Consider the following 62,184-nt stretch of genomic DNA (forward strand, 5'->3'; position numbering starts at 1 on the left):
GGGACCAAACCTGCGTCCTCATGGATACTGGTCAGGTTCATTAACTAACCACTGAGCCATGACAGGAACTCCCAGGCTAATCTCCCTTTAGGCATAACTGCCCTGTATTAAAGTCCTTAATTCCATTCAGAAAGTCTTTTTTTTTTTTTTTTTTTTTTTAATAATATAGCATAGTCATAGGTTCTAGGGGTTAGAGCATGAATATCTTTGGGGGGCCATTACTCTACCTACCATATCAGGGTTCACTGTAATCTTTTCAACCCCAATGGTAATATGTTGGGTGAAAAGTAGGAGGTGCAATAGCTACCTTATGTAACCATAGTGGTGAGATTCAAGTGAGATAAGTAAATAATAAAGTGAGGTTTATATAAAATTCATCATCATCATCAAAAAAAAAAAAAAGGGGCATTAGTCTGAGAAAGTGGTCCATAGGTTTTACCAGATTTCTAACAAAGGTTATGGCACAGAAAAGTTATGTGTTTTTCTGTGGTCTAAAACAATGTTTGCCAATATAGTGAGAGTTTGATACAAAATATTTTTGAGTGAATGAGTCAGATAAAGGGAGGCAGAGGAGGAAACAGTGTCCTAAGCAGAGGAAATAGCATTCAAAGGCTGGGGGCTCTGTCCTCTGTTCTAGAAACAGAAAAACTGTCTGGTGTGGTTTGAGCTTCGAGAGCCGGGGGGAGGGGGGTGGTTTAGGCTGGCACTAACAAGGGAGGCTGGTTGAACTTCCTCTTGGGGCAGTGGGAAGCTGATAGGAGGTCCTAGGCAGATCAGGAAATCATGATATTTGGGTTTTGAAAACTCCCTATGGCTGCCAAGAGGAAAGGAAAGGAAAGCAAGAGTAGATGCCCATGAAGAGGTGGTTTGAAATAGGCTGGGGGTGGAGGTCGAGGCAAGTGGATGGACGTGAGAGCAGTTTCAGAGATGACACAGACACCCCTTGAGCGCTGATTAGAAGCAGGGGGTGAAGGAAAACAGGAAGTACAGAGTGACTGTGGCTTTCCTGCCTGAGTGCCTGAGTGACAGCGGGTGGCTTTCTGAGAGGGCAACGCGGTGGGAAGGAGGAGCCAGGTGGGGGCAGGTCCCAGGCACCTGAAACTGCAGGTAAGAGTGTTCTTAGTTCAGCCTGGCTTTGCTAAAAGTGCCTTGGGACCCGAATGATGATTTGAGATCCCAGCTTTCATCTCAGTTCTGTCACTTACTTGTTACCTCAGGCGCATTTCTCAACCTCTTTGTTTTCCCAGCCGAGCAATGGAGCTGCTGGTACTCGGGACACCTCACATGCGGGAGTGATGCTCCTGCCACTGAACTCAGGTCGTTGTGGAAACAACTGAGCCTGCAACTTTCCACGTTACTGATTTTTCTCTAAGCCCTGAATAAAAGCTAGGGTGTCATATTACCATCACAAAGAAATAATATTATTATCAATAAAAGCTAATCCTTATTGATCACTCATCATATCTCATGTGCCCTGCTGACTATTTTATGTACATTATTCCTTTCAATTCTCCATGATAACACTTGGAGGTGGATATTATTGCTATGTCCAATTTACAAAGACGGAAACTGAGGCTAAGGTTTTAAGTTACTTCCCTGAAGTCACATGGTTATAGGTGGTAGAGCAGAAAGTAGAACTCATCCACTCTGACTCTAGAATCTTTACTCCTTCTTTTTAGGGCCACACCCATGGCATATGGAAGCTCCCAGGCTAGGAGTTGAACTGGAGTCGCAGCTGCCTGCTTATGCCACAGCCATAGCAATGCTGGATCCAAGCTGAGTCTGCAACCTATACCTCATGGCAATGTTGGATCCTTAACCCACTCATTGATGCCAGGGATTGAACTCACATCTTCATGGATACTAGTGGGGTTCATCACTGCTGAGTCACAATGGGAACTCCCAAGAATCTGTATTCTTAATCCTTGCATATTCCTGCCCTCTTGGATTAATCACTGTTTTGGTCCAGGTGTTGGTAGGAGTTACCCTGACCCCTAGAGTCTAGATGGAACTGGATCATCTCTCTACTCCATATCCTGTCTTGGGACCCTCCCTGAGATGTCATGAGTCCAGCCGAGCATGCATTGTCATGGCAGTATGGCTCAGAGCTCCTGTCCTGCGGAATTCTTTGCATCTCTGGACCTTCCCGCATGTGTGCTCTTCCAAGTCTTGCTCTCTCAGCCCAGCTGTGGGAGCCGGACACACTCCTTGATTTCTACCAAGCCCCTTCCTCCCACAGGCCATTATGTTTGTAGCACATTTTGCAAAGGTCAAAAGATGGAGAGTGCCAATGGTCCCTTGTGGTGCAGCAGGTTAAGGATCTGGTGGTGTCACTGCAGTGGCTCGGGTTGTTGCTGTGGTGCTGATTTGATCCCTGGCCCAGGAATTTCCACATGCCACTGATGTGGCCAAAAACACACACACAAAAAAATGGAGGATATGTAGCACAGAAAATGGCAAATTAAAAAATGGAATAATAAGTTATCTCAATTTTTGAGTAATTTTTGAGTAATTTTGCCATAGTGTTAGCTAAGATTTACGCTAAATGCTGACACAGTGAGATCCTCTTCCTGCCACATCCCCCCTCTCCTGACTCCCCACCACAAAAATGATTTGGTTTTATCTCTCTCTTCCAGTCCAGGCTAAGTGGTTGCTCTGCTTCCTACTGTGGTTGCAAGTTCTTCCAATCACCGTTACTTCTGTCTTGTTGCTTTGCCATCTCCTGGGAGTGACTGTGCCCTCATCCATATCGTCGAAGCCAGGGCAAACCACATGGACAATCAGCCCCTTGGAAGGGGAAAGAGGAGGGCCGACTATTAAGCAAGTAGGTGCACACATCACTTCCATTCTCATCTCATTGGCAGGATTGTAGTCATGTGATCATACTGGCGCTTGGTGGAGCCTGGGAAGTGAAGTCTCCAACAGTGCAGTCATGTGCCCAGCTGGAACTCTGATACTGTGCAAGAAAGGGAGAACAGGTTTTGGGAGGTAACTGGAGGTCTCTGCTTCAACCAACCAGCCTCTTGCCCTTTACTTAATCTCATGCTGTCCTTTCTTTCCACTCTTCTTTAATTTCAGCTCTCTCCCTCTGTTCTTATTTTTTTCTAAAGCAGAACAGTTTAGGCATCTCTCATTCCCCTCCACCACCATCCCATGTTCTCCCATGTCTCAGGGTCTCATCTTCCATCCCATGTGGCATATAAAGCTGTCCTATCTGGCACTATCTCAGCTGTGCAGGTCACAGGTGTGGCTCAGATCCAATCCCTGGCCTGGGAACTTCCATACGCTGTGGATTCGGCCTTAAAGGAAAAAAAAAAAAAAAAAAAAAAAAGCTATTTTCATAAACAAAGACATTTTATATTCAAATTGGGAGTTGGTGCCAGCTGTTAAGATATTTTTTCCTACCTTGGTACATGGTAAAAATACAACGAGACATCATTTTAAGACATTTTCCCCCAAACTCTGAGTTAAAATCCAAAGAAATCCATTGGTCTGTAATATAAACATCCCAAATCATGAGTGACTGAACAAGCCCTCAAGAAAGAGAGGCCACTCATTGCTTAAAATGAAACAATTTCACACCACAACAGAGCATAAAACCTGGACTTCCAAGAAAAAGGTTCCTGGCTGGGGGTGGGGGGGAGCTGTTATTACTTGAAAAGTAAAATGATCTTCCTGAGAGAGTTTTATACTCTCTTTCCCCACCTTCTTCGAGACCACTTGCTCTCAGTTCAACCAAACTACACAAGATTTAAAGTTTCTGCTAGGATGGGTATACGTCATGTCTGATTACATTTCACTGGGAAAAGCAAGTTATATGGACAAGCCCCAAATCAATGGAGCAGGAATCTATTACGCTTCCCACAGGGAACTACAAGTCACAAAGCCAAGGATGTGGACGGACAATTTTATTAAGGGGGAGAGGGTGGATACTTGTGCGCAATAATCAGTTTATCAGGTCAAAAGAGGTAGAGATGCAAATGGAGATTGAACTCTGGGCACAGAAATCCCTGAATGTTAGACCATGTAATTGGGGCTTTATTGGAAGATTACAGAGAATCATTGAGGATTTTGAGCAGGCCGGTGACGTTATCAGAGCCATGCCTTAGGAATGCCAGTTAAGAGCATGACCTGCTCCACCTTCTAAACCTACCATCGTGGAAGGAAGTGAAGTGAAACTGAATTAATACATTACAAATCGGCATTTTATTCCTGTCTCCATGTGGACAACGGGGTAACTGGATGAGGAGATAAGCAAGCCACTGTACTTCTGAGGGTTCTTCTAAGAAACCAGTAGTATATATGGTAATAATTGTAACAATAGTACACATATATATTGAGAATGGAGAGGTTGATCTTAAGGAATTGGCTCACATGATTATGGAGGCTCCCAAGTCCAATATCTGGAGCAGAGGCTGGCAGGTTGGAGATCAAGGGAAGAGGGGCAGACTGCCAGGAGAATTTCCTCTTCCTCAGGGGAGTCATGCTCTTTCTTCTTCCTCTAATGCCTTCAACTGATTATACCAGGCCCGCCACATTATGGAGGGTGATCTACTTTACTCAAGTCCACTGCTTTAAATGTTAATCTAGGGAGTTCCCGTCATGGCACAACAGAAACAAATCTGACTCAGAACCATGAGGTTGCTGGTTCGATCCCTGGCCTCGCTCAGTGGGTTAAGGATCTGGTGTTGCCGAGAGCTGTGGTGTAGGTCTCGGATATGGCTTGGATCCCGTGTTGCTGTGGCTGTGGTGTAGGCAGGCAGCTGCAGCTCTGATTCAACCCCTAGCCTGGGAAGCTCTATGTGCTGCAGGTTCGGCCCTAAAAAGACCAAAAAAAAAGTACTCTGTGTGTGTGTGAGAAGGTGGCGGGTGGGAGAGATTGAAGAGTACTCATTTGACAACACCAAATTGCTCACAGTTTACTGTGTATGCCACGTCACTTCACACTTCTGCTTCTTTGTGCTGTTCCTGCCCCTGGGAATACCCACTTTTCTAGGTCTGGGACTGACGTTTCCCTTGCTCTGGGCAAAATGTTTGCATTTCCCCTAAATTCATATATTGAAGCCATAATACCCAATGTGATGGTATTTGGAGCTGGGGCCATTGGGAAGTAACTAGGTTTAGATGAGGTCATGGACCCCCCATGATGGGGTTAGTGCCCTTATAAGGAGAGGAAAGACTAGAATCCCCACCGCCTTCACCATCTGGAAATACACTGAGAAGGCAGCCCAAGGGAGCAGAAAGAGGGGCTCTCCCTGGACCCTGAATCTGCTGGCACCTTCATCTTGGACTTCCCAGTTTCAAGAACTGTGAGACATACAAGTCTGAAGTTTAAGCCACCCAGTCTATGGTGTTTTATTTTTAATTTTTTCTTTTTGTCTTTTCGCCATTTTCTTGAGATTCCCAGGCTAGGGGTCGAATTGGAGCTGTAGCCGCCAGCCTACACCACAGCCACGGCAACACCTGATCCTTAACCCACTGAGCAAGGCCAGGGATCGAACCTGCAACCTCATGGTTCCTAGTTGGATTCTTTAACCACTGAGCCACGATGGGAGCTCCTATGGTGTTTTATTATAGCAGCCTGAGTGAAGCCATTCCTCAAGCTTTAGCTCAAGAAACTTGACTTCCAAGAAGCTTATCTAAAACCCAGAGCGGGCTAATATGTTTTGCCTGTGTTTCCACTGAAGCCTGTGCATGTAGCTCCGGACTCACTGTATTACACCGAAGGATTACTTATGTGTATATTTCCCCCATTAGGCTGTAGACTCTTGAAAACAGGGATTGTTTATTCCCTTAGCACTGGTATGGTTGGAGCTCAAAAGAGTGTGTGTGTTTGACATGAATGGAACCAGTCTTCTGGAAAAGGTCCCCATTCTTCCATGTCTACCTTGAGTCCTATCACTTCCAAAATGCCCACCATGATTGCTACTGTCCTTGGTGATCTCTATGTAACCATCTAATGAGTCTTTATGACATGAAGCTGTCGCACATGGCTGAGCATGAATTCATCCTCCATCTTTATTTTCCAGGACCTAACAATTCCACTTATAAGATCAATTTAAGAAAATCAAAACACGGACAAAATAAATTTAAAACAGTAAAGTTATCCATATTGCTCTTTTCTTTGCAGTAAACACCTCCATTTACAGTTTTTAAAAAATGTATATTAAAATAATTCATTCATTTCATCAAAATAATTCATTCATTTCATTTCATTAAAAAGTCAGTGAAAGAAATGAGGGTTCTTTATAGGATGTTTTGAAGATAAAGAAGAAAATAAAAGGCATCCATAATCCAATCACCCAGATACAACCACAGGAACTCTTTAATTTCTTCCAGTCTCTTTTCTAAGTGATGTGTATATGTATGGATTATTATAATAGCTAATATACACTGAGCATCATCTCCAAGTTTCTAAGTCGCATAAGCTCATTTACTTTTCAAAAATCCAGTGAGGAAAATATTAACTTCATTTTAGACACAAAATCCTGAGACCCAGAGAGATTAAGAAATTTGTTCAATCCACACAATAGCTAAGATAGTGGGTCCCTGTGTGTTTGTGTGTGTGTGTGTGTGTGTGTGTGTGTGTGGGTGTGTACCCATACTAATGTTTATACAGATATGCATTTTTTGGTAGCTTTTCAGGGTTGAGAGTTTTACATGTCCAAGAGCTGACAACAAAGCCAGCTCCTAGAGAACCCTTGGCAGTTGGTGACGGTTCACAGAAGACCTCTGCCTTATTATTTCACAGCCTGATGTGCTGAGGCTGCCTGGGGATCACAGTTCTGCTTTCCTGTTGGCTGGAGTCCTGCTTCAAAGAGGACTTCAAGGGTGTCAATTCACTCTAAAGTTTTCCCATTTTTGATAGCTCAGGGAGCTAAAGGATACTTCTCAGGTTTATTTCAAGGAAAGCCTACCTAGCTGCTTTTCCCTCAGGAGAAATACAAAGTGAGTCATGTATCCAGTCCTTATTACAGCTCTATTCTAAAAAATGAATGAAGAGGATTACTGTGAATCATAAAAATGTTCAATAAATATCTAATAAAAATTAATCATCGTGTCTCATGAGAATAAGTGCTAAACTCACGGTTTCTAAGAAATAAAAAGTAAAGCTCGTGGTAGCTAAGAGTGACCCACAGGCAGAACTTTGGGAAATATATTGTCATGTTCCAATTATTTATTGTGGTATAATAGCAATCATTTACTGTTGACTGGGCTCAGGAGGTAGTGTGTACTTGGAGTGTCTCATGAGGCTGTGTCAGAGCTGGAGCTGGAGGCATCTCAAAGGCTGTCTGTTCTCGAGGGCTTCAGCGAGAGCTGAGACTGAATCGTCTATACTTGACTTCTCCGTTGCCGTTTGGGCTTCCTCATACCATGGCGGCTGGGTTTGAAGAGGGAAGCATCCAGAGAGAGAGCCAGGCTAAAATGTCTCGTATAACCTAGCCTCACAAATCACACAGTGTCCTTAAGTCCAGCCTGTTTTCAAGGGTAAGGGAATGAGATTCTGCCTCTTGGCATGAGGAGTGTCAAAGAATTCACAGCCATGTTTTAAAACCATCATAGATAGAAACTCTGCAATCTTTCTGGCTCTCATCAGAGAAGGGTTATTCCTCTGGGCACTTGTGCAGTGGGATCATTCTCTGAAACGTCCTGGGGCACACATGGAGCTTTGCACCCTTCACCGTGTTCTCAGAGGCCCCGTGTTAGGTGCATTGCCTTTCAGGACAAACAGCTCTATGATGCCATCTATCTCCTGGATTTTGTCACTGCTTTTGATAACCCTTGAGGGTTCTGAAAGTGCCCACCAAGCTTCTCTGTAGGCAGCTCTGAAGGGGAAAGCTGGCCTCAGAGGCTGGATGAGTTTTCCTGTCTTAGGGGCTCTCTCTCCCCGGAGCAGCGGCATGGGGTGACTGAGAAAAAACAAAAGGCTCTACTTAAGTCAACAGCTGGTAGTAACTGTAAGTAGGACTGCTGGGAAGTGAAGAGGAAGTGGATTCATCCTTTGGGCCATAGTTATGTTGCTAATAACACTCGGCATTTATTGAGCTCTTCTGGTATGCTGGGCACCATGCAGAGCACGTTACCTGCCTTATCTCATTTAACTACTCTTCTTACCAGCCTGAAGTGATAGGCACTATTTTTATCCTCTCTTTACACAAAAGAAAACAGTGGTCAGAGTGGTTGCATGATTGCCCAAAGCTTCACAGCTACTGGAAGATGGAGCCTGGATTTGAACTCAGGTATGTCTGACTCAAAAGGTAGCGTAGTGGTTATGAGTGTGATCCCTGGGTCAGAACTGTAACGCTTGGGCAAAGATGGTGAAACCTGACTTTGGGTGATCTTTGATAAATAGCCCTTTTTTTTTTTTTTTTTTTTTTTTTTGGTTTTTTTAGGGCCTCGCCCAAGGCATATGGAGGTTCCCAGGCTAGGGGTCCAATTGGAGCTACAGCTGCCGGCCTACACCACAGCTACAGCAATGCAGGATCCGAGCCCTGTCTGCGACCTATACCACCGCTCATGGCAACACCGGATCCTTAACCCACTGACCACGGCCAGGGATTGAACCCTCAACCTCATGGATCCGACTTGGGTTCGTTAACCACTGAGCCCCGAAGGGAACTCCCAATAATTAACTTTTTGTGTTTCAATTTTCTTACTAGCAGAGGGGATGACAAATAAATCAGACTCCCGCAGAGGTTTTAGCATTAAATGGGAGGAGGCATTTAAAGGGTTTGGCTCTTAGCAAATGTTCACGATTCTTCCTCCTCCTCTACTACTTACATTTTAGGATGGTGACTTATTCAATAGGATGATATGCCAAAGATCCAGAGGTCGACAGAAGTACAGAATGAAGAATCAGCCATAGGCTCACTATCAGATCTCATTTCAGTTGTGATTCTACGTTCCCATCAGTAAAGTGGGCTCAAGACTGGGACTTTGTGATAATAAATGGAAGCCTCCCAGCCTTTTCCACTGTGGTGCCACAGGCCTTTCTTGATTTCCAGGCCCCGCCAAATTTGCCAACCACTTGCCTAACCAAATACAAACACACACACAATGGAAATTGATTCAGAACTCAGAGTTAGAAAGGAGGGTCGGTGACACGCCCTCTCCACCTCCTTGCTGAGTTTAAGGCACTTTCCAATCTCCAGAGGACAGATTCTGGTCTCTTCTTTTTGGGTGAAACCCTGGAGAGTGGGGGTATGATTTCCTGACATGAATTTACACTGCAGGAAAGCTGTGTGATCTATTGCAGCAGGATTTTCTCACTGTCTCGACGAGTAACTTGGAGGCAGTAACTGGAAAGGGCCCTATGCAGAGGGGATGGCCCACCCTCTCCCACCAATGTGGCTCAGGTCCCTGCCTTCCCAAAACAAAGAGACTGGGAGGTTTTCAGGCAGGCCCCACACTGTCGGTGTGTGTGGTTCAGCCCCCTCCAGGGTGGCTGATTTGTGAATGCGCTGAACTCCAGTGCACCAGGCCACCTAACCACAGAGAGCAGTGTTTTGTTTCTCTACCGGATACACCTGCCCAAAAAGCAGCGTTCACTCCTGCTGCAGGCTCGGGTTTGTTTGACTTTTGAAAGATTGCACCCTCCAGATAAACCAGAGGGTACAACTGTGTGCACTGAGAACCCGCGGAGGCTGAAAAGGAGTGAAATTGATTTTTTTCTTTTCTTTGGGGGGCAAGGGACAATTGTATAAAATTGTTTTTCCATCCAAAGGAGCATTCTCCACTTTCCTGGTAGTCATTATTTCCCAAAGCATACCACCAGAAGGGTTTTAGGAATGGGCAGACACAGCGTTAAAGAGCACTGAGTCACAGACCGAGAAACTTAGTCCCTTTTTAATTTTTTTTCAATCTTTCTGGTTTTGTCAGGAAAAAATATATATCTTCGTGGAGTTGCAGTCGTGGCACAGCAGAAATGAATCAACTAGAAACCATGAGGTTTCGGGATGGATCCCTGGCCTCGCTCAGTGGGTTAAGGATCCAGTGTTGCTGTGAGTTGTGGTGTAGGTCACAGACGTGGCTTGGATCTGGCATTGCTGTGGCTGTGGCATAGGCCTGCAGCTGTAGCTCCGATTGGACCCCTAGCCTGGGAACCTCCATATGCCAAGGGTGCGACCCTAAAAAAGAAAAAAAAAAGTCTTCATTTGAAGCTAGTATTTCTTTAATATCTAACACTTGCTCATCTCCCTTTACACACACACACACACACACACACACAAAGAGTACAGACCTCAGATTTGAAGTCTTTTGTTAGCTGCAATAGCTACTTAATTGTTATAATGTGGTCTGGATAAAATTTGATAATACTGTTTTGTTTTTGCTGTGATAATTTTTAGGATGATCTTTAATTTATAGAAGGGGATAGCAGTTTCCCATTGATTTTAGGGCTATTATGTTTCCTTTTCAAAGAAATATATTCAGGTTTTAAGAATCAGTTAAAGAAAAATATTAAGTAAACAATTGTACATGTGCCATTCATCAATAAGTCATGGGGATGCTCTGTGTGTGTCTGGGTGTGGTAGAAACTGGGAAGGGAGTGCACAAACATCTGACACATGGGCAATGGGGCCTTGGAGTCGGACAAACCAGGGTTTGAATCACTCTCTACCACCTACTACACGCATAACCTTGAGCAACTACTTAATTTAGCTCCACATCTGTAAAATCAGGAGCATGGCAGGTCATTACTCACCTTGGATTTTATGAGGATACGCCACGTAAAGCTGTAATGCATGGTCCTCCAACACACTCAAGAAAGTCAGCTGTCATCACCGCCAGGAAACTGCTTGTGTAAGCACAGTGCCTGGCACATAACACACACACAGTGAAGTGTAACTGCTCCTGTAATTGCTGTCCGTATCATCAGCGTCACCTATTAGTTTGGGTCAGCTTTGAGGAGGATAAGAAGAAGCAATTAAATGTGCAAGGGGTGTTTGAGGCGGAAATCCTGGGCAGGGTACAGGAGGAGGAAGCAGGAGAAAGTGGGGAGAGAATTTCCGACACCTGTGAAAGGAAAGGGGCTGGGGCTGGAGGAGTCTCAGACAGCAGTGCAGATACAGGAAAGATTTGGCTCCACCGATGAGGAATTGTGGAGCCGAAGTGGACCCCTGGAGAAGGGAGCAACTCACAGAAGTCTGGTCCTCAGGTGAACATGGTGGTGAATCCAGAGGACAGCATCTGGGTCCCTTGTGCCCCCCACAGCTGGAGACCTTAGCAGCACATTTCGTGGCTGCTGCACACATCATCTCCCACTTACTCGTGGAAAAGGAGCCTGAGTGTTTTCTCCTATTCATTTATCTGGTTAACCAACACCTGGTCAGTACAACACAGAGAGGGATTAAAATGATCCACACCTGCCCGTGAAATATACTTGGTCAACTCATGATTTTCTTGCCTCAGTGCCAAGCCAAACACATTCCTTACTTTAAAGAGTTTATCTTGATCACAATTCTTTACTAACTTTTAGCTCTAATTTTGGGTTTCAAAAGGTTTGCATTTCAGGCAGAGAGTGAAGTGCAATTGACACTTTCATGCAAATTGAATCTAACAAAGAGCCTCAAATGTCAATCCGCAGATGTGTTTGGCTCACACCATTTAAAAAAAAAAAAATTGAGCCAATCTTTTAAAATTGGGAAATGTCATATTTAAAAAAACAAAAATTGTTGATTTTAGGCTTCTCTTGAAAAACCACAGATCTGGATCACTGAGCCTGAATATCTGCGTGACAGTATTATCTAGGCTGAAAGTGTCTGCCCCTTGAAGTGGGGCTCTCCTCTCTTTTTTTTCTTTTTTAGGTGGCCGCCGCACCTGCTGCGTATGGAAGTTACTGAGCTAGGGGTTGAGCCACAGCCACTGTGGAAGCAACGCCAAGTAGTTATGTTGTGAGCCACATGGGAAGTCCTGGGGCTCTCCTCTTTGATTTGGGAGTTACCATGCACATAAAATATGCATAAGCCCTTATACTCAGCCGGCTTCACTGATTTATAGTCCTGTCTGAGCCTTTGTGCAGAGAATGCTAACCGTGCCTCAATATTACATTCTCCCCTTCTTCTTTGGTAATGTTCCAGCTGGACTCAGGGCAGCCCATCTAGGACTACATTTCCCAGCCTCCCTCGCAGCTAGGTGTGATCATGTGACTAAGTTCAAACCAATGGTAGGAAAATGGAATTGAGGTTTAGAACTTCCAGACTGCCTTCAAAGGAAAGCAGTTTCTTTTCTTCTTTTCAGCTGGAAAGTGGATGTGATGGCGGGAGCTGAAGCAGCCATCTGACATCACAGGATGGAAGCTATGTTTCCAGAAAAGCAGAGCAAATAAGAGGAAACTGGGTCTCCAGCATCAAGGAGTTACATACCAACTCTGGAAAACTGATGCTCAAACTTCTATCAGGAAAATTAACTTCCCATTCTCATGTCTCTTTTTTTCAGCAGCCTCAATTGTATCTTTTTTCTTTCTTTCTTTCTTTTCAGGGCTGTACCTGCAGCATATGGAAGTTCCAAGGCTAGGAGTCGAATGGGAGCTTCAACTGCCAGCCTCAGCCATAGCCACAGCAATGCCAGATCCTAGACAAGTCTGAGATGTACACTGCAGCACACGGCAATGCTGAATCCTTAACCCACTGCCTGGGGCCAGGGTTCAAACCAGCATCCTCATGGATACTAGTCAGATTCATTACTGCTGAGCCATAACAGGAATTCCTCAACTGTATCTTAACTAATAAATCCCTATTTGCAATTGAGTCTGTGGCCCTTGGCTTAATTGGAATTGAAGTATAAAGGAAAAACAATTTATAATTTGCAAGTTATTTTTCCTCATAAACGGGACCTATGTGGCCAGCATCAAATGGCAAAGCAAATTGCACTGACAACTGAGAGGAGGCATAATTGTCATTATAGTTAAAGCAGTATTGGAAGACCCTGGCCATATCTCTCAGGCTCTGTTTGTAGGTGGTGCAATTTTCTGGCTGTGGATGGTTTGTCTACGTGACTCCTGAGGGGCTGCTATTGCCACAGCAACATGTCTGGGGTCCACAGGCCACACTCTCTTCTCTTCTTCATCTTTGAAGGCCACACTTAAGCAGGCAGCCCTCCCACGTTTTCTCGGCACTGACCACTGAGTTGAAGAGAAGTAGAAACTTCTCGGTTGGTATTGTTCTGACTCCTAGGGGTCCAAGAGAGGCTCTCTGGTACTGAGCATGAAACAATTGGGGATCCTCACAGTTTCAATCTGATCAGAACCCGCTGTACTAGAGGAGGGTAAAGGTCAGTTATGAAAATGATCTATGATAAAAAAAGAACCTACTAATTCCCCAGAGGCAGGTGCCAAAAATGACATGTTATTGTGTTCTTTAGAATGATGAAGGAGAGTATTGAATGAGATTTGGGTAATAATAATGCCAAACTGTTTAGCTTGCCTGTGACAGAGCTCCCCAAACCAGTACTATTTGGGGAAATAGCAGGAGAACAGAAAAAACAATTAATGAGCACTTGATGTGCCATAAATGTTATGTATGTTTTCTCATGTAATTATCTCAAAAATCCTATGAGATAGTATAACTGCTTTTTTTTTTTTTTTTCCTAAAGCAGACATGCTAAGAAAAGTTAATGTGACAAAGATCACACAGGAAGTAAAAAGCCTGGATTTGGACACTCGAGTGACTGATCTACATTCCATATCATGCAGTCTCATGGATGTGCTAAGGCTGGCCTGATCAGAAGAAGGAGGCATGGACAAAACTGCAGAGAATAGAGGTATCTGGGTGAGGATGGCAGCCAGTAATAGATTCAGGAAAACAAGAAAAGAAAGTGGGAGAGAGACATGTTGAAAAGACTGTACACCTGCATGAGATCATCTTAAGGCCCCTACACGGTACAGATCAAGATGCATGCAACTCTCTGGTCCCTGAGGAAGAAGGGATTCTGGAAGAGCAAGGTGGTAGATACACATGGGGAGGGACTACCCGGCAGCAAGATGAGATAAATCTGAAAAGATAAATTTTACTACGCTCTTTACATTGAAGGATATTGCTGATTAATTGATGGGTATGATTTGGAGTAGAGAAGGAATTACAAATTAATACTTTGCCAGACAGAGGCGTTACCTTTTCTGCTTATTTAAATAAATACGCTTTTGTCATTTCTGGAAAGTTTTTCTTTGACATGTGTAACCAGGTTATTCTTTTAGATAGATGACTCTATGTCCATCCATACTGTTCTGCAAGATCAAAGGGAAAACAATTCCCAAAGCCATGTTCTGAGACAAGTAATGCCATCAAGCATCAAGCAGGATTGTATCAACTTTCCTTTTTTAAATTATCTCTTAGCATCTGCCTCTTCAGAGAAAAGTTCATCTTTATTTTCATTTCGTGGTAAAATATTTTCTAACAGCATCAGTGAAACCCCATTCAAAGTCAATGACCAGCTTTTGAGACATAAGACACGTGCCAAGTCTGTTTGGCACAAAGTAACTACTAACAGATTTAATATATTTCTTTCTTGCTCAGCCATTGACAGGTGTCTTACAGCTCCCCACTCCCTCAGCCTCAAGTCAATTAGTAAGATGGATAAAATACTCAGAAAGGGGGAAGTTATCTAAGATGTAGCTGTTTACGCTTCATTGGTGGTGGGCAGACAGGCTGGGGTCCGAGATATCTCCACTGAGGCTGTCACGAAACGTCCTCTTCCTGGGGTCAATCGAGTTCTTTCTACAGAATGAGTCTCAGATGACTGAATGCCATTCTCCAGACAGGAGCGGGGAAGGATACAAAGCAGAAATATTGAAGTGAAAAAATGCATCAAATACACCTAATCTTTTTCTTTATTTAATTATTTTTATTTTTTCCATTATAGCTGGTTTACAGTGTTCTGTCAGTTTCCACTGTACACCAAAGTGACCCAGTCACACACATATATACACTCTTTGTCTCACATTATCCTCCATCCTGTTCCATCATAAGTGACTGGGTATAGTTGCCTGTGCTATACAGCAGGATCTCATTGCTTATCCCCTCCAGTTGCTATAGTTTGCAGCTATTAACCCCAGACTCTCAGTCCATCCCACTCCCTCCCCCTCGGCAACCACAAGTCTGTTCTCCAAGTCCATGAGTTTCTTTTCTGTGGAAAGGTTCATTTGTGCTGAAATACACCTAATCGTAGTTTAGCCTAGCCTATCTTAAAAGTGCTCGGAACTCTTATATTAGCCTGGAGTAGGGCAAAATCATCTAACACAAAGCCTACTTTATAATAAAAGTGCTGAATATCTCATGTAATTGAATACTGCACTGAAAGTGAAAAGCAGAATGGCTGTACTAGGTACAGAGCAATTACCAGCATCATGAGAGACGAGTGGACCACATATCATGAGCCTGGAAAAGATCAAAATTCAAAATTTGAAATTACAGTTTCTACTGGATGAGTATCACTTTTGCAACACTGCAAAGTCGAAAAATCATAACTTGAACCATCATAAGTCCAAGACGGTCTGCAGTTGGGAGCTGGAAAATACGTTGCCTCCCCAAAGCTCTCTGTCTTACGTCTCCCGCCTGCCTTGCACTGGATGAAAAACAGAAATGCAGCCCTCGGTGCCATGGACAATGGTTCCCCATCGCTGTGACCCTGGCCTTGTGGGAAGGAAGTGAAAATAATTTGGGCAAAAACATGTCCTGTCTGTCCTGTCCGTTCTTCCTGTGGGGCCCCCCCGGGTAGAAGCAAAGGGTTTTGCATGTCAGGCTAGAATATTAGGGAAAGAGGAAACAGTGTCTAAAGTGAGATTGGGGGGTCAGAGATAGTTCAAAATGTAACGATTTCCTTTTGCTTTAGGAACTGCTCTTTTCCTCTCCCCTTTCTTTTCTTTTCTTTTTTAAAGTGAAGTTTCCAAGGAGAAAAGGCAGTATTTGCCAAATGCTACAATGTACTTTGCACTGATTGGGCTCAGGACATGAAGGCCCAGCTTTACTCTGGCAGTAATTTAAAATAATAATAGTGGTAGGGTACTTTACCACTAGGCTTTAGGTTGCTCGTTTAACGCTGCAATAACCCTGTGAGATGGGAATTGTCATCCTCTCTGCTGGGTGAGGAAGTGGAAGCTCAGAAAGGATGAACGGCTTATCCTCGGTGACTCGGCTGGTAAGTGGCAGAGTCTGGGTTTTCTCTTTCTACCACGCCTGTCCCTGTAATTCTCAGGTGTGAGCAGTCACTTTAGATACATTTAAGGTTTTTATTAGCAGTGATCCTCCTGACTCCGTGTTATTGGCGTGAAATACACGTTACTCTGCTTCCCCAGAAGCTTTGGTTCTTCCTCTCTCCTGGTGCATCCAGAACTACCAACAGCTGGATTTCTTTGTCATCACTTTATTTTTTTTTCCTTTTTAGGGGTGCCCCCGGTGCATATGGAGGTTCCCAGGCTAGGGGTCGAATCAGAGCAACAGCTGCTGGCCTATACTACAGCCACAGCAACATGGGATCCGAGCCGCATCTGTGACCTACACCACAAATCATGAGAACGTCGGATCCTTAACCGACTGAGCAGGGCCAGGGATAGAACCTGCATCCTCAAGGATCCTAGTCGGGTTTGTTAACTGCTGAGCTACGGAGGAACGCCTGTCATCACTTTAGAAGTGATAAAATTCCTCAAAGGGAATTTTATTCCCGGTCTGGAGTTGGCAGCCTTTATTCATAGGAATGCATTGCGGGGTGTTCGGTTTTGGTGAGAGAGAGACATTGTAAAAATTGAAGACAAAGAAGAAATGGAGGAAGTGAGGCTGGAGGGGAAAGGTTCATGTAGGTTGGGAGTCTTGGCTCTTCTTTAGCCACAGGCTCTTTAGCTTTAGGGGTCTCTGCCTTCCTTCTTCTGGGAGGAAGGAAGGACCACTGCCTTTTAAGTCAAACAGAATTTAGTTCTGTTAAAAAAAAAAAAAAAAAAAAGCCAACAGGCTCCAAATGGAATCACTTGTGCTAAGCCCATGAAACCAAATGGGAACTTAAGACGTTGCCTATTTGCCGTTTCAATATCCCCCTGCCCAGGAATGCCCTCTTATCACTGTTTGGAATTTCATGGTCAGCACCAATGTGGTAACTGGGCACACAGACCCTTTTTCATCCCTCAAAGGAAAGATGAGGTAATTTTTCTTTCCTTAGTCCTTCCCTATTCTGCCTATAAAAGCCTTCCATTTTGTATAGCTCCTTGGAGCTCCTTTTTATCTACTAGATGCGATGCTGCCCAATTCATGAATTGTTGAATAAAGCCAATTCCAAATGTACTCAGCTGAATTTTGTTTCATAACAGTTCAAATCAAATCTCAGCTCTGGTGAAAACTCTTTTTTTTTTTTTTTTGTATTTTTGTACTTTTTAGGGCCGCACCCACTACATATAGAGGTTCACAGGCTAGGGGTCGAATTGGAGCTGTAGCTGCTGGCCTACGCCACAGCCACAGCAATGCCAGATCCGAGCCATGTCTGCCCCCTACACCACAGCTCACGGCAGTGCCAGATCCTTAATCCACTGAGCAAGGCCAGGGATCAAACCTGCAACCTCATGGTTCCTAGTTGGATTCGTTTCTGCTGCGCCACAAGAGGAATTCCCCTGGTGAGAACTCTTAAGGAAACTATTTAATTTTAGTTTTCTCATCTATAAAATGGACTAATATTAGTACCTTCTTGTTTGGGTCATTGTGGGGGACTGACTGAAATAATACAGTGCTTCTCCAAGTATGAAATGCATATGGTTTTCTGGTGACACAAACATTTCTTTTTTAATGTAATAGTTATGCCACATGCCCATATAGATAACTAGCCTACCAAACCAGTATTTCGCAGGTCATGTCACTTAGGGCAAGGCTAAATAAAAAAAAAAAAAAAAACCACTTCAATTTAAAGTCTATTTTGAGAAAATGTTCAATATGTGATATGGAGACGGCCAAAACATGGTGGGGGGGAACCCCAGGCCAATATGAAGCTGCTAGGAAGTCACTCCTTCTCAACTCCTCCTGGTTAAAGAGGGGGACTTTGGACAAAGAAACCTTGAAGCCTCAGACTGGACAAGAAGGCTGGGTTACACTTGGGACCTGGAGTCCCTGGACTTTCACCTCCTGCTACTGCCCTCTCGTGGTTATGAGCTGTCCCCATATGCTGAATACAAGTCAACGTTGACACAGGGTGATTTAGCACCCAGCACCCACACACAGCCCTTTCTGGCACCTTTCTCACCTCTTCATTTCCCTGACTCGGGAACTCCCCCACCTCCATCAGTACCTCCTCCCTTGGCTTACCCTCCCCAAAGTGTCACTTCCTCCTCCACCCTAGTCACAACAACTGCCCTTCTCCAGGCTCCTTACAAATCAGCAAAGGATGTTCTGATTCTCAGGTGTGAACCTTCAATGAGCTTAGCTTTCCCAGGGGACCCTTGTTTTAAAAGAGGAACTGGTTCAATCAAAATGAAGTCAAATGAGCAGGAAGGGCAGCGGCTAGATTTGTTTGTGATGGGGATCTTTGGCTCCTGCCTTCTTTGTAAAACAGACCCTTCTCTTTAAGTGGGCATCTAGATCCAAGAAATGAAATCCCTTTTTTTTTTTTTCTAGGAAATTCTACAACAAACTCTCATTTTAATGTGTTAGAGTTGCATTATTTTGCTGGAGACTAAAAACCCAAAACGGCAGTGGTTTAAAATACGTATTTAAAAATATCTCTGGAGTTCCCATCGTGGTGCAGTGGTTAATGAATCTGACTAGGAACCATGAGGTTGCGGGTTCGATCCTGTCCTTGCTCAGTGGGTCGAAGATCCGGCGTTGCCATGGGCTGTGGTATAGGTCGAAGACGTGGCTCAGATCCTGCGTTGCTGTGACTGTGGCAGAGGCCGGTGGCTACAGCTCCGATTCAACCCCTAGCCTGGGAACCTCCATATGGTCAGCGTTTCAGTCACTGGTCAGGAAGTAAGGGCCAGAGAAGGCTATGGTCTAGTCCTTTAAAGCACTCACCACCTTCCTTTACCTCTTGCTGGGCAGATCTTGGCCATGAGTGCATTGTAAGGGGTAGTGGGAAATGTGACATTGTTTTTCTGAGCAGCCTGTGCCCTGCTAACATTTGGTGTTTTATTCCTGAAGAGTGGGAGAATGGGCTTTAGAGACCAGTAGCATCTCTCCCGTAAGCCTATTGCTGGGGTTGTGAGAAACGGTCAGGCCCAAGTAGGACTGGATCCCAGGACTAAAATCAGGTGCTCGCATTTCTCTTCTGCCATCGGGAAAATGCCCTGGTGCCTCGGATGGTGAGTTAGACCACAGCCAAGACGCCGAAGTCCTAGTTCTGGTTCTGCTGCTAGCCAATGTCACGGCCTTCACAGAGATATCGAATATTCCAGGGCCTTAGTTCCTCTAAAATAAGGCTACTGCATTGGAACTCTAGAATCCCTTCCTGCGCTAACACTATGACTTCATAGAACCCTGTCTTGGCATCTATAATCAAGCAGTTAAATAGAAAATGAACATGCTTTTCCCTTTTCTCTGTGACCATCAAATGCCGTGGGTCATTAAGGGTAGATAACCAATCGATGGCATCCAGGTATCCTTTTAATCTTGTCATCCTCCCTCGGGACTCCTTCCTGCAGGAACTGGTTCGAGATGGCGTTGCTGGCTAGGAGATCCACTTTATTTTCAGTCGAGCTTTGGAAGCAGAAGGGCTAAAGCAACCAACAAGGAACCTCATGGCTGTAAAGTCTGTTTATATCCGGTAGTAGCTGCTGCTATCGCCCATGTCAAACCGCTGGGACAGGAAACATATGCAGCCAATTGATAAAGAGGGCATCTGCTGTGAGCACGCTAATCTCGAGGAGATGGGGATCCCAAGCCACCCGAATTAGCCGCAGACCAGAAAGGGGCCCTTTCAGGGTTCCTCTCAGTTGCTAAGACACGCTGCTTGAAAAAAAAAAAAACACCTCCTCCCTCACCCAGAGTGGGGAAAACAGAAGCTGCCATTGCTTAACTTCCTTATAAATAACCAAGCAACACCAGCATCCGCACCTTAGTAAAGGCTGATCTGCCAAAAAAAAAAAAAAAAAAAAAAAAAATGCTGCCTTGTCTCCTTCTTGGGGCCATAGAGTGGTGGACCAGTTCACTGATCCATCACCTTGGCCAAGAGACCTTCCTTTTCTAGCTGTGTGACATAGTGGATGAGTTCTATGGTGGCAGGAAGAGGACAAAAGAGGAGATCCAGCCAGGAAATGAGGCACCTGTCGACACGCCAGTCAAGTCAGCCTTAGAAAGCCTTGGTCCTGACTTGAGAGAGCGACTCTGCGGAGACTGGCCTGTCCCCTGAGGAAGACAGGCACTCCCAGGCGTAGCAACTGGAACAACAACTTCCTTTTGACTAGGATGACTCCTCACGGTCAGGAAGACAACTTTGCATTTGCGGTGGTCAGGTCTCTAAGGGGGGCTGGAACACACTTCTTCCATTTGGATCTTTGGTTTTTGTTTTGTTTTTTTTTTATTTATTTTTCTGGTCTTTTGTCTTTTTAGGGCTGCACCTGCAGCATATAGAAGCTTCCCAGGCTAGGGGTCTAATCGGAGCTGTTGTGGCTGGCCTACACCACAGCCACAGCAACACCAGATCCGAGCCGTCTGTGACCTACACCACAGCTCATGGCAACATGGGATCCTTAACCCACTGAGTGAAGCCAGGGATTGAACCCGCAACCTCATGTTTCCTAGTCGGATTCGTTTCCACTGAGCCTTGATGGGAACTCCTGTTTTATAATTTTTTAAAGTTTTATTGACATATAGTTGATTTAAAATGTGATAATTTCTGCTGTACAACAAACCAATTCAGTTATACATGTACACATATCCATTTTTCTTTCAGATTATTTTCCCATATAGATTATCACAGAATATTGGGTAGAGTTCCCTGTGCTTTACAGCAGGTCCCCATTGGCCAATCATTCCACATACCTCAGTGTGCGCATGCCAGCCCCAAACCCCCAGCCCATCCCTCCCCCTCATCCCTGTCTCCTTAGGTAACCATAAGTTTTTCAGTCTGCGAGTCCATTTGGATCTTTCTCTGTGGTCTCTTCCTGCAATGGTAACCTTTAGAATCAATCATCGATACAAACTGAATCCCAGCATCACTGTAATAGAAGATGTTAAACTAATATTTTTAAATATAGCGAAGCTTATTGTCACATTGTTCTTATCCAAAGAGTAAAATGCTTTTGTTATTATTTGTTATATATCATTTTATTATTACAGAAATAAATTAACTTAATCCATTAAAATGCCCATTTTAGTGTATGTTCTATCATGTAAATAATATATTAATAAAGTATACATGCATAGAACTAAATAAACAAATATACATAAATGGCAGGGGGGGTATTTGCTCAAAATTTCTTTTTTTTTTTTTTTTTTCATCTTTTCAGGGCCGCACCTGTGACATATGGAGGTTCCCAAGCTAGGGGTTGAATTGGTGCTATAGCAACTGCGGCTTACACCACAGCTCACAGCAATGCTGGATCCTTAACCCACTGAGCGAGTCCAGGGATCAAACCCACGTCCTCAAGGATACTAGTCAGATTCATTAACCACTGAGCCACGACAGGTACTCCAATGCTCAATCAACAAAATTTCAATCAACAAATGTGGAGTTCAGAAAAGTTTGGAGATACAAAGCAAAAATAAACAAGTGGGACTACATCAAACTAAGAAGCTTCTGCACAGCAAAGGAAACCATGAACAAAATTAAAAGCCAACTTGGAGTTCCCTGTCATAGTGCGGTGGAAATGAATCTGACTAGATACATAAGTTTGCGGGTTTGATCCTGGCCTTGCTCAGTGGGTTAAGGATCCGGCGTTGCCGTGAGCTGCAGTGCAGGTCACAGATGCAGCTCAGATCTGGTGTTGCTGCGGCTGTGGTGTAGGCTGGCAGCTGTAGCTCCGATTCGACTCCCAGCCTGGGAACCTCCATATGCCACAAGCTCAGCCCTAAAAAGCAAAAAAAAAAAAAAAAAAATTAAAGGTAACTTATGGAATGGGAAAAAATATTTGCAAACCACATACCTAAGGGGTTGATATCCAAAATATACCAAAACCTCATACAACACAGCAGCAGAAAAACAAATAGTCCAATTTCAAAATGGACAAAGGACCTGAATAGACATTTTTCCGAAGAAGACATACAAATGGCCAACAGCTACCCGAAAAATTGCTCAGCATCACAAATCATCAGAGAAATGCAAATCAAAACCACAAGGAGATACCACCTCACACCTGTTAGGATGTTACTATCAAAAAGACAATAGATAACAAATGAATGTGGAGAAAAGGGAACCCTCATACACTGTTGGTAGGAATATAAAACAGTACAGCCATTGCGGAAAACAGCATGGAGATTCCTCAAGAAATTAAAAATAGGATCACTCTATGATTCAGCAATCCCACTCCTGGGTATATATCCAAAGGAAATGCAATCACTATCTTGAAGAGATATCTTTACCTCCATGTTTGCTGCAGTATTTTTCACAATAGCCAAGATATGGAAACAACCTAAGTGTCTGCTGATGGATGAATGCATAAAGAAAATATGATACATACATATATACATATAAATGGATTGTTACTATATAATGGAATATTATTCAACCTCTAAAAACAAGGCAATCACAGAGTTCCCCTTGTGGTGCAGTGGGAACAAATCCGATTAGTATCATGAGGATGCGAGTTCCATACCTGGCCTTGCTCAGCGGGTCAGGGACCAGGCGTTGCTGTGAGCTGTGGTGTGGTTCAAAGATGCTGCTCAGATCCCACATTTCTGTAGCTGTGTGTAGGCCAGCAGCTGTAGCTCTGATTCGACTCCTGGCCTGGGAACCTCCACATACCACGAGTGAGACCCTAAGAAGCCTAAAAAAAAAAGGAAATCCTGTTATTTCCAGATTCATACGGATGAATCTGGAGGGTACTACACCAAGTGAAATAAGCCAGACCAAGAAAGACCTATAGCTCATGGTGTCACTTATATATATAATCAAATAAATAAGTTGAGCTCAGAAACAGCAGGTGGACTGGTGGTTGCCCAGAGGCTAGGGAGTAGGGAAAATAGGGGAGAGATTACTAAAAGGGTACCAACTTTAGGTTAAAAAAAGGAAAGGAACAAAAAAGGCAAAGTTTGGAGCCCTCTGTAAGCCCTAATACTGACGAATTCCAGGGGTAAAGCTGTGACTTTGCCACCACCTGTTCCCTGGCCAGGTGAAGATATGGTGGGAGCAGAATGGTGTAGATTCAGACCCACTGCTGGGAGCTCAGCTCACTGACTGTGCAATGAGTGCATTAAGAAGTTCCGGTCAGGGAGTCTCTGTGGCACAGCGGAAACAAATCCAACTAGGAACCATGAGGTCGTGGGTTCGATCCCTGGCCTCGATCAGTGGGTTAAGGATCTGGCGTTGCCGTGAACTGTGGTGTAGTTCGCAGATGCGGCTCAGATCTGGTGTTGCTGTGCCTGTGATGTAGGCTGGCAGCTGTAGCTCCGATTAGACCCTTAGCCTGGGAACCTCCATGTGCCACGGGTGTGGCCCTAAAAGGCAAAAAAAAAAAAAGATCTGTCCAAGGCAAATGAGTGATAGTACGTCATCTAATGGAATGTTGTGCAACTTTTTAAAAGAACAGATCAGTTTAGACCGATGTAGAAAAATGTCCAAGATACAATAAGGGAAAAAAGCAAGTGGTGGAACAATGCATACATAGCGTCAAATAAGCAGACAATATATATGTTCTTCTATATTCATAGAAAATGTTTGGTAGCAGTGGTTACCTCTAGGAAGTGGTCCTAGGCAGAAAAGAGAGGGAAATTTACTTTCTAATATACTGCTTAAAATTTTTTTAAAAATCATAAACGGTTCAATATTTTCAAAAAAAGGTTTTTAAAATATTCAGACTTTTTGAAATTCCTGTTTTGATTTTCCTCCTGAGGGAATATATCTAGTAAATGTTTTGTACCAAGATGATCACGACAACATTTATTAAGATGGTATTGGATTGGAAATAACCTAAATGTCTAGCATGAAGAGAACGGTTAAGTAAATAAAGGAAAATGGACTCTAATACAATGCAGTCATTTAAAAAATCAATTTTCTGAAAATTTTAGCCAGATAGGGAAATGCTGATGCTCTGGTAAGTGGAAAAAGCACGATCTATGTAAATTTAGTATTAATATCAATGATGTTGCATAGGAGAAAAAATATCCTGGAAGAAAATATACCCAAATGACAACAGTGGTTGCTTCTGATAGCAAGATTTGGGGGAATTTTTCCCTATCCAAGACATTTATATTTTCAAATTCTTTTCAATTTGGAGGCAATGAGCAGGCATTATTTTGTAATGTGAAAGAAAAAGAAAGTAAAATACTGAGAAAACCATTGCATGCATTCCTGGCATGAGTCAGGGGCTGAATTTTCATGTTTAAATTAGTTTCAGAAACACTGGAGTGGTTTCTAGGCAACCTGCTTGGGAAATCATGTTCCTTCCCATTGTTGCTGGAGTGTGCGTGAGTGTCTCAGAAAATGTAAGAAGAGATGAACCCTTGCGAAACCAGACTCCTCCTGCAAGGAAAAACAAGCTTTGTCACAGGGACTTGAGTTATTGTGACCTCAGAGGGTTTTTGTCTTTGCTTTTTTCTGGTAAATGAGTGCTTGATTTTAATGAGGATTGCCATAGGCAGGAAGAGAATGAGAGATATTCAAGTCTCTGCAAATGGTGTAGGAAATTGGGGTGGGGCGGGGGTGGGGAACCAGAGCCCAAACCAATAATCTCAGGTGGATGGCTTTTCTGAGAACCATGGGCTGCGGATTCAGACAGTGGTGTAAAGACAGATTGCAGTTCAAGATGTGAAAAGATTGCCTCATCATCATGTGAGCCATTTACTACCATTACAGACAATCCTGCTGAGCCAAAGGGCTTTTAAACAGAAGGAAACGCTGAAAAATGGAATCAGAGCTGGGAAACCCTTGGCCCAACGTGATGGGCTATGGAGGATGGGCTGAGTTAAGAATGCTTTTTAGGCTCAAGGGAGCTGTGTTCTTTACAAAGAGTTTGTAGAAGGTGCAAAAGGTATTGTTCTCAGCCCACAATGTATGCTTTGTGGACCCCGACCACATTCTTCCGCGAGAAAACAAAAGGCATTTTTCGTGATGAATGGGGTCACTGCTCAGCTTCTCGATCTTATGCCCCCTAGTGGTTGGCTTTTGTAATTACAAAAAATTAAGTAAACAGCAGGCATTTTGGGTAATAAGAATTGACTAGGTTACTGCCTTTGACCTTGACTCCCGGCAGACTTCACCAAAACTCAAGGGAGAAGCTGCAAATCGGGAGTTCTGGCCTCAGGAGGTACAGATGCACTTCCTAGTAGAAGGTGGGACCAGAGAGCAGGAATTCTTCATAGTGGATGTAAAGAGCTTATTCTGTCTCCAAATTTGTGAGCTCACGTCCTTAATGCCACCTAGTTGTGGTCCACTGGGTCTGGCCACCTCTCCTTTAAAGTGACAGGTGGAGAGTAGAGGAAGAGGAGGACTAATATTTACCGACCCCTTTTCATGTGGTAGCCCTTGAGGGAAAGACCCTTCCCTTTCCATCTTTGTACTCCAGGGCTTAGCACAAGTGTTTGTGCTAAATGTTGGTGCTCTTGGGAGTTCCCATCATGGCTCAGTGGAAGCGAATCTGATTCGCATCCATGAGGACGCAAGTTCTATCCCTGGCCTTGCTCAGTGGATCAAGGATCCAGCGTTGCCGTGAGCTGTGGTGTAGGTCACAGACATGGCTTGGACCCGGCATTGCTTTGTCTGTGGTGTAGGCTGGTGGCTACAGCTCCAATTCAACCCCTAGCCTGGGAACCTCCATATGCCGCGGGTGCAGCCCTAAAATCCCAAAAGAAAAAAAAATGTTGGTGCTCTTGGATGCTCCATGGAGCCCATGAGGTGGATAACATTATCCTTGATTTTCCAATGAGGAAACTGAGGTACAGAGAGGTTCAAATATGCCCGAGATATGTAGCTAATAAATGGCAGAACAGAAGATCAAACCCCAAGTTCCAAAGGATCTGCTCTTTTCCTTCTGCTGAGATGTCCTCTCCTGCCACCCCATGTCCTTTCAGTCAGTCCACCCTGGGGGCCAACGTCTTTTCATTTCGCTAAACTTCTCATTTGACAGTGAATCACCCCTTAAAGGCATAGTCTTAAAGGCATATTACTTGTTTAACTCTCTTACTATTATTCACATTTTCTTAGAAGAAATTTTTTTTTTCTCCACAAAGCCCATAGACATCTTGAAGGAAGGGATAATGTATTCATTCTTCTGTAAACTCTCTGCCCAGCATTCAGTAAATATTTGCAGGAAGGGTGGATTTAGCAGCAGAGTTCTGATCAGGACGTACCTCCCAGGGCCTGATTGGACTGGAAAACTAGCCAACAATTTAAATTTTTATCTGAAAACATTTGCTCCCATCAAAAACAATAAGTGACTTCTTAACCCCCCACTGAGAGGCTTGCAACCTAAAGAATTGAAATCCAGATCTCTCTCTCTAGGAGCTTAGCATCTTGAGCATATACGTAGCCGGTTGTTACAACATTGGATTTGGCTCAAAGGTGGAAGCTATTCACTTAGCATCTTCTGTTCCAACTGGAATCTGGTGGTTCCCAGGTCAAACGCAGGGTTCTACTCTGACCTGCTGGGACACTGATGGACCTGGGAACAAGAAGCCGGCTTCCCTGCCAGAGGGAACGCCTCTGGCAGTTTACATCCAGGTTTGTTTTGTCTTCCTCTTAGGGCCGCCCTCCAGGGAGCCATGTGTGGCACAGGTATGTCCAGAGTAAGGTTAGGACCCAAAGCCCTCAGCTCCCACTGTCCTCCCACAGGGGACATCAGACAGTGCCAGCCCTCAAAGGAGGCAGGCCACGACCAAGGGCGCTGGGTGTGGGGAGGACGTTGACCTGCAGTCAGGAGACCCCCTGACAGGCTCTGGCCACTCTAATTGTGTATTGCATGAACATGTTTGGGGTGCCTCTTGTATGTCAGACACTGAGGAATAAGGTGATACAGAGGGTATTTAAGAGGTCCTCAGTCAGACTGGGGAGACAAGTACACAAACAAACAATTGGATACACGTTAGCAGAGAAACAGGTATGAAAAGCCTCAAGGGCGCAGAGGAAGAAGTACAGAATTCTACCTGGGGAGGTTGGGAAAAGCTTCATGATTAGATGACTCTCAAAATATCTTGAAAGAGGGGAAGCTGGGGGAGTTGCCATCGGGCTCAGCCAAAATGAATCCGACTAATATCCATAAGGACACAGGTTCAATTCCTGGCCTCGCTCTGTGGGTTAGGGATCCGTGTTGCCGTGCGCTGTGGTGTAGGTGGCAGATGTGGCTTGGATCCTGTGTTACTGTGGCTGTGGTGTAGGCTGGTGCTGTAGCTCCGATTCCACTCCTGGCCTGGGAACCTCCATGTGCCATGGGTGTGGCCCTAAAAAGAGACAGAAAAAGAAAAAGAGGAAGAAAGAGGAGAAGCTGTTCATGGGTCAGGCAAGGCAGGATGCCTGTTCCAGGCTGAGGAACAACCTGCACAACAAAGGCGTGGAGGCAGGAAGGGGGGCAGGCAATCCACCTTGTCTTTTTGTTTTTGTTTTTTTGGTCTTTTTAGGGCCGCACCTGCGGCATATGGAGGTTCCCAGGCTAGGGGTTGAATCGGAGCTGCAGCCTCTGGCCTACACCAGAGCCACAGCAATGCATGATCCGAGCCACGTCTGTGACCTACACCACAGCTCACGGCAACGCCGGATCCCCAACCCACTGAACAAGGCCAGGGATCGAACCCGCAACCTCATGGTTCCCAGTCGGATTCGTTAACCACTGCGCCATGACAGGAACTCCTTCCACCTTGTCATTAACCGTGTAGGGATGGCCTGACATGAGTCTGGGGGGAAGGCAGTGCTGAAAATATGAATGCCCTTGTCTCCTTAGGACGGTGCTTCATCGTGTGGATAAAGGGGGAGGGTGGGAGGGTTTCACATGGGAAGGGGGTTAATACACTCAGATTTGAAAATATCTGTGTAATGATGACATGAAGGCCAGACTCGAGGAGAAAGAGCCTGAAGCAGAGGGACCAGCCCTGAGGCAGGTGATCCCAGTAATCCAGGTCATAGTACCTGGTCATGGGTCAGGAGAGATAAGAAGGGTGGCATGGCTTTAACAGATGGGCATGATGAAGCCTGGTGACAGATGGGATGTGGTGGTGTAGGGGGGAGTCTAGGACACTCCCAGTTTGGGCATGGGATGATGAGCAGGCTGGCCCACTCACCAAAATCAGGAACACGTGAGGGGGCTATAGAAGAAGGTCGGGGGAAGGTGAATGAAATGTTGGCCATGTCTAAATTGCAGGTGGGCAGTTTCTGCTGTGGTGCAATGGGATCAGTGGCGTTTTTTTGCAGCCCCAGAGCACAGGTTTGATCCCCGGCCCGGCACCGTGGGTTAAAGGATCCAGCATTGCAGTAGTGGCAGCATAGGTTGGAACTGAAGCATATGTGGAAACTCCATATGCCTTGAGGCAGCCAAAAAAGAAAGAAAGAAAGAAAAAAAGAAAAGAAAGAAAGAAAAAATTGCATGTGGGACATCCAAGTAGAGCTGCCCAGTAAGTGACTGGTGTGTGGAAAGCTGAGCTCCAGGAGGATGCTGGTTTCTGATGGAGGAAGGCTGGCTCAGGCTTCTCTCTCTGCAGACATTCAATAAACATTGTTTGGAGTAGCTAATTAATGATTACAGGGCACTGGGAAAACAGAATGATGTTGCAATGTAAATGTGGATGCTCTTACAGTAATGGACTGATGGTTGCAGAAAAGCTCAGGCTAAATAACACTAATTTTTTTCCAGCTATAAATAGACCTTGTGCATTCGGGTTTTCAATTACACAGTGAAAAGAAATGCAGCAGCAGAAGCGAGGAAGAGGGGCAGAGAGCAGGCATCTTGTGCCTGCAGGGAACAAATGTTAGCGAGGTCCAGCCACAGTGGATAAGGCAGGGGTCTAATCTGGTGCAAAAGAGCTGAGCGTCTAATATCCTGGATTCAAGTACCATTTTCTCAGCTAACTGGTTAGGTGTCTATAATAGATTATCAGACATGTAATAAATGTTTGCTACCTACTTTTAGAGATACAGCCACAGTTTTAAGTTCATTCTAACCTCAAAACAACCTCATGATAGGTCCTTTATTATGCCTCCTTTGGAGATGAGTAAACTGAACACAAAGTTTAAGTGACTTACCCAAGGCCCCTCGGCTAAGAAATGGCGCTTCCAAGATTTGAATACAGTCTGAGCACAGAATCCTTTCAGAGGCAAACAAATAACTACTGTGTTATGCTGTCTAAAAAGAGGAAATATCACTTTGCAGTGGTTTTGGTTTCTTATCAGCTCACAAATTTTGTAAAGGGCAAGTGGCATGATTTACATTAAGGCCTAAGTCACAGGCATATTTTTTCATTGCATTCTCCCACAATCGGTCCTTCAAAGAAGCAGTGTTCAGAGTTCCTGTTGTGGCTCAGTGTGTTCACCCAACTGATATGCTTGAGGTTGTGGGTTCGATTCCTGGCCTCGCTCAGTGGGTAAAGGATCCCTCGTTGCTATAAGCTGTGGCATACGTCACAGACAAGGCTCAGATCCCCCATTGCTGTGGCTGTGGCTGCACTGATTCAATGCCTAGTGTGGGAATGTCCATGTGCCCCACTTGTGGCCCTAAAAAGCAAAAAAACAAAAAAACAAAACCAGTGTTTAATGGTTTGTTCCATATCTTTTCAGGGAAAGCTCTGGGAGTTCTTGTCCTTGTGTGACTTTGCCCTTACAGACCACAGCTGGCTCCCTGAGCAGCGTTGCCATTCCGCACTAGAGATCACTGTCTATTATATTCAGTATAATCATAATGACCATGTGCTTAGGAGTCTCTGGTTCCATCCCAGCTCTGCCACTTGGATGTGTCACTCGGCTATCTCCAAGCCTGCTTCCTCCTCTGTCCAACGAGATAATACTAACAACATCTTAGGGCTGGGCGGATTACAGTGGTATGGAGGTCATGACCAAGGCTAAGAGTCATCAAGGGCGCTGAGACAGAAATAGACATGGGAAATGGGGAAAGCACCTTCGGGAAGAAGGAACTGCAGAAGTCTCTTTGGGAGGGAACTCGGAGTGTCTGATACACTAAGAGACTCAGTCATACTGTCTTGTAAATTTATTAAGTAATTAGCATCCTTTAAAATTTTTAACAGTCAGTTTTTCCCTCTATCTGGAACATATATAACTAATAAAGCAACACTTATGATTAAAAAAATTAATTTCCCCCAAACATTGAAGCATTGATTGCAAGCCTAAATTACTTCTCTGATCCATCTAATTAAAATCATAACATGAACACATTGGATTTTCATAAATGCATCAAACACCTTAAAAAGCTGACAAAACACATGTTAATTATTGCAATAATTACATAAATTATCATGTAAAATGTATTTTTAAGTTACTACTACCATGGATTTAAGGTTATTTATTCGTTGCTATTGTTGGCCAATTTTAATTCTTATTTTTATTTTGTATCTTCCTGGAATTTCTAGTTCTGTATCAATTTGTGGTTGCGATAATCTATGCATCACCTCCCCCCCATACCAAGAGATTTCAGAAGAGCCAAAGTTGCAGATTCTAAGTTACCAAATGATTGATTCTTAGTGAGAAAACTAGACCTAGCAATTCAAGTCTGCGCCACGAGCCTTCAGGTTGAGCCTTTTAAAAACAATCAAAAAAAACAATCAAGTCTCATTTTTGATGTCTTGGAAATTTTAAGTCTTTTTTAAGTTCACATTGATTTTGAGGTTTGGAATCCAAAGGCAGATATTCTTTAGAATTTTCACAATCTATATTCCCCATCCCATAATTCAGTCATTTTAATATGTTGATCTGATCTGTTGATGTAATTGGCAATGTAGATATGCTTTATGAATACCTTATTAAAGTGATGGCATCATCTAGAGCCTGGCTACTCCAAGTGTGGCCCATAGATCACAGCATCGAGCATCATGTAGATGAAGAATCTCACTTCAGATCAGCAGGCTCAGAATATGCTTTTTTTTTTTTTTTTTTCCTTTTTAGGGCCACACCAGCGGCATATGGAAGTTCCCGGGCTAGGGCTTGAATTGGAGCTGCAGCTGTCGGCCTACGCCACAGCCACGGCAGCTCGGGATTTGAGCCACATCCACGGCCTATGCCCCAGCTTGAGGCAACATCAGATCCTTAACCCACTGAGCGAGGTGAGGGTTGAACTCACATTCTCACAAGACACTATGTCAGGTTCTTAACCCACTGAGCCACAATGGGAACCCCCTCAGAACATGCATTTTAACAAGACTTCCTGCTGTGATTTGACTGCATTTTAAAGTTGAGAAGCACTAATACAAAGAATTCATCTACCTGGAGATGAGGGAGCAAGCTTGCAGTTGGCATTCCTCTTTGGTTATGCAATTCATTTATCCTCTTGGAACCCCCTATCTCTCCCCTTCTTTTCTTATAGTTTGAGACTTTAACTGCTAAGACTTTCTGATACTTTGACCAAAAGACTGAAATCTTTTGGGCCTAGGACTGAATCTGAGGAATCCAATATTGAAGGAGGGGGTGGATGAGGGTGAATTTCCCAGAAATCTAGAAAACAAAAACCAAAAGCCAAGAAAGTTTGACCGTCACGGAACTCCGAAGCCAAGACCTTTCAAGGTCATATTTATCAGCTTCTCTTATTAAAATGACAAGCATGTGGTAAGCCCTCCGTAAACATCAGCCATGGTTCCTGTTGTTGATTAGTAGTAGTAATTTTTTTTTTTTTTTTTGGTGTTTTTGCCTTTTCTAGGGCTACTCCCGCAGCATATGGAGGTTCCCAGGCTAGGGGTTGAATCGGAGTTGTAGCCACCGGCCTACACCAGAGTCACAGCAACTCAGGATCTGTGACCTATACCACAGCTTATGGCAACGACGGATCCCAACCCACTGAGCAAGGCCAGGGATTGAACCCTCAACCTCATGGTTCCCAGTCAGATTCGTTAACCACTGAACCACGATGGGAACTCCTATTAGTAGTAATTTAAAAATGAAGAACAGGAGCTCCATCGTGGCTCAGCGGTTAATGAACCTGACTAGCATCCATGAGGACTGGGGTTTGATCCATGGCCTCATGCAGTGGGTTAAGAATCCAGCCTTGCAGTGAGCTGTGGTGTAGGTCGCAGACGCGGCTCCAATCCCGTGTTGCTGTGGCTCTGGTGTAGGCCAGGGGCTATAGCTCCGATTGGACCCCTAGCCTGGGAACCTCCATATGCCAAGGGTGCAGCCCTAAAAAGACAAAAAGACCAAAAAAAAAAAAAAATGAAGAACAGATGCTGTGTTGGACAAGCAAGCTGGGAAACCCAAGAAGCATCATCAAAGAGGATTCCCATAAGGGTCATTTCCCAGAACCTTCAAGGAAGGATCTTTGGTCCCCGTAGGGTGTTGAATGAAGATAGGCTGATTTGTGATGGCCAACAGGCACATGAGAAATGCAAATCCAAACTACAATGAGGTATCACCGCACACCAGTCAGAATGGCCATCATCAAAAAGTCTATAAATAAGAGGTCTCCTGGTAGCACAGCAGGTTAAGGATCTGGCATTTTCACTGCTGTGGCTTGGGTCACTGCTGTGGTGAGGATTCGATCCCTGGCCCTAGGAACTTCTGCATGCTGCTGGTATGCCCCCCCCCCCAAAAAGTCCACAAATAGCAAATGCCTAAGAGCATGTGGAGAAAAGCGAATCCTCCTACACTGTTAGAGGGAATGTAAATTGGTGCAGCCAGTATGGAAAACACTATGGAGACTCCTTAAAAAACTAAAAATAGAGTTACCATATGACCTAGCAACTCCACTCCTGGGCATAATCTGGACAAAACTCTAATTCAAAAAGATATATGTACTCTTATGTTCATAACAGCACTATTCACAATAGCCAAGACATGAAAACAACCTAAATGTCTATCAACAGATGAATGGATTAAGAAGATGTGGTACTTATACACAGTGGAATATCACTCAGCCACTTAAAAGAATGAAGTAATGCCATTTGCAGCAACATGGATGGCTCTAGAGATTCTCATACTAAGTGAAGTCAAAAAGAGAAAGATAAATACCATACAATATCACTCATATGTGGAATCTAAAATATGACACAAATGAACTTATCTATGAAACAGAAACAGATTCATAACATGGAGAACTGGAGAACAGACTTGTGGTTGCCGAAGAGAAACGGGGGTGTCGGAAGGATGATTGGGTGTTTGGAATTTGCAGATGCAAACGGTTATATATAGAATGGGCAAACAACAAGGTCCTACCATATAATATCTAGTGATAAACCATACTGGAAAAGAATATGATAAAGAAAAAAATATATATATATGTATGCATATACACACACACACATAACTAAATCACTTTTCTCTATAGCAGAAATTAACAGAACATCATAAATCAACGATACTTCAAAAATAAATTTTTTTTTTTTTGCTTCTTTTTTTTTTTAGAGCTGCACCCGTGGCATATTGGCGGTTCCCAGGCTAGAAGTTGAATTGGAGCTACACCTGCCAGCCACAGCCACAGCTACAGCAACACAGGATCCCAGCCCTGTCTTTGATCTGTATCACAGCTCAGGGCAACGCCAGCTCCCCAACCCACGGAGTGAGGCCAGGGATTGAATCTGCATCCTCATGGATACTATTTGGATTTATTTCCTCTGGGCCACAATGGGAACTCCAAAATAAATTTTCTAAAAATGAGCTGGAGTTCCCATTGTGGCTCAGCGGAAATGAATCTGACTAGTACCCATGAGGATGCGGGTTCAATCCCTGAGTCTTGTTCCGTGGGTTAAGGATCCGGTGTTGTCATGAGCTGCGGTGTAGGTCCAGATGAGGCTTGGATCCTGTGTTGCTGTGGCTGTGGCTAGGTCAGCAGCTACAGCTCTGATTGGACCCCTAGCCTGGGAACCTCCATATGCCACAGGTGCGACCCTAAAAAGCAAAATAAATAAATAAGTAAAAAATGAGCTGATTTGCAGAATGAACTCAGAAAAAAATTAAGATCAGAGGAAATAGTCTGTTCCCCGGAGTGTTTACATTTTATTCTGAGGGCACAGTGAGTGGTGTGAAGGGAGGGGATGATAACAGTTCTAAGAAAACTGATTTAAAAAACTGGCACAACTTTTCCACCACTTTGTGTACTGGACCTTGACCATAGATAGCACTTAAAGCATTAAAAAAACAAAAAACACAAGCAAATGGTTTGCCTACTGTTTTCAAAATTCCCTGTCCAAAAGGAGTGAGAGACCAAGGCCCACAAACTCCGTGAAGGGTTAGTTCCTTTGGGACCTGATTGTGCTCTGTTAGAAAGTGATCTGGCTAAGGGATGAGGAAAGAATAATGCAGGAACATTCTAGAAAGTATACTGATTAGGACACGCTGACTCTAACAATGTATTTCATAGCTTAAATCTGATGGGAGGTTGTATGATCATAAGCGTTTATCTATTAGTCAGAAATCCTAGATAAAGGGATGGATGTCTATAGATTGCGTTTTTGACGGTGTTCCACTTTAAGCTATTTTTTTCCGGTGCCATTTCTTTAGAGCTGGTTGAAACCCGTTTATGACGTTATCTGCAAGGCGCTGTGCAGGGGCCTGCGGGAGTTTACAGAGACACCTGGTGGCTGTTAAGGTGAAGTAACCCGGCTTTGTTAGAAAATAAAAGATTGGAATTGTGTCTAAAATTTGGTTTTTGTGGTAGAGAATTTCATTCTTTATTCCAGTTCTTTTTGTAGCTTGCAGTTATGTATTTTAAAAAATAGTCTTTGATTCTTTCTAATTACTTTTGTAGACTCCAGCCTTTCTTTCCTAAAGAAACCATCAACCGGGTGAACTAACCAGCTCCATAAGCTGGGTGAAATCTACCCAAGGCCAGGACCACAGCAAGGCAAACACAAATTAAGGAGGTGCAAAAACGTCAGTGATGAATACAGATAATATTTTAATGCAATAATTTGAAAGTCAAAAGTAATGCAAAAAAACGCATTATAAACAAAAATATCAAAATTGTAAATACAGGATTGCTCTTATTGATTTCCCTTTTTATCTCAGGCCCCCGCAGGGCTCCAAAAGGCACTGAAAAGAGCCAAGGCACTTGGTGGTCTAGGCGCAGACTGGATTCACGCATGCTCAGTGAATGCATGGCCACCAGCCCCACCCCCACCCATAGTTTCCCGGATCTTGGGATGTCTTCCTGTCTCCTCTCATTCTAGTCCAGCGTAAGGAGCCTAGGTCAAGGGCAATGGTAGGACAGAAAATTTAAAAGTTGCCCTGAGGGAAAAATTTGGAAACGGATTCTTTCAGTTCTGTTTTCAGGACCGTCCTTCCTCTGCCTTCTTCCCAAATCTGCTTCTCAGAAACGGCTCGAATCATCGGATGAGACCTGGATACCGAGGGCAGGAGGGAATGGAAAACAATGTGGTTCTGGTGAGAAAGCCTTTTTCTGTTTTAACACATCCCCCCAGTTCCCGTTTACCGGGACCAGGGCAGGGCGTGGGAGTGGGAGAGGTGAGGATCCGGACCCCGGGTAGGGGGTGGGGGTGCAGCTTCCCGCGGGCAGCCGGCTGTGGCAAATGTCATAGCCAGCACATCCCAGATGGCCTGGAAGGGTAGGAGTTTGGTCTCCCGGCTTCCCCATTCTTCCTCATAAGAATTGCTGCCTGGGAGTTCCCTTCGTCGCGCAGAGGAAACGAACCCGATTAGGAACCATGAGGTTGTGGGTTTCGATCCCTGGCCTCGCTCAGTGGGTTAAGGATCTGGCATTGACATGAGCTGTGGTATGGATCACAGACCAGGCTCGGATCTAGTAGTTGCTGTGGCTGTGGTGTAGGCTGGTGGCTACAGGTCTGATTAGACCCCTAGCCTGGAACCTCCATATGCCTCCGGTGTGGCGCTGAAAAGGAAAAAAAAAAAAGAAAAAAAAAATCGTTGCCTGAAAGTAGCTACTGTGCGCCAGAGGAGAGGGTTAGGGTTAGGGTTAGGGTTAGGGTTGACTTTCACTTAACTCTGCGTTGTCATCAGAGCCGCTGACTGCAAATAGCAGGAAAATATTGTGCAATGGGAACTGCAAAGCTTCTGTGAAAAGAAGAAGTAAAGCCAGTAGGCTGAGAACATGACAGGTTTTTGATCCGTTATCAGACCTCAAGAACAAAGAATTTCAAAAAAGTTCCAAGAAGCAAATGGCCTTGTCAAGGAGGCCCAGAGGGTCTCATAGATGGCGCGCCTTAGTTCACAGTGAAGACGAACCCCAGGAATAAGAGGAAGCTAGGGGGTGCTCACTCTATACAACTGTGAAAAGTATGGTGGCTTTCAAATCTATCCCTCTAGGGGATTTCGGGGAGAAAGCACGTGCCCTCTGACAAAGCACAGACATCAGAGCCTGCCCTGTCCCCAGATCATTCACTGGCACACATTGGATACCCTGGATCGTGTATCAGCTGTTCTCCTGACCCAGAAAACTGCACACCCCTTATCACCTGTTGGCGGCTCTTTGTGACCTTGGCTTCTCTGTTGACAACATAATGGGTCTCTTTTGACCAGTGGAGGTTTGGGGTCTTTGAGAGCCTGTGTGGTTCAGGAGGGAAATCATATTGACGTTTATTGAGAGCTTGCCATCCGCCAAGTATGTGTTGGTGCTTTATCTGTTTTCTCTTTAATTCTCAAGATAACTTTTTTTTCGCTTTTTTTTTAGGGCCACCCCTGTGGCCTATGGAAGTCCCCAGGCTAGGGGGAGAATCGGAGCTGTAGCTGCTGGCCTGCAACCACAGCGATGCGGGATCTGAGCCACATCTGCAACCTACACCACAGCTCATGGCAGCATCAGATCCTTAACCCAGTGAGTGGGGCCAGGGATTGAACCTGCGTCCTGATGGATACTCGTTGGATTTGTTTCCACTGTGCCACAATGGGAATTCCTCAAGATAATTTTTAAGTGATTTTTATAATTATCATTTTTATAAATGAGAAAAACTGAGATTCAGAGAAATTGTGTAACATGCTCAAGCTCACAGTACTAGTAGGTGGTGGTTCCAGGACTTGACCCTGGGCCACAGGACTCCTCCTTTGTCTCTATGTTCTTCCTGTTGCTTTCAGTCAGCAGAGACATGGGGGAGATGCCTCCCCCGCCTCCTGCTCCTGCTGCATCCATGGCAGACAATGCTGATGCTCCTGATGATTGTTCCGTTTGATCTAAGACTATGTACAAGGCACAGGCTACATATGAAGAAGTAGAAGTTATGCTCCATGTTTGCAAGGAATTTTCTTTAACACAGGTTAAAATATAATACAGCAATAGACTAGCAATACAAGGCTGTAAATTACACCCTAGCCATGAGTGCTAAAAAGATTCTGCTAAGCTTATGAATCATAGGAAATATATCCACCATCCTTTATCTGAAAGCCGGCCTTTTCCCCACTTTTTAATTCATTCTGGAATTAGATTGCTGTTTTCATTCTGGATATTACCCATCTAGTCAATCAATAAATATCTTCTCTGTGGGTAGGAGTGCAGCACAGAACAAGGCCAAGTCCCCATTCCAGGGAACTTAATTTCTAGTAGGAAGACAGACAATAAACTAGCAAGTATGTGTGCGTGTGCTCGTGCGCGCACACACACACACGCACATGCACACACTTCAGCTGGTCATAAGTGGGATAAGACAGTAAAGCAAGGAAAATAGACAGATTGGGGTGGAGTTATTTTATACAGGGTCGTGGGCATTCCAGCTGAACCGAGAAGGAAGAGAGAGAGGACACCAGAGGACATGGCCAAAGGCACTGCAGGCAGAGGGACCAGGAGCAATGTCCCTGAGTCCGGTTTGTGGACTACCAGAGGCCAGCCTGGTTGGAGAGCAGTAAGGGAGGGGAGAGGGTTAGAGATGGAAAGACGGGGGCCTTGTAGTCGCTGGTAAGGATTTGGGCTTTTCCTCTGAGCAAAACAAGGATCCGCAGGAGAGGGCTGAGCAGAGGGGTGACGTGGTAAAATGATCACCTGGGGTGTGGCACCAGCACCACATGGAGATATGCAGCCCACTCTTCCTGTTTTCCAGGAGGGCCTCCTTCCTTCCCTTCTGGAATCCCTTTTGTTCTGACTTTGCCTGCATTTCCCCAAGCCAAGGGGATTTGGGTACTGTTGTGGGGTGGAGGCACCATCCTAGAAAGAGAACAGGGCTCTGGGAATCTACTCAGTGATGTTGCTGAAGCCCTGCCTCCAGGGTCTCTCTGTCTCCTTCCTGGAGACCCCAGAGGGTCTCACATTACTTCTGAAACATTCCCCGCACTGCTCACTGCTCTCAACCCCTAGCCTGGCTGTCGCCGCAATTTCTATATCATCACTGGGTATGTCACCCATATCTGGGTACCCTGATTCCCTGCCCATGGCACTCTAAGGTTACTGTGCAGAAGTGAGAAGACCTGTCCTTGCCTCCAAGCATCAAATAGGACTGCTCTGGACCCTCCAGGTCCCCTCTGTTTCTGGCTCTTCACTGGAAAGTATCCTTTTATGAATCAGAGCTCCTGCTCTAGAAATCTGGTTACTGGACCCCCAGGAGCCTGTGCTGGAAGACAGGTGGGACTTAGCTGAATTGGCTGAGCTGCAGTCACCATCAACCCTGGCCTCACCAGGCATCTGCTCATATAGAGCTTGTGCATCATGACTCTCTTCCCTTTAGGCTGTGCTCCATCTTCATCTGGGACACTGACCCCTATTGCTGTTCGCTTGACCCTGATTAAGTGGATTTAAGGGTCTGATGACATACAGCAAGGGTCAGCGACCTTTGGCCAGCCACCTATTTTTGTAAATAAAGTTTTATTGGAACACAGCCTGCCCATTCATTCACATATTACCACTGGCTGCTTTCAAACATGATGGCAAGAGAAGAGTGGTTGCCTCAGAGACCATATGGCCTGCAAGGCTGAAAATACTTACTATCTGGCCCTTTACCTAAAGAGTTTGCCAATCTCTGTGATAGATTTAGATCTGCTAATTCTTACAAAGTGGGAAAGAGGATTTAAAAGACTGCTATAGGAGTTCCCTGGTGGCCTAGCAATTAAGGATCCAGCATTGTCACGGCTGTGGCTCCGGTCACTGCTGTGGTGCAGATTCTGTCCCCAGCCCAGAAACTTCCACATGCCATGAATAGGGTCAAATAAAAAGAGACTGTTACAAAAATACGTAAGTAAGTAAATCCATAATGGACTAATAATAATAGTAATATTTCAATGAAAAAGAACAACAAGAAGATGGCAGGACTGCTATTCTCCCACTCAGAGCACAGACTGTTCGTCAGGTAAAATAATTGTCCTCTAATCAGGTCTGTCAAGCAGTTGGTGGAGAGAGGGAGAGAGAGGCCAGAGCCAAAGGCAGAATAGAAGAGAGAAATAGATGATAGATAGATAGATAGACAGATAGATAGATGAATTGTTGCTACAGGTTATATGCTCAGTTTAAAAAAATTCTCCCATTATATTATCACTTGTTTAGCACTTTTTATGGTCAGGCACTGTTCTTAGTGTGTTACGGAATCAAGCTTTTGTCCACTCACCCGACTTAAAGCAAAGTCAATTTACTGACACCAACTTGTTACTGAAGCAAAGTATAACATTTGTTGCAAGGTGTCCAACAAGGAGAACAGGCAGCTAGTGCCCAAAAGACGTAAACTCCCCAGTGGCTTTCAGGGAAAGGTTTTTTTTTTTTTTTTTTTTTTTTTTTTTTTTTTGGTCTTTTCAGAGCCATACCCGCAGCATATGGAGGTTCCCAGGCTAGGGGTCTAATTGGAGCTGTAGCTGCTGGCCTACGCCACAGCCACAGCCACAGCAACACCAGATCTGAGCCGAGTCTGCAACCTACACCACAGCTCATGGTAGCGCCGGATCCTTAACCCACTGAGCAAGGCCAGGGATCCAACCTGCAGCCTTGTGGTTCCTGGTCGGATTCGTTAACCACTGCACCACGACGGGAACTCCATTTCAGGGAAAGGTTTTTAAAGGCAACATTAGGAGTGAAGCTTACCGGGTGCCTGATTAGCTCATGGACATTCTTCTGATTGCTTGGTTGTGAGGTAACAGGGTGGTATTTCAGAAGTCAACACCGTCAGCTTTCTGTTTCCAACCAGTCTGGAATCTGGGTGCTGGTGGTCGGCATGCAGTTACCTTCTTCCACCTGGTGGGGGTTTTGGTATCTGCAAAACAACTCAAGGATGTGGCGCAGGATGTTATCTATAGCCCTTGAGGAGGTCCTTGACTTTGTTTTATGGCTAAATTATTATCGTTTTGTTTGGCTTGACTTCTTTTCTTTTTTCCCTCATTTTCTCACTTCTTTGATTAAATTTGCTCTTTGGAATTCATGGAAAGCTAAAGCTTTTCTGCAAACAAGAGATGGAGGACACAGTAGTGGTGGTGGTGGATGTGTGTGGGTGGGGGTTCTGTCCTCACAAGGTCCTGCTTGGTTGCAGAGGTTTCACATATGTTCACTCATTTAGTTCTCAGAACAGCTCTACAAGGTACTATTAGAATTGTCCCCATTTTATAGGTGAAGAAACAAAGGCCCAGAGAGGTTAAGGAATCTGTCTGAAATTACACAGCTAGTGAGTAGGAAGCAGTCTTGATTCCAGGCAGTTTGACTCCAGAGTTTATGGTCTTAAATGTTATACTGTGTTTTCTTGATTATAAAAATAAAGGCACAATAAAAAACAAAAATATTCAGAGAGGGTGGCCTCAGAGGGTAGTAGCACTTTAGCTATGATTTGACATTCCAGCTCCTAACCCTTATCCCAAACTTTGGTGCATAACAAAGGTATTTGGAAACTACTTATCTTTTTTTTTTTTTTTTGCTTTTTAGGGCCGAACTTGCGGCATATGGAGGTTCCCAGGCTAAGGGTCCATTTGGAGCTACAGCTGCTGGTCTGCACTACAGCCACAGAAACTCAGGATCTGAGCCATGTCTGCGACTTTCACCACAGCTCAAGGCAACGCCAGATCCTTAACCCACTGAGCGAGGCCAGGGATCGACCCTATGTTCTTATGGTTGTTCATCAGATTCATTAACCACTGAGCCATTACGGGGACTCCTGGAGACCACTTATCTTAAAAAAGCTCTGAGTTTTAAATTTTGAGACCCATGCTCCGAATTAATCCATTAGAAAGTAGGCATGAAATAGGTCCTCAGGCACAGAGCCCCATCGAGTCATCTCCTGAGATTTCAGTGACCTGGGAGGCATTAATTAGCAGGTGCCACAGCTCTGAGCACCTAGGACAGTTCCTGCCACAAGCTCAGATTGCTAGAGGATCCTCGGATTGCTAGGGGATGCTGGTTTGGCTCTCAGTAGAGAGTTGTCAGTCTGTCTAGTCTGCCCGCTCTCTGGGCGGACCTCAGTTTTTTTTCATGTAGAGGTCAGTTAGATAGTCTCCATGAGCTTTTCGAGGGTTAGAAGCATCCCGATTCTAGATTTAATGAAATGGAGAAAATACTCATGCCGTATTAGTTGGTGGCAGGGGAAAACCCTTTACCATACATCGTTTGACTTCTGCAATTTGTGTTTAAAAATACGTGTAACAGAATGAAAGTATTTGTCTTCTTCTCTCCTTTGTCCTGTCCCCTCCCCACCTGCTACTGGGGAGAGGGTCTTTTGGTAAAAGAATTCACTAGAATTCTCTGTCAGGCAGGAGCTCTTGTCCAAAGAGCAGAAGCACTGCCATCTACCTCCTAAATGGAGCCAGAGATTTCTGCCAGAAGGCTTGACCCCAATGGACAAAAGATTCTCAGTAGCTTCAGCCACAAAGGGTTGAGCAGGGACGCTGATGGGAGGGAGAGGGGTGGAAAGGTTGGGAGACAGTTCAAGTAGATCCCGCGTGAACTACAAGGCAGCCACATGAGAAGAGGAAAGGGGTATTTGGGAGCATCCTCTGCGCTTATTGTGCTCATGATCTGCATGGAGTAAGGCCGAGTTCACCTGCTGACCTGGGTCCTTCCTGATCTCGCAGGACGTGACAACACAGTTATACAAGCTTTTGAAAAGATGGCTGCCTTGTGAACCCTGCCCGTATCTCTGCCCGATTGGATTCTTTGGGTGACTTTTCTTTCCCTTTGTTGTCCTTTTTATACTTTCTAGTCTACATTAGACATGTATTGCTTATATAATAAAAATAATCATTAAAATATTAAGATCTGGAGTTACCGTCATGGCGCAGTGGTTAACGAATCCGACTAGGAACCATGAGGTTGCAGGTTCGATCCCCGGCCTTGCTCAGTGGGTTGAGGATCCAGCGTTGCCGTGGGCTGTGGTGTAGGTTGCAGACGCGGCTCGGATCCCACGTTGCTGTGGCTCTGGCGTAGGCCGGCGGCTACAGCTCTGATTTGACCCCTAGCCTGGGAACCTCCATATGCCACGGGAGTGGCCCAAGAAATGGCGAAAAGACAAAAAAAAAAAAAAAAAAAATTACAATCTTGGGAGTTCCTATTGTGGCTCAGTGAGTTAAGAACTTGACTAGCCATGAGGATGTGGGTTTGACCCCTGGCTTCATTCAGTGGGTTAAGGATCTAACATTGCCGCAAGCTGTGGTGTAGGTCACACATGTGGCTCAGATCTGGTGTTGCTGTGGCTGTGGCTGTGGTGTAGGCTGGGAACTTCCGTATGTCACAGGTGTGGCCCTAAAAAGAAAATATTTTTAAAAACAAAAAATATTAGGATCTTATAGAAAGTCTCCCATATCCTAATATTATGTTTTAGGACTAGACCAGTTCCTCAAAATGGCTCCATAGTGGAGTATTTGGTTCCCAGAGACTCTGAAATGGTGGGAATACTTCCTTGTGGCAAGGAATGATGCTTCTCAGGAGGCGTAGATGTTGAAGGGATTATTGTGCTCTCTAGAAACTCTCTGGATTTCGGGTCCCCTTTTCGTGGCCAGAGCATACTCCCTCAGGTGGTGACAGTGCACAAACTATGGTGAAATGCTCTTCAGAACTTCTGCCCATGAACCGGGGAAAGGGAGCTGCTGCCATGAACATCGTGAACTTCTGGACTTCAATAGTTTGGTGCTCCATGAACCTGACTTAATATGCCAACAGATGTGACCAGTCCTATGTTAATGGGGCCTCAGAAAATGGGGTGTGCCCTGGAGTTTCCAAATTTCTGGGTGGCTGAGGTTTATTCAGATTATTTTCATTGTCTGAGCCCACTTTTGGCATTTCTTCTTCGACTGGTATCCTACAAGCTTTAAGGCCACCATGTTACAGGCCTGTTTTTTTTTTTTTTTTTTTTTTTTTTTTTTTAGTTTGGTCTGGAGCTAAGGCAAAGGTGGTGATTGAGTAAAAGTGAGCCGGTCCCTGGGAAATCACCTAGTGATTGTTTTTAGAATGAATCTGAGAGGAGTTTGCTTTTTAGTCATTAACATCTCTGTCCTAAAAGGCAAACTTCCCACACCCCACCCACAAAGTATTGGTTTAGTTTGGTTTGTGTTAACATGGAGAGGTGAGCATCAAGTTTTACCATTTAAAAAAAATTCACAACTGTAATGGAAAAAATAAAAATCATGAAATAGAAAAGTTTAAAAATTTTTAAAAATTTAAAAATTTAAAAATGGGAGTTCCTGTCATGGTGCAGTGGAAACGAATCTGACTAGGAACCATGAGGTTGGGGTTCGATCCCTGGCCTTGGGTTAAGGATCCAGCATTGCTGAGAGCTGTGGTGTAGGTCGCAGACCCAGCTTGGATCTGGCGTTGCTGTGGCTCTGGCCTAGGCCAGCAGCAACAGCTCCAATTAGACCCCTAGCCTGGGAACCTCCATATGCTGCAGGTGCGGCCCTAAAAAGACAAAAAAAAATTTCAAGTGAGCAACTGAAAGGACTGAGTTAATCAAAAGCAATCAGACTACCAAGGATGATTACTTTGCAGGCAGCTGTCAGGCAGCTGCCACAGCAGCTAACAGCACGCATTCTCTGAGCCCTTATCCCCAGGCTGCTGCTTTCTTGCTCGGTGAGGTGGGGCATCAAAGACACACAAATAAGGTAGAGAAGGAGGGGAGGCCGAGTTAGCTCAGGGAGCACGTTGGGCTGGGGCGGGTGGCCTGGATTCTGTCTCTGGCCACGTGCTGCTGGAGGCAAGCCACCCACATCTCCGGATATCAGTTTCCTCCAGTGGAAATGAGACATTCAACCCAATTTCAAAAGGACCTTTGGTCTCTGAGATTCCAGAGCGGAAGGGTTTTTGGAGGAGGGAGGCCTGCGCGTGGGCACCAGGAGCTGTCATTTGATGGGTGACTCAGACTCGCGTCAGAGAAATAACGTCCTCACAATCAGCACAAGGGCACAGGCAATTAAGAAACACACTTAGCTGATGGCTGGAGTGTCTGTTCCATTCGGAGGATATATTCCTGAAGAGGGACAGGGTGACTCATCAGACGGCTGTAACCTGATGAAGCAGAGCTATCCAATTTCCTTGCTCTGATTCCAGGCCAACGACTGATCTTAATTTGGTTGTCCAAGACAGTCTCCCCGGGGCAAGAGGAGGGGCAGGCGATGGCAGTTGGAAACGGACGTTCTTCTGGGTGAGCAAAAGGAGATCATATATGAGAAATGACTGAAATTTTATATAGTAGCATTCAAAAGCAAAGGGATAGCATCCTTAGTAATATCATTAGTTATGAGTCATTATCTGCTGATTTGGTTAGCTTTTGACTTTTTTTTTTTTTTTTTGTCTTTTTGCCATTTCTAGGGCTGCTCCTGTGGCATATGGAGGTTCCAGGCTAGGGGTCGAATCAGAGCTGTAGCCACCTGCCTATGCCACATCCACAGCAGTGCAGGATCCGAGCCGCATCTTCCGCCTACAGCAGAGCTCACGGCAATGCCAGATCCTTAACCCACTGAGTGAGGCCAGGATCGAACCCGCAACCTCATGGTTCCCTGTCGGATTCGCTAATCACTGAGCCACGACAGGAACTCCGACTTTTTTTTTTTAAACAACTAGTAAACCTTGGATAACTTGGTAAATACAGAAATTCTGTATCTACAAAGCTGGTCAGAGATAAAAATGACTAACCTTTGCGTAGTGCTGTACCATTTGCAAAGTGCTTCTTTATACACTATCCCAATAGTTCTGGGAGAACACTATTTATAGAATGTCTCTAATATCCTATTATTATTGATAGTATAGAGAGTATTATTTTCCAGTCTCTAGCTCAGGAAAGCTCAGTATTCTAGAGCGAGGCAGTGTTTGGGCTGGCGTTCAAACCCAGGTCTTCCACTCCTAATCCAAATCACAGTGCTGCTGCTGCTTCTGAAGAGAAAGGATGCTCTCCTCTTATCCAACTCCCACCCCCACCCTCACCTCCCACCTCCTCCCACAGCCACTCACACTCATTACTATACAAGATCAGTGCCCAGTGGGACAACTGAGGAAGTGATGAGAAGCGGAGGGCAGAGAAGACACCCAAATGTCAGTCTGTTCTGCAGATCGTGGAACTGCTCTTCTTTCCCTCTTCAAATGCCACTCAAAGCACATAGAGCCTAGGAGTTCCCGTCGTGGCTCCGTGAAAATGAATCTGACTAGTATCCATGAGGATGCAGGTTAGATCCCTGGTCTTGCTCAGTGGGTTAAGGATCTGACGTTGCTCTGGCTGTGGTGGAGGCCAGCAGCTATATCTCCGATTTGACCCCTAGCCTGGGAACCTCCATATGTCACGGGTTTTGCCTAAAAAGACCAACAAAAAAAGGCACATAGAGCCTTTCCGGACTGCTGCCCCATGCCTGGGTCAGTTCAACTTTCCTTAGTGTCCAGACTCAGGCAGAATCTTCTCATTGTGGGTATAGACATCTGCTCAGATGGGATCTTGCGGGGGTTGGGGGGAAGGCTCCTACTTATCTTCCATTCAAAGTTTGGTCTGGATGTCCCTGCCAGTGGTAGCTAGGGACCTTCAACTGGGACGGCCCCCCCCCAGAGCAGCACCACCTGACCTAACCCGCTTGGGACTCCTGGCATCTCAGCTGCGGGAGCTGCCAGTCTCGGATTACCGAGGGGAGGATCTCGGGACCTTGGGCTGTCTGTGGGCTGCAAGCCCAAGCTCTCCATCTGCTGCGTGGACAGTGGCAGATTGGGTTTGCTGTGCCCAGATCCTTCCCATTCACAAAGCGAAGTAGAAGACTGTGCTGGGAATTTATACAGGCTTAGGGAAAAGATGAACTGGCCCCATTCCTGCATCTCCTTTTGCTGGATTTACTTTGCTGCCTCCAGACTGGGAGGTAAGAGGCTGGTGGATGTGTAACCATCTTGGCTCATCTGGGGCCACGTCTTTGGTGGGATGTGGGATGAGCTGGGAAACAGAACAAATGATCTAGCTACGAGGAAGTAATCTGCCTTCTTACTGACTTGTGCTGCTCCTGGTAGGGCGTGCCAGGAAAATGACTCCTATGCACCCAGAGCTTGTCCCAATCTGTTGCTGGGTCATTCACATTGCTGGTCCTCGGTCTGTTGTTCTTTGCCTTGAAATACACATGACCCCGAAAGTTGATCCGGGTCCCTCTTTTCAAGCAGCCGTAGACACAGCAGATGGAAAATATGCTCAGAAGTTGTTTAACGACCTTTTTGAAGATTATTCCAATGCTCTTCGTCCAGTAGAGGATACAGATAAAGTCCTGAATGTCACGCTCCAGATTACACTTTCTCAGATTAAGGATATGGTGAGTAATATGTCGTGGTGACTCTTTGGAATGTTTAGAATGAAGCTACCAGTGCTTTCCAAAGGGAATGTTTTAGCTGGGAATTTAAGAGGGAATGAGAACAAATTGTTCTTTGCGCAATCCAGTGGGAGAAGGAGACTCTAGGAAAAGAAAGCTTCCTGCAAAATTAATTTCACTAAATGTTGCCATTAACATTAGCAGACTTGGATCATCTAAAGAAAGGTGGTGTTACACATGGCAGGTTCCGTTTCTACAAAATGTGCAAAATCGGCAAAACCATAGAGACAGAAAGCAGAGTAGTAGTTGCCAGGGGCTGTGGGATGACAGGGAATAGTGATTGCTTGATGGTCATAGGGTTTCTTTTGGGGGTTATCAATGTTCTGGAGTTACAGAGTGGTGATGGTTGCACAACCTCGTGAATAAACTGCAAGCCACTGAATGATACGTGTTAAAATGGTTAAATTAGTGAGTTTCATGTACTGCATATTTTATCCCAATTTAAAAAGAAAGGTGGTGTTTTAAGAGGACATACCTTATTTAGTGCATATGTGTGTTTAATTTAATTCTTCTCTACGCTGTAGATATTTCTTGACTTTTTCATTCACGTGAATATCAGTTGATCAATTTTCAGAGCTATTTGGGCTGTTGATCCATGCAAAGATCTGATGATTTAAATGTTTGTCCACTTTTCATTCGGAACACTGAATCAAGCAGGAAAAAACATGGCCTTGGTGGTCAATCAAGGGGATAGACTGGGAAAACTCTTACTTATTTATAGGAACTAGGTTAGCCCTCTTGAATTCCTATTTTGAAGGCAGGTGTTCTAGAGACAGTGTGTTGGGTTGAGGAGTCTGTTGGACAAAGTTAAATCCAGGTTAATTGTGCAGGATGAAAGAAACCAAATTCTGACTGCCTATTTATGGATCCGCCAAATCTGGCATGACGCATATCTCACGTGGGATAGAGACATGTATGATGGACTGGACTCCATCAGGATCCCCAGCGACCTGGTGTGGAGGCCGGATATTGTCCTGTATAACAAGTAAGTACAGGTTTCTCAGGAATGAACTCGTTGATGTAACAGCATGTAAGCACCATGAAAGGGGAATGTTCAAAACGTGCACGAAGCCAGTTCATATTCCTAGGCCCTGCGTGGTGGTCTTAAAACCTCAGATAGTGAAACAGTAGGACATAAAACCGTAGAGTTACAGTCCCCTTTTCAGGTGAGAAGCTGTATTAGAAGTTTTCTGGGGCTCTTGGAACAAAGTACCACAAACAGGGTGGCTTAACCAGCAGCGATGTACTGTCTCACAGTTCTGGGAGCTAGAAGTGCAAAACAAAGATGCAGGTGAGGTTGGTTCCTTCTGGGACTTTGAGGAGGACTCTGTTCTGTGTCTCTCCGCTAGCTTCACAGGCGGTTGCTGCAGTCTTTGGTTCCTTGACTTGCAGAAGCATCACCCTAATCTCTACCTTCTTCTTCACATAGCATCCTCCCTGGGTGGGCTCTGTCTCCACATTTTCCCTTGTATGAGGAGACAGTCATATAAGATTAGGTGCCCATCTGACATCACTATGATCTCTTTTTATCCTTTTACATCTACAATGACCCTATTCCAGGTAAGGTCCCATTCTGAAGTGCCCGGGGCCAGGATTTCAATATGTGAACTTTTTCGAGACACAATTCAACCCATAATAGGGTGTTCCCTTGTCTGGGATCATGTGTCAATAATCCATGATACTACTAAGATTAAGTCCGAATGGGCCCACTAGAAGCTGGCCTATGGATTTTGGACTTTGTATGGAGAGGAAGATGAACACAAGATAACCAGTTGGCCTCTTCCTGGTCCCAGAGCCAAGGGCCGTGGTAAATGGGTCGGTGAGGCTTAGGTTTCTCAAACTGTACGGTGTGCATGAATCATCCAAGAAGTTTGTTAAAATACAGATTCTGATTGAGTTGGCCTGGGTAGACCTAGTGATTCTACTACATTTCTATAAGCTACAGATGGTAGTGCTGCTGGTCCATAGACCACACTTCGAGAAGGTCTATCTGCAGCCTGGATTTTAGTCAGTCCTACTCAGAGAGCTTGTCCAAGGGTCATGACCTCTGGAATCACAGCCCTGATCCTTCTGACCATTCCCCACTCTGAGTGGCCAGAGGAATCTTCCATATGCCTTCCCAAGCAAGACAACATCCACGTGCTGGCGCTTTATTATTCCAGTTCACTGCCTCCCTCAACACACACACACACACACACGTATGTAGAGAGAAAGAGAATGAACTGTGAATGTCTGTCACTCCTCCCACCCACAAGGTGCAGGAGAGTAATCAGAGAATTCGCTTTACATTGATCACTTATGGCATTCTGTAAGTTCAAAATTCTCCCTGGAAGACAAACAGATTCCTGGTTCTTCTCCCCCTCCTGTTTAAACAGGCTGAAGCAGTGACCAGCTCTTAACTGCAGTGCTTCTTTCTGAGATGGCATGGTAACCTAAGTTGTCTGCCCCGGTTCCTCTTTATCAGGGAAGCCCGTTATGTACCTATGAGCTCATACCTGCTATGGCTTTGGTAAATTTTTTCCCCATTCTCTCTCCTCCCTCCCCTAGACGATTGACCTTGAGATGTGTGCGTTCTGGTCCCCATCCCTTTCACAAATGGTGAACTCTTTTCACCACACTGATTAATCAACCTTTTTCTCTTCCTCCGGGTTGACTCTTTAGTCTTCTTTACCCTCTTAGCATGGACAGTTCTGGCTTGGATCCTCTAATCTCCTGTGCATTTTCCTTCTCAGCGATGTCAGAGTTTTACCCTTTAGAGGTAACCCTAAACATAGCTATGGTTGGGTGTCATTTGCATTATTTTAAGGAACCAAATTGAGACTAGATGAGAATAGAGGAGAGTTAGAAGATCAGGCAGAGGAGGGACCCCAGTGATCGCTGTTCCCCTCACCCTGGCTGTTCTAGCTGGATCCCTGGACCCATAGGATCTTCTGACCCCTGATATAATATCACTACTTCTCAGAAACTGGTACAGAACCTTGTAGACCACAGAATGGATTTCCTGAGTGGTGGTAAGGAGAATGAAGATGGATATAAAGCAGGCGACCCAGTCCTATGTGATAAAAATAGCTTAGGTAGGTAGAAATTTAACATCTAGATTCACCATTGCTGCCTGAATCCATGGGTTAGACTTGCTAGGGAGTCATCAGCATGGTGATGAGCTGGTAAGCTACTTCATATAAGGAGTAGTCAAACTTATTGATGCTTAGTTTGGAAGGGAGAAGCCCTTTGGAAGATTTGATGGCTATCATAGGCAATTGTAGAGAAAAATAAGTAGAGAAAATTCCTCCAGAGGACAAAACTCAAAATAATGAGTGGAAGTTAAAGGGTTGTTTTGTTTTGTTGCTTTTTTAGGGCCACACCTGCGGCATATGGAAGTCCCCAGGCTAGGGGGCGAATCGGAGCTGTAGCCGCTGGCCTACGCCACAACCACAGCGATGCAGGATCTGAGCTGCATCTTCGACCTACATCACCGCTCACGGCAAACTGGATCCCCCACCCACTGAGCGAGGCCAGGGATCAAACCTGCAACCTCATGGATACTAGTCAGATTCGTTTCCGCTGTGCCACAACGGGAACTCCAAAGGGTGTTTAAATTGCATTTTAATGCAATTTAAAAAATAACCAGTGATGCATATATACAGTGGAATACTACTCAGCCATAAACAGAACAAAATAATGCCATTTGCAGCAACAGGGATGCAACTAGAGATTCTCATGCTAAGTGAAATAAGTCAGAAAGAGAAAGATAAATACCATATGACATCACTTATATGTGGAATATAAAATATGGCACAAATGAACCAATCTATAGAACAGAAACAGATTCACAGACATAGAGAATAGACTTGTGGTTGCCAAGGGGGAGTGGGAAGGTGTGGGTTGGACTAGGAGTGTGGGGTTAGTAGATGCAAGCTATTACGTTTAGAATGGATAAGCAATGAGGTCCTACTGTATAGCACAGGGAACTATATCCATTCTCCTGGGAAAAACCATGCTGGAAGACAATATAAGAAAGGATATATATATATATATGGCTGGGTCACTTTGCTGTATAGTGGAAATTGGTACAACATTGTAAATCAACTATAGTTCAATATAAAATTTAAGAAAATAATTTGAACAAAGAATTTTCCGAAGAGATAGTGATTTCTTTAGCAGTGTAATGACTCAAGCAGATATCAGCTGTTATCAAATCAGTAAAGGAATAAATAAATTGGGACTCAAAGTTCTAGTGAGGTTGTTTAGTATAGGTAAATGGCCAATATAATGATTAGTATAAGAAGCTGCAAGGACTCCTGACATTTTTAGATTTGGTACAGAGTGGATTACAGAAATTTCAGATATGAGTTTACTATGAGCGGGTTCTAACAGCTGCATTTTAATGGGCAGGTTTAATACTTGGATTTTAGACCTAGTGAGAAACTGGGTGCCCTGTTGTATTCAGAAAGATTTGGCTACATTTTAGATTTAAGTTTCACTTAAGTAGCTTAGATAATTGAAAGGATGGCAAAACTTTTAAGATGAGATTGGAAATAAAGGAAAGGGAAGAGGAACAGGTTTGGACAAAAAGATGATGAGTTTGGTGTGCGACCTGTTCCGTTTGGGAGACCAAAGGAACATCCACATGGAGACAACCAACAACGAGGTCGTAAAGGCAAGTTTTTAGCCTGGAAAGAAGATCAGTGCCAGAGCTATCAGAAGCCCTTTAAGCCCTTATAGTTTTGCTCAGAGAAGGAAAGAAACTGGCTGAGGATAAAGTTAGGGAAACTATTCCCTGAAGGAATTTACAGAGATTCCTTAGAGAAAATGGTTGTAGGGGTAGAAGGAGAACTGAGAGTTGCCTCATAGAAACCAAGGGAAGAAAGGATGTCTAGGGACAACTCATGGTGTGACGTGCTTGGCAAGGGTTGATAGAATGGGGACTTAGAATAGTCTTTAGAGTTGCCCACTTGCAAGTCATGAGTGACTTTGAAAGAGCACACTTTGCAAGTTGGGAAGAAGCCAAATTGCAAGAATGAAAGCAAGACAGGGAAGTGAAAGCAGCACGTGTCAATCGCTCTTGAGAGCCATGCGCAGAAGGAGAGGAGAGAGGTGGGAGGTGCCTGCGAGGAAGGGAAGTTGGCCCGAGAGACTCGGGAACAGAGTTGGGAAGGGATTCCAGGAGCCAGAAAGAAGCAGAGAGACCAAGAGAAGGGAAATCCTAAAAGAGATTTGGAAAGAAGGGAGTCAGGGTAAGGAAGAGAAGTTAGCCTGAAAAGGAAGAGAGAGACTTCTTTTTGACATGGCAGGAAGATAAGGGGAACCCGTGAAAGACAGAGACATTGGAGATGGGAGAAGGGATGGACCATGGCACTGAGTAAACAGACAAGGCTGTGCCGAGGTTCCAGGCACTGTCTGGTACTGAAGAAACGGGTGGCTTCTCACTGTTCTCGCCTCTGCCAGCCCACACTCCCCCAGTTCTGGGGATCTGGCTTCTTATTGGCCCTGCTGGGAAAGGCCTCTCTGCTCAAGTGCAAGACGAAGATCAGCTCAGGATTGATGGGAAAGGGAAGAGGAGCTGCTTGAAGGGCATGAAGTGTTGGAGGAAAGGGAAGATAGAGGAAAACAATTGAAATCATGCCTTAGGGCCATATTACTGAACACGGCTCTCTCGACCTCTGTTTTGAAATTTTGACCCTGTAATTGTTTTCATCTTCTAGTTGGGAACATGGAACCCAGTTAGAGGGAGGGGCAAGAGAAGAAATGCATATGAATTTGGACCCCTACTATGTGTCAGGCAGTGAGTTGGGGCTCTATGTAGTATGGTGGACAGAACAATTGCCCCCAAAGTGTCCACGTCCCAATCCCTGAAGCCTGTGAATATGTCACCCTACCTGGCAAAAGGGACTTTGCGGGTGTGATTAAATTAAGGAGTTGAGAGGAGATTATCCTGGTGGGGCCTTACAAGAGAGAGAGGCAGGAGAGTCAACTGTCATGAAGGAAGCAGAGATGAGAGTGACTAAACCAAAGAATGCAGGTGGCCTCTAGATGCTGGAGAAGGCTAGGAAATGCAGCCCTGCCTAAACCTTGCCTCTAAAACGGTAGAGATGCTAAATTTGTGTTGTTTTAAGACACTCGGTTTGTGGTAATTCTTCTACAGCAACAATAAGAAATTAATAGATTAGCTTTTTATTTAATATAGCAGTTTAAAGGACACATTAAGGCACTATCACCTTTGCTTTTAACGGGGGAGTGATAGAAATGGAACTTGCTCAAAGTTGCAAAACCTGACCAAGTTTTTAACCCAAATCTCTCTGTGATGTTTCTGTGATGTCACTACCACTTTCTAAAGGAGAATGAGTTTTATTCAACCAACCCACTTATATACCTACTGACGGGTCTTTGTTAAACCCTTCTTCTGTGCAAAGCATTCAGTCTGTGTGTTGAGAGGTCAATTAGGATTTTAAGATTCAGTTTCTGACCTCAAAGAACAGTCCAGTGAGAAATGCATGTAAAAACTATAATTCAGGGTAAAAACGTAAACCCCTTATACTGTAGAAATAAAGTGCCAAGGCCCTTCAAAGACGAAGTGATTCCAGCTGCCCAAAGAGGTGAGCAAGGCTTCTCAGAGGAATTGGAATTGAGGATGTATTAGATTGGTACACTCAGAAAAGGGGATGGGGAGGATATTATAGATCGAAGGAAGGTTTGAGTAAAAGAGAGAAATCCACAGGATCTGTTAGGGTTTCAGCCTTGATGGGTGGAGTATGAGTGAGGGAGACTGGGGGCAGACAGTCTCCAGAAGGCTTAATGGAGGGATGGGAATAGATTATGGAGCATCTAGGACCCTGAAATGAGGTTTGATGTGTTTGTTTATTTATTTATTTTTTGTCTTTTTGCCATTTCTTGGGCCACTCCTGTGGCATATGGAGGTTCCCAGGCTAGGGGTCTAATTGGATCTGTAGCTGCCGGCCTACACCATGAGCCACAGCAACGCGGGTTCCGAGCCGTGTCTGCTACCTACACCACAGCTCATGGCAATGCAGGATCTTTAACCCACTGAGCAAGGCCAGGGATCGAATCCGCAACCTCTTGGTTCCTAGTCGGATTCCTTAACCACTGAGCCACGACGGGAACGCCAGGTTTGATGTCTTTGATGGGCCATTGAAGCCAGGGGAAGTGCTGAGCTGTAAAATGAGGTGATCAGAGAACCTAGGGAGATAAAAGAAGATATTACTCATGAAGTAATTAAGTCGTAATGTCTTTAATCTCCTCTTGAGTAGCTGGAGTGATGTTTTCAGACAGTGGGCTTTGTTGAGTTTGGCCAGTGGGGGAGCATCAGTGGTTAACTGGAGGGAGAAAATGGAATATGATTGGCATATGTATTCCTTTGCTCCCTTCCTGTAGAGTTATTATCTGTCCCTTGCCAGAAAGGCGTAACGCCTTCTGTGTAGTTACAGAAGATGAAGAAGGGCAAATTAGAGTTGATTCCAGACTTTCAAGCCAGGGTGACAGGAGTTGCAGTCCACGGCCAAAGACACTAAAGTGATATGTACAGGGTAGTGAGCTGCCCGGGGTGAGGAACCTGGTGAGTTATCCTGGTAAGCAGCTGTCATGTTCCTCCTCTGACCTCCAGGGCTGATGATGACTCTTCTGAGCCTGTGAACACCAATGTGGTCCTGCGGTATGATGGGCTGATCACCTGGGACGCACCAGCCATCACCAAAAGCTCCTGTGTGGTGGATGTCACCTACTTCCCCTTTGATCATCAGCAGTGCAACCTGACCTTTGGTTCCTGGACCTACAATGGCAATCAGGTGGACATATTCAATGCCCTGGACAGCGGAGACCTCTCGGACTTCATCGAGGATGTGGAGTGGGAGGTCCACGGGATGCCTGCTGTGAAGAACGTGATCTCCTACTGCTGCTGCTCTGAGCCTTACCCGGACGTGACATTCACTCTCCTTCTGAAGAGGAGGTCCTCTTTCTATATCGTCAATCTTCTCATTCCATGCGTGCTCATATCTTTTCTGGCTCCCTTGAGTTTTTATCTCCCAGCAGCTTCTGGAGAAAAGGTCTCCCTGGGAGTGACCATCCTTTTGGCCATGACTGTATTTCAGCTCATGGTGGCAGAGATCATGCCGGCCTCAGAAAATGTCCCTCTGATAGGTGAGTTCAAGTATCTTACACTTTGAGTCAGCTTTGTGGTGACCAGGGTTGTATCTGTGCCTTTAAAATCATAGCAATTAGGTCAGCTTCAAACACAAAACAGGATGTCGCATGTTTCATTGAGTGTCTTCAGTTGGCAACTTTGAACACAGATGTAGCTGTTGGAGACAAAACTGGTCTTGTGGCTTCTAGGTTTATGCAAAAGAGGAAAGGGAGCCATATGGTTTAGAGCAGTGGTTTTCAAAGTGTGGTCTCTGGACCCACAGCATCAGCATCATTTTAGAAATGCAAATCTTCAGGACCCACCCTAGATCAACTGAATTAGAAATTCTGGGGATGAGGCTTGGCAAACAGTTGTAACAAGCTTTCTGGGTGATTTTGACGAACTTTTTGTTCAAGTCTAAAAACCACTGGCTTGTAGTTTCCTCAATGGCCAAGCGGGTTAAGAACCCAACATAGTGTTTGTGTGGATGCGGGTTCAGTCTCCAGCCTCACTCGGTGGGTTAGGGATCTGGTGTTGCTGCAAGCTGAGACAAAGATCACAGATGCTGATGGGCTCAGGTGTGGCTGTGGCTGTTGCGGAGGCCTGCAGCTGCAGCTCTGATTCAACTCCTAGCCTGGGAACTTCCATATGCCTCAGGTGCGGCCATAAAAAGAAAACAAAGAAATAAAAATAAAAAACACTGGCTTATAGGTTAAGGCCCTGATTTCAAGGTCAAAGAAATCTGCATTGGAACGCTGCCTTCGACATTCTTTCCTTGATCAACCTGCTGCATCATCTGCAAAGTCTATGTAATTGCTACCTCATTGTGCTGTTGCTTAGCACAGAACCTGGCATATGTGAGCAAACAGTGACTATTATTATCTTATCACATCACAAGGGATTTCTTCTTAGGAAGAGTGGAAAACATGATGGAAATGAGGAGCCAGATTTTTAAGCCTGCCATCTACTCTTGATGGAATAATTCTCAACCTTTGCTGGATATCATAGGTGTGGGAGAGCTTGGTAAAAATGCAGGTTCCTATACCCAAAGTTGCATTTTTTTGTGTTTGTTTTAGCAATCTTGGGCAAGATTTGGGAATCTGAGGTAATTCTAAAGTAGATCACATTTTCAAAAATCTCTGATAATGAAATGTCCCGCTAGGAGAAGTAGGAGGCTAAACCTTGGCTGCCATCCCTGCCTTCTCTTTCCCTTACCTACCTTGTCCTGAGAGTGCTCCTAATACCTTTAATACCTACTTCCTGCCGCCAAGGATAACACCCAGATCCAGCATCTCTATCTCAGTGACTTGCTGTGGTAATAGATGCTTGCCAGAATCAGAAGCCAGACCTAATTTTTTGTTCTTTAACATAATCAATGAGGAAAAATTTCAGAACACCAAGAGACTTGGAGATCAATATCAAAGAAATATTATACTGCCTCTTTACTTTCTACTGAATCCAATATTACCAAATATTCAGAGGTTACTACATTGGTTTCTCTGGAGAGTTCTTTCTTGTTATGTCACTCCAAGCAAGACACACACACACACACACACACACACACACACACACACACACACACCTTTCTGAGGAATAGACACGGAAGATTCTCTCCTTCTCACTGCCACTAATAAAGAGAAAGAGGTGTAGTGGCACTTTTATTACTTCTCCTGAGGTGGATATGATTGACAGTGATGACATCCAATCATAACCCTATTTGGGGCAGGATACTTTGGCAGATCCCTCCTTCTTCTTTAGCAGTGACATTCAACAGCAAACTGGCTCTGTTTCAGGACATATCTCAAGAATTTTGCAAGCATTACTTTTTCTGTTTTGGTGATAACATGAAATATATCTTTTTAGGAAGGGTGCACACAAATCTTGAGAGCATTTATTAATAATCATTTTATTATTTGCAGCACCTATGAAATATAGTTCCAATCTTATAGAAATGTGTTTACATTTTTTGCATTAAATGTAGCATTTGATCTGGGCTATTGACTTATAGCCTTTCCAATGTCAAGAAAAATTGCATTTATTTTTAGTTTACTCAATGCTCTTAACAAATAATAAACAGATGACAAACATTATCAGATGCATTGACTTCATCTGTTAAGATAATTGTGTCAGTTTTTTACCCATTAATGTAGTGAATTACATTGCAGTTTTCTGATGTTGAACTAAATCCTTATCATGATGAATTATCAATTAAAGACACCATAGGGCTTAATTAGCCAATAAATTTTATGGGACTTTCTCAAATGTGTCTATAAATGAAATGGCCTTAGTATTTCCTTTCTTGTTACTTTTGAAATCGAGGCTAAATTTACTTCATAAAATGAGCTAGGTAAGCAATTTTCTCTCTTTTCTATTTCTGGAACAACTTGTGTAAGATATAAGTTATCTGTTCCTTTTTTAAAAAATTTATTTATTTATTTTTATTTTTTTTGTCTTTTTGCCTTTTCTAGGGCCACTCCTGTGGCATATGGAGGTTCCCAGGCTGGGGGTCCAATCAGAGCTATAGCCGCTGGCCTGCACCATAGCCACAGCAACTCAGGATGCGAGCCACGTCTGCGACCTACACCACAGCTCACAGCGATGCCAGATCCTTAACCCACTGAGCAAGGCCAGGGATTGAACCTGCATCCTCATGGTTCCTAGTTGGATTCATTAACCACTGAGCCACGACAGGAACTCCATAAGTTATCTGTTCCTTAAAAATTTGGTAAAAATCACCTGTAAAACCTTGACTCAAGAGATTTTTTGAAGGTGGGTGGGTAAAGGTATTTGATTAATTCCTATTTCTATTCAAGTGTTCTTGTTTCTTACACTAAATTTGACATCTTATACATTTATAGAAATTTCATCTAGGCTTTCACGGAGCTCCCATCGTGGCGCAGTGGTTAACGAATCCGACTAGGAACCATGAGTTTTTGGGTTTGATCCCTGGCCTCGCTCAGTGGGTTAAGGATCTGGTGTTGCCATGAGCTGTGATGTAGGTCACAGACACAGCTGGGATCTGGCATTGCTGTGGCTCTGGCGTAGGCTGGTGGCTACAGCTCTGATTCAGCCCCTACCCTGGGAACCTCCATATGCCACGGGAGCGGCTCAAGAAAAGGCAAAAAAGACAAAAAAAAAAAAAAAAAAAAAAAGAAAGAAATTTCATCTAGGCTTTCAAATTTATTATCATACAGCTATTTATAATATTATTTCTAAATTTCCATTCACTTATTTTTTCTTTTGTATCCTTTTTCTTTCTTCTTTCTGTCCCTGTTCTGTGAATAGCCTTATCAAAGATTTATCAATTTTCTTACTCTTTTCAAATAGCTTGCTTTTGGTTTTGTTCATCTTCTAGGTTCTTTGTTCTATATTTCAAAAATTTGTGCCCTTATCTTTATTGTTCCTTTCCTTAATTTTCCATTTTTCATAAATATTTGCTTTATGCAATCACATGTTAAAGACTAACCGTGACACAGTATCTCCTTTCTTCCCCAGTAGTAATGACCTTTCATATTAATGAGGCCCAAAGGCAATTCTGATAACTGGCCAAAATCATTCATTGTTTAGTTATTTGTTTATTGAAAGTGGAAGTTTTCTATATCATAATCTCAGCCAAACTTTTAACTCAGGGCAAGGAACAGTACTGAGAACTTTACGTGTATTTTCTCCATGAAGCTTTACCATATTCCTATGAGTTAGGTACTATTATTACAGTCATTTTATAGAGAAGGGAGCTCAGGCTTACCAGGATTATCTAACTTGCTCCAGGTCACAAGGCTAGTGAGCCACAGAGCTGGAATTTGAACCCAGTTTTATTCAAAGTCTATGCTTGTAACCATTAGTGTATACAGCTTCCTTAGCAAAAAAACTGTTCTTTGCTTTGTGAGTCAAACATGAGGACAGCTCTGCCCTAACGTGGCTATTGTTCTTCTCCAGGCAAATACTACATAGCCACAATGGCCTTGATCACCGCCTCCACCGCCTTGACCATCATGGTGATGAATATCCACTTCTGCGGGGCCGAGGCCCGGCCAGTGCCACACTGGGCAAGGGTGGTCATCCTGAAATACATGTCCAGGCTCTTGTTTGTCTACGACGTGGGTGAGAGCTGCCTTGGCCCTCGCCACGACAGGGAGCGGGGCCGCCTCTCCAAGGTTTATGGCCAGCTTCCAGAGCCTGATCTGAAAACTGCCAGAAACAAAGACCTTCCCAGAAAGAAGGAAAGGAACAAACTTGTAAAGAACGACTTGAGGTACCCGGGTGAGACTCTGCAGGATGCTGACAGCTACTGTGCACGGTATACAGTGTTGACGAGGAATATCGAATACATTGCCAAGTGCCTCAAAGACCACAAGGCCACCCATTCCAAGGGGAGTGAGTGGAAAAAGGTCGCAAAAGTCATAGACCGATTCTTCATGTGGGTTTTTTTCATTATGGTGTTTGTGATGACTATTTTGATCATAGCAAGAGCAGATTAAGTAGCATTTGGTGTGTGGGGATAAATCAATAAAATTCCCTGTGATCTGTTCTCAGGTTTTTCCAAGACCGAGAGATCTATATCTACATATACACACACATACACAAATATATATATCAATTAGGGATTAGGTTGTCTTTACTTAAAAAAAATTTTTTTTTATTTTTTCTTTTTATGGCTGCACCTGGGGCACATGGAAGTTCCCAGGCTAGGGGTCCAATGGGAGCAGCACCTGCCGGCCTACATCACAGCCACAGCAAAGCAGGATCTGAGCTGTGTTTGTGACCTACGCTGGAGCTTGTGGCAACACCGGATTCTTAACCCACTGAGTGAGGCCAGGGATCAAACCTGAATCCTCATGAGTACTAGTCAGGTTCTTAACGCATTAGCCACAATGGGAACTCCACATGTTGGTTATATTTTATATAAACCTTAAGGATGAAGTCATTCCCACATTTAGCCTTTGATTTGAATAAGATCATCAGCAAACTGGGCTTATTTATTCATTCATTCAATTATTCACCAAACATTAATTTTCTCCTACGTAGGATAAAGCTACATGAGACATTTGCATTGACTGTCATGGCAAATGTTATGCATGAGTCTGACTCCCCAGGCCTTTTTTTGGCTGTACTCACGGCTCGTGCAACTTCTTGGGGCAGGGATCAAATGCAGGCCGAAGCTGTAACCTACGTCAGAACTGTGGCAATGCCAGATCCTTAACCTGTTGTGCCACAGTAGGAACTCTGAATCTGACACCCTTTTGTTCTTCATTAGAATTCTGTGAGCTAGGTGGACAGGTGTTTCTGGTCATCTTTCTCAGATGAAGAAACTGTGTCAGAGGAAGGTGAGTGCGAGGGACCTACCTCCCCATCCTATTAGGCGAGGAGGAGAGTGGAGATATAAATTCTTAGTGTTTCGATTTCAGGGCAGAACTGCTAAAGCCACGCTGCTTTTGGCTGTGACAGAGCATGATTTAGGATGGGAGTGACTGAAGCATTCTCATTCTTTTCTTTCTTTCTTTCTTTTTCTTTTTCTTTTTCTTTTTTTTTTTTTTTTTTTTTTTTTTTTTTTTGCTTTTTAGGGCCACACCTGCGGCATATGGAGATTCCCAGGCTAGGGGTTGAATCAGAGCTGTAGCTGCCAGCCTACACCACAGCCACAGCAATGCAGGATCTGAGCCACATCTGTGACCTACACCACAGCTCATGGCAATGCCAGATCCTTAACCCACTGAGCGAGGCCAGGGATCGAACCTGTGTCCTCATGGATGCCCGTCAGATTTGTTAACTGCTGAGCCTCAACGGGAACGCCAGGATTCTCATTCTTAATTCTGAATTTCTGCCCTAAATTACTTCCGATGCTTCTCCACTTTTCTCCTTCTTTCAGTCAAATGTGTCTTCAAACTCCCTTAACTCCCGTCTTGACTAATATGATGATCCTAGTGCCAGTGCCCATTCTCTAACTTCTAACTCCTCGACTATGCTCTTACCAGTTAAAACAAACACACTGGAGTTCCGATACAGTATCCATGAGAATGTGGGTTTGACCCCTAGCCTCGCTCAGTGGGTTAAGGATCAGGTGTTGCCACAAGCTGTGGTGTAGGTCGAAGATGCGGTTTGGCTCCAATGTTGCTGTGGCTATGGTGTCGGCCGGCGACTGCAGCTCTGGGAACTTCCATATGCCACAGATGCGGCCATAAAAAGGAAAGAAAATTAAAAATATATGAAAATTTAAAAATAAATAAAAACAAACCAATAAATGAACAAAAGTGGAGGGAAGAGTTCCTGTTGTGGCTCAGCGGTAATGAACTGCACTAGCATCCATGAGGACACAGGTTCTATCCCTGGCCTCACTCAGTTGGTTAAAGCTCTGTCCTTGCTCTGAGCTATGGCGTAGACCAGCAGCTGCAGCTCCGATTCAACCCCTAGCCTGGGAACTTCCATATGCCACAGGTATAGCCCTAAAAAAGCCAAAGGGGGAGAGGAAGAGAAGTGTTACCTAGGAAGAAGAGGATGGTATTTGGTTTAAACATATAGATGTTGTTGGAGTTCCCATGGTGTCGCAGTGGTTAACAAATCCTACTAGGAGCCATGAGGTTGCGGGTTTGATCCCTGGCCTTGCTCAGCGGGTTAAGGATCTGGTGTTGCTGTGAGCTGTGGTGTAGGTTGCAGATGCGGCTTGGATCCCGAGTTGCTGTGGCTCCGGCAGAGGCTGGTGGCTACAGCTTCCGATTCGACCCCTAGCCTGGGAACCTCCATATGCCTCGGGTGCAGCCCTAGAAAAATGCAAAAGGACAAAAAAAAAAAAAAAAAAATATATATATATATATATGTATATATATATATATAGAGAGAGAGAGAGAGATGTTGTTTTTTATTCTTGCATTTACTTATTCATAAAATAATTGTTGTATGCCTACTGTATACTGAGCATGACGTCAGCCTTAAAGGGAACAAATGCAAAATACAGTTTCAACTCTCTGATTTCTCATGTGGTGCTCGGAGTTCAGTGGAGGAGATGGTCGAGGAAATAGATAAACACAATATAGACAAACATAATATAGTGTAAACACAAGATATATATAAAATAGAGTATAAAAGTGCTGCTGTAGAAGTATGGACAAAATGCCATGGGAACAGTGATGATTATCTGTTCGAGGGAAAGCTTGGGAAAGACTTTGCAGGGGTAGAACATTTGA

The 62,184-nt window shown here is 44.4% G+C and overlaps 1 protein-coding gene and 1 long non-coding RNA gene across 5 annotated transcripts; both read left to right on the forward strand.

Annotated features, from left to right (window-relative positions):
* On the forward strand, positions 15,685–20,062 carry LOC106504627. The gene is made up of 2 exons (XR_001298257.2): positions 15,685–16,131; positions 19,604–20,062. It is a non-coding gene; the product is annotated as an uncharacterized LOC106504627 (long non-coding RNA).
* CHRNA9 (cholinergic receptor nicotinic alpha 9 subunit) lies at positions 34,083–59,535 on the forward strand. Of its 4 annotated transcripts, XM_013978602.2 has the most exons (6): positions 34,083–35,574; positions 44,594–44,687; positions 46,670–46,815; positions 47,703–47,857; positions 54,491–55,023; positions 58,943–59,535. In XM_013978602.2, the coding sequence occupies exons 3-6, from the start codon at positions 46,813–46,815 to the stop codon at positions 59,482–59,484; spliced, it is 1,233 nt and encodes a 410-aa protein (XP_013834056.2). In that variant the 5' UTR covers positions 34,083–35,574; positions 44,594–44,687; positions 46,670–46,812; the 3' UTR covers positions 59,485–59,535.

The sequence above is a fragment of the Sus scrofa genome, chromosome 8 (genome assembly GCF_000003025.6).
Source record: "Sus scrofa isolate TJ Tabasco breed Duroc chromosome 8, Sscrofa11.1, whole genome shotgun sequence".
Classification (NCBI taxonomy): Eukaryota; Metazoa; Chordata; class Mammalia; order Artiodactyla; family Suidae; genus Sus; species Sus scrofa.

Bases quoted from the DNA above. Each gene is read 5' to 3' on its own strand.
- CHRNA9 (XM_013978601.2), top strand. From the start codon at position 46,314: ATGAACTGGCCCCATTCCTGCATCTCCTTTTGCTGGATTTACTTTGCT. The intron at 46,816-47,702 runs GTGAGTAATATG...TTAATTGTGCAG, and splicing joins TTTCTCAGATTAAGGATATG to GATGAAAGAAACCAAATTCT. The intron at 55,024-58,942 runs GTGAGTTCAAGT...GTTCTTCTCCAG, and splicing joins AGAAAATGTCCCTCTGATAG to GCAAATACTACATAGCCACA.